We start from the raw sequence: 67,610 nt of genomic DNA, 5'->3' as shown, positions 1-67,610 counted from the left end.
CGGCACTTTCTACTTCTTTCAAGCTCTGTGATTTTGACAATAGTTTTGAGAGAATTTAAAGCCAGGCTTTAGCGTGAGACCGAACGTTACAGCTGGCAAAACGTTAACTGCCTAAACAATGCAAATATAGTAATAATATAATAAAGCTGCACTAACCAATAATTTATATATCATTAATGGATCCGTTTATTATGTTTAGTGTAAAAAAGTGTCTCTCAAAGTAATGCACTTACATAAAATCATCATTCAACTGTGGAGTTCCTCTCGTTACCAGCATTTTAGCAGCTTCACCTCATTGTTTGGTCCAACCTCACTGCTCTCCTCATGTTTGACTCCACTATTTGGCTAAAATCAGACGTCCTCAGAGTGGTGCTCATCAAATTAGAGCTTCAAGCTGAGCGAATACAAATTTACATTCAATTGGTGAACACAAACACACCTCCAAATGTTTGTTCCTCTGTTCTGATGTATTATTACAGAAAGCGTATCATTATTGCGAGTCACGAAGTAATGGAAATTAACCCGTTAAAGGATCTTCTTATCTGGTGCAACTCCTCCTGCTACCATGGAGCAGTACGTAGATGGAGGACTGCCTAATGGGGAGTTATTCTCAAAGAGTACCCACTGTTTGGTCCGAAAGTGCATACACCAAGTATAAATCACATTTATTTTGTTCACAGTGATGTTTCAATAATTATGTAATTAGTCAGTGGCTGTAGTTCAGTCATAACATGCATTAAAAGATACTGGAAGTAAGGAGATAAAAATGGAAAGCAGGAAATGTAAATATGGTGCAACGTTTCTGATCTTTGCAGGCATCGATCCACGTTCTTCCAAATAGGGAATTAGTCAAATTAAATGCCGTGCAACAGCAATACAGAGGAAATATGCAGGACACAAGTAAAAAGACAAAAAGCCGAACTATGCAATGCATGCACAAATAAGCTGTAGTGATGTGGAGCGCTTAAAATTCATGGCGTGATTTTACTACATCCCGCTTCCGTCTGCCCGGTGGTGTACTTTCTGAGCGCTAGATCACAGTGCTGTCTAAATCACTCCGGTGTTGTCTGATGCATATCATTTGAGTTTAAAATTTTGACCTTTGGTTTCTCGTGCCCTCATTGGATTTGTGAGCATAGCCGGACGTGCGTTGAATGTTTATGTCCTGCCGTGTCACATTATGACTGAGCTGTCCGATGCGAGGTTGATCTAAACTAGAGGAGAGGCGTCTGATTGCACATTTTTTTCTGTACTGGTGAAAGTGCCTTTTGACCTGGATGAGCTGGTAGATGTGGTGGTGAGTTAATGGTGTATTGTCACTCATAGGGGTGGGGCTGATTAAATTATTTTTAATGAAACAGTTATGACCTGCGCTTTGTGTTGCATCAAATCCACCAGACTGAAATGTGAACGATGATGGGAATTGATTACACAATATTTCTTTTGTTCTGAATTGCGATTAGTATTTTTTCTAATTAACAGTCTAATGACCTCAGAGTGAAATCAGTCATCTTCTATTTTGCATAATGAGTCCTCCCAGAGATCCTCTTTCTTCTTTTGTTCCTCCCTTCATCTGCCAATTTCACCCTCTTCCTTCATTCCTGTGTCCTCCTTTTTATCCCTCAGCCTCTCCGCCTGGATATCTCCCTCAGATCATCTGTTCTCCCTTGACAGCCCACATAATATTACATAAAACAGAGTTCATGTTAGTAAGTAAAATTAAGTGCCTTTGCTTAGGAGACTCATTTGCTTGCTTTTCTCTGTAAACACAGGGTTATATAAAGAGTCTACAAAGCCTCCAGATGGACACGACTGTGGCCCAGTCAGTTAGCCAGGAGTCATTTCCAGCATAGCATGCACACAAACACACACACATACACACCTGGATGTGTTTAGGGCATTTAGGAGTTTATTCCCATCCCTTAAATTTATGTGGGTTTTCTTGGTGTTGCTTTAATTCTAAATCTCTACGGCATAAATGTGCAAGAACAATTTGGAATAAAGGAATTTAATTTTAATTTGGTTGAATTAGGAAACAGAATTTGCTTGCCGTTTTCCCTGACTGCTTCATGCAACATTATTCCTGGATGATCTTACACATCCGCAGCGGAAACTTCTAGTTAGCTGATATCTGATATTTCATATCGACATGATATCCTGTATCATCATATATTTCATCATGCTGTATATAAAATTAGATACACAAGGGTCACGGCCATGTATGAATCCATAGTCCCTGTAGACGTGGCTATAGATAGCTTTGGCTAAGACACTGTACCAGGTGGCATCTCAAGGGGTAGCAAATGGAGCGGGCCTTCACTGAAGTGGAATGTGCAGGGATTGCAACATATCTGCAAACAGACTACAATAATTTAACTAGTTGTGGGATATTAATTAAACACAACGTCTTGGCAGCTTTATTTGCTTAGATTTTACTTTGTCACTGCAGAACATTTCCATTTTGTAATATAAAGCAACAGATGTTGCACGATGGAAACGTGTAATTCGGCTGTCAAAACAATGATACACTCTCCAACGGAGGGTGACTTTAGAGGACATGAGACCATGTAGTCGTAAATCTGCGGCACTTCTCACAGGCAGGCTAGATGTTATAAATGTGAGTGTTTGTGAATGTAGGTCCAGCATACCACTTAGGGGATCAAAGTAGTGCTTGCTATCGCCTTTTATTCACCAAACATCATCCAAAACCTTCTAAACTCACTATTGATCTTGACAGCATAAATAATACAGTGAATAATGAAGCGTGGGAATAAATTTGTGTAATGATTTCTATTGCTCTCTACCTGAACTGACTGATTTCTGAAGCATTTTAATTTGTGGGCAAAGCACACTTCCTCTGCAGTGAACCAGCACTGTAGTCATAAATCCTAACAGTGCACTGCCGTGGCAGGACGGCCAACGTAGCAAGGTTCTGCTACATCGCTCTTTCTATTGGAAAAAGCAAGGTGATTCTTTTACAGTGTATAGGCAGCGTGCTTAACCCTGTGCAACCAGAACTCACCCTGAAGGACTTTCAGCAACCTGAAAGGTCCTTTTTTAATTCTACAGTTAATTAGTAATCAATACAGTTGTGTTTTTTATAGAGACACCCTGCAAATGCATGTAAAAGCAGTGTTTACAATACTGCTCAGTTATATACTGTATGAAAATCTTTGCTTAAAGGATCAGTGAATACCCCTCTCCTCACCCTCCCCTTCCAAGCTCGTAGGGGATAGTGATGCTGCATGGGCTGCAGTTACATCCACAGGTGAGACACTTAATCCACGGGTGGGGCGGGCTGGCTCATAAAAATTCTGATTAATAGCAGATTGCGTGAAATAATAGCCTACATCATTAATGAGGAAAATATCAGCTAATTACATCCTTTTATAAATGTTTGCTTTCATCATGCACGAATGAGCAGATGTTCATAATTTCAGTTTAAATGGATTAAAGATTTTTTTGCAAAAAACATTGCTTTAAATACGTGCTTACTTGTTAAACAATAGGCTAAACTGCCTATTGTTTCCACATCAACCTACACAAAGCCATGATAGTGCTGATTTTAGAATAAATAAATCCATATTTTCCCTCCTCCTCAGTGAGAAATAGATTACGTATGAATACATGTTCTTTCACACCTTCCACCATCAGGTTTTGCTGCAAGTCTTCGTTTTTCACCTCTACTGAGTCAGTAAGGAGTCCACTATATTGCTCCTTCTGTTATTGTATACATCATTGTTATGTAAATCTCACACAGCCTGCTGTATGCCTACAGGCACGGCCGACCTCTGTTTGCTCTGACCGGAGAGAATCGCGTCATAATCATTGATTATCACATTCACACACACACACACACACGTGTATATATATGAGATGTCCTTTATATGTTACGTACATGACTCTTGATTTGATGCATCAGGGTTTGAGAGTAGCACCAGACATCTTAGATACTCAAAAGTATGCACGCACATGCAGCAGCTGATGTCTGTGGTTAGTGGCAGCTCTGAAGTTAGCACCCATCTGTTCATGCATCGATCCGGCTGCTCTGTGTGCAAGCTGTGTGAGTAGCAGAGGAGTGTTTGTGTGCTGGACATACTGTATAGCGCGCATCTTGTGATCTTAGCGACGAGGCCGTGCGGGGGGAGGTTTTCCCAACATTGTCCCCTGCAATCTCACGCCCCATGACACTCAATGCATGCGTGTGTTTTCCAGCGGCATCTATGTGTGTGTGTGAATGGAGTTTATCCCTGCTGGCCCAGATGCCCCGGCTAAATCCATCACCGGCGGTGCTGCACAGCGGTGCTAAGCTGGAACATTTGGCACCAAGCTAGGAATGAAAAAATAAAAAAATAAAATCTCAGGAACACACTCAGACATACACATATGCACATACACACACAGAGAAAATTGAGTTTGGGGATTTTATTTATTTTTTTTTTTTTAAAAAGAGATTCAGAGGAAGTGATTTTTTTTTAGCAGAGGAGTTGGACTCAGGGAGCGGGACGGGAACGCTTTCTCCGACGTTCTGAGCCTTTTGGTGGCGGTGGGGCTGGGGCGTCCATCCCACTCACTCCACCAGTTCATTCCTTCATCTGTCCAGCCGACAGGATGGAGCCGTGTGATGAGGATGACGAACTGGGGATGTTAACAGCTTTACAGTAAGTTCTGCTGTCCCCAGATGTTTCTTTTTGGTTACTTTCTGTGGTTGTTCTTGGAGTTATCCGCCAACAAGGGAGCTCTCTTGTTTATGAAGCTTGGGAGGTATACATAGAGGCTGCAGTAAGTCGTAGGAGCTGTTATAGGCCACTGGCTCGGGGCCACAAATTCATTATGAACACACCTGCAATGTTCCAACCATTTTCTGTGTTTTAGCTTTTGATGACCTTTCTTATTGGTGTTTTAGTTTTAACCTTAATAACAATCTACTGTACATGGAAGTAGTGTTTCGTGAATTAAGCTGCTCTAGTTTAGGTAACACAACCATGATTTGCCAAGATACCTATTTCTGTTTCTATTAATAGTACATGTTTATATTAAAAAAAAATAAAAAATGGCTACACATCGTTTTACAGGGTACTAAACCATAAATAGCATTTTGGATCCCTAACCAAAAAGAGAAATAAATGGTTACCAAAATGGTCATTTATTGACATTTCTTTGTGATGACCTTATAATATAAAAAAGATATTGTTTATGCATGTGTTACTTTCTACACATAGGCTACTATATGCATGACTGACTTAAATTATTACTTGTGGTCGTATCCTTGAGATCAAAAGGACAGTGATGTTTTTCTTCATCATCTCTTTCATCGCAGCTGATCTAAGCGTGCTGATGCCAGGCTGTCTTGCGGCAGGCTTTAGAGCATCCATATTGTAATCTTGCCCCCTTGAATTGGCGGCACGTGAGTCGTAAGTTACATAAGGCTGAGGTGGCTCCAAGCAGCGGAGAAACCCAGGACCTTGTAATTACTGAACACACTTAGAGATTACATCATGGATTGAGGGGGTTTAGCTCGCTGGCTGCTGGGAAGTGTGGCCGTGTGTGTGTGTGTGTGTGTGTGTGCATGCGTTTATGAGTGGGTGGTCTCATAAAATGTGATTTTGCACATAAATTTGAACACACATTGCTTCCCTGACTGTGCAGAATGGAAGTGTGTGTGTGTGTGTTTGTGTGCAGGCTGTATGTCTGCATGAGTTTGCTTCATTTACTATAGTGAATAACTGGCTCAGAAGAGGATTTAATTGTTTTAATATTTTCGCTTCAACAGCCGGGTGGAGTGCTTTCTCTGATTGTCATTTGCTGTGATAATCTGCATATAACCCACATTGAAAACTTATGACTGATGAACTTCTCAACTAAACAAATTTTGGATTTGTTATATGGCATCACATGGATTGCATTCAAGAAGATTTATAGTTAAAGCATATACAGAATTTTTTAAGACGTCTGAGTTAGTTGTATAACTCGTAAACAACATGTGTCAAGACAGAGTGCTAGGAGAGTCTAAAGAGAGTTGATAAATTGTTCTTGGACACTTCAAGCTGTTAGTAAAAGTTGAAGTGGACAGATACATATATAGGAACTGATAGTTTAATGGTTGAAGTAGCTAAAAGTAGGGCTATGGGGTTGAAATCTATTGCAAGAAGCAATGGATAAATGTAACTGTAAAGTAAATGGATTTAAATGCTTGCAAAGGATCTAATGGTTGACATTGCTTAAACAATGTTGTAAAATGGTAACTATAGTAACAATAATGCATCTACTAAAGTTGTAAAGTTAAAAACTTTGAGTTAATTCACCTTTGGAACACGACAATTGGTGTTTATGAAGGTCTGATTCAGTTAACTGAAAATATTTTCTTTGTGTTGTTTAAAAAAAAAAGATTTAACTCATATATTTCAGTTTTCTGTGGCTTCATTATTAAAGTTTAAGAAAAGTAAAAAAAAAAAAAAAAAAGACTTGAGCTTTGCCTTCTGTCTTTTTTATTTTCTTTCTACCTAACCCATGCAGCTGCTGGTCAGTCGTGCACTGTGGGATTGAGGAAGCGCCAGATCGCAGCATCATTGTTGAGGGGGATTACAGCAACGAGGTGATAGGTCATTGGCCAGGAAACATGTGGCCCAGAAAGCAGACAAATGAAATTTGATTCAGACTTGGCTCTGCTGTGCCAGTTAGACAGACAGGGCGGGCATGAACTGATTTCCTTTCAATCTCTCCACCTGCTGTTCCTGGTTTTCCGTCCACCGATATTACAAACATTTGAATGTTGACTCAGCAGCTGCAGAAAGAGTGAAGCAAGTAAACGTCAATGGAATCTGCTGTGCCCTTTTTTTTTTATTTGTTTCCTCATTCCTGTTGTGTTGCACAGGGCATGCCATAGATCTGTCGCTATTTTCTGTGCTCTGGAAAATAAGTAGTTATAAAAAAAATGTCTTTGCCGTTGTGAGTACATATGCAAAAGGAAGAGAGCTTATTTAGTGAAATAGTGCCAAAACAAAAGGCTGCTGTGTGTGTGGCCTGTAAAGGTGTACGACGTGCATGTCAGCAATATGGAAATGACACACGCTGTTCATTTCTTGTCTCTGATTATTCATCCGAGGCTTTGGTGATTTTTTATTTGTAAACTTTTCTCAATTTCAGCCTTATTGGACTTGTACATAACAAGGAAATTAGATTGAATGATATTACAAACGTTCTGTAATAAGATTTGAATGTGATGAAATTCAGAGGTTTCCTGTAGACGCTATAGTTTTTTTAAAAAAACGTAAATGAAACAGGACACCTTTAACTGCTTTGTTAGAAGCCAAATCAAATTCTCTCATTCTCTCTCAAAGAAGGGCAGAGAAATATGCGTGTCTACTGAAAGTGCTCCTCCTTTAGTCATCGTCCCACCTCTGTTACCGGCTCCACTGCAGGATTTTTGTGCCAGGATTGGTTGGGTCAGACTGGACGTGCCTTGAGGCCAAATCGGTCATAGTCCGATTAGTTTGCTGGCGGATGCTCAGTGTCTAGTCCTCCTCCTCCTCCTCACCATCATCATCTTCTATCGCCTGTCAGATGGAAAATCATGTAAATTCCTGTTGACCAGAGAAAGCAAACAGAAATGATTTGTGCTGCATCATAAATCACACAATCACCTACTTGGCACTTCCGATTCTTATTCCAGAGGCATCAGAATAAAACGTACACATAATAACAAAGTTTTAAATATCTGACTTTCATTTATTGCAGTTTCCTGAAAGTACGCTGCTGGGCTGCAAATCAGTCTGCCAACAGAAATGGGGTGTCAGCTTCTTCAGCTTTGATCTGATAGTATATATAGAGTAGTGTGGAGTCTATATGTGGCTGACTCTTTTAAACTTTCAGTGCTATGACTATATATCTTAGCAGCTCAGTTATGCTCCTATGGGATCAGAAGTAATGCAATATATTATAATAAATAGTAATAAAAATAGGTTTACATGTGTTATATGCTATACAATAATACAGCACTTCCTAAAACACTGTCTCTTTAAGCCCCCATGGACCAAAAAGGCCAGTCTCCTCTTGTTGATCGGCTGGCCTTCTCTGTTATGATTGGACTCCTCTGTGAGGAAGAATATCTCCATTCACAGTGAACTTATCAGACTGTTTCTATGCAGTTTGAAGGACATTTAAAATAGGTTAGTTGTACTTTTTAAAGAGAAATGTAGCACTTCTTTCCACCCTCCGTCTAAAATGCCTCGATTAACCTCGCTACTGCACCTAACATCCCATTTTGCTCTGATTGATCAGCTGACCTTCCTCGCTGTGAGTCGTTCAAATCAAATCAGTGTGCTGCCATGTGGTGCTCTGTTTGGTTTACCAAACCTGGGCAGGCATTTTGTAATGTGCTACGTAATATTGTAGATAGGTGTTTGGGAGTGAGGGCTATGTAACTTTGCACAAAAAAGCTATAAAATACTAAAGGAAAAGGACATATCTACAAAACATAACATGGCTAATTGACATAACAGTGTAATTTCATTCTCTTCCCTGACAAAACACCCCACTGGATGTACTGTATACACTGCTGATGTGTGGGTACTGTACAAGAGAGACTTCTAAAAATATGCACACTTGCTGAAAAAGCAGTCCACACCGTTGAAGCCCAACACATCAATAGCACATTGACGAAAACCCAGTATGTGTGTGTTTCCGCGCAGGTATGTCAGCAGGTATTGACAGTGCATCAGCGGACTGTTTGCTTCTTCCTCTTGCCGATTGTTATTGTTGGGAGTTTTTCTTTAGTCTCGTAGTAATCTCACCGTCACTTATCACACACGGACACAATATCCAGTCTGAGTGCTTGGGTTGTCGGTATCTGGACGTGTGGACCAGACGTGTAACAGCATTTTGCCCTAAGTGGGGGATTTGCGGTGTAAATCCGTTGTGTGTTTCCAAACAGTCAGATATACTTCATAAATATCAGATCAGCTAACGTGCAAAGCCACAATCCCTTAATGACTAAATGCAGATGTTGCTGCGAACCCACCAGCGAAGAAACATTTACATTCGTCGGGGTTATCACATGATGTTTATCTCTGCATGTCGCCCGCAGCTTACAGTGATATTTAAACCACACGCCACTTAGCTGCATATGGTTTAAGCTGCGTTCCCCTGCTTGTTAAATGACTGTAACAGATGGATTATAGTTGGATCAAGAAGTTTTCTATCACCCGTGATGGCTGTTTGTTACTTTACGATGCTTAATGCATTTGTCGCACTCAGACTGTATTTCAGGAGTCTGCTGAAGATTTGTACTGCACGTCAACGTTTCTTTATTTAAACCACCACACAGACCTTGCATCAATGGACCAGAAGCAATTGCACACAGCATTCACGGTGTGTTACGCCATCAGTATCTGTGAACATTGTATGATTTACTAAAAATGGCCTGCAGAGCAAATCTGACTCATAATATGTGTCTGAAGATGAACCACCTGCTGTTGTCGTATTACCACCTCCCAACAACACTACACAACTTCATTCGTTCCAAAAAAGTTGATGAAAACGCCCCCAGATCTAATTTGTCTGTATTTGATTATATTGGATTATAGGTGTCAGCATGAAACAAACTGTTATTTGACGTATGTTATCCAGCTCCAGTTTGTGAGTATTGAATCTTTAAACAAAAATGCATGAAGCCTCAGTGAAATAGAGCACCTTATAGCAGTATATATGACAGTTACTCATTTGTCATACAAGTGTAGTACAAAATTTATGAGACAATAAGCAAAATAAAATGTAAATTAGTGTCTGTTTCCATTTGCAACTTTTAGTGGGGGTTGGTTTGCATCAATAAGTGGCGCTAAATCTCCAGTCAGGAACGTTTTAAGCCAGTGCAGAGATGGTGTAATTGAAATGAGAGATTTTGAGATTTTCATATTTGCAGTTTTCGCACTTTAGATTTTTGCAAAAATTGAAAATGCACAAAAAAAACCAAGACGATAGAAATGCCTAATCCCCAAATTGCTGTTAAATACATGATGAAGAAATTCCACCACATTCAGAGTGATGTGACAGAGTAAACACTGCGTTCAGAATGAATGTACTAATTGACTCATGTTGCATTCATCCCCAGCTCCACTCAACCGATCCTGATCCTTTCTGCCATTATCTTGTTTGAGAGTTATTATCTTGTCTTGTTACCGCCGCAGTGTAGTTCTCCACTCCAAACGCAGTTGAAGAAGTAAAATTGCTTTAAAATTACGACACAAAAAAAAAATAAACCACAATGTGTCCTCTCAGCTTCTATTCCAGGAAAATATTTATGACGTCCACTCTTGCCCAGAACACTTTCACTATTACGCTGGCTCCCACTTTTTTCTCTCATCACTGGGAGCGCTGCCCGGTTTATGTTCAGCAGCACTGGGACTGCTGCCCAAGCAAACCCCCACCAAGCTCTTTTGTCGTCACGCATTATTGGTCCTTAGCCTGTTACTCACAATGTTACACTCGCTGGGCAGTCATTTTGAACAAACCATTTCACTTAGTTGGATTTATTAAGCTGTTTTGGTTTGTTTTGTCTCGTTAAGAAGTATTAAATCCATGTAGTAATGATTTTCTATGGAAGAAAAGGGAGCTACTTTGACATATTCTTCCATATAATTGCTTGTTTTTGTGTTTTTTGTCAGTCAGACTAGTAGCTTAGCTGGTTTCCTCCAGAGGTGTGGCTAAAAAAACAAAAAAAGAAGCACATCTCTGGTCAGCAGAGCTCACTGAGCGTGTGCGTAATTAAATGTCATGCTGGTCTTGAAGAATAGCTAATAGCATTTAATCAGTTTGTTCGGTCGACATGTGAGTGTCCATTTCTGCATTTTAATGTGTGTGCACGTCATGAATGATGGGAATATAGCATAGCATTCCTACCATCCAACATCAAATACGCTTCCAGAGGAGGATGTGTGGGAAAGCTTAAACCTCAAAAGCTGAGGTGTTCGGCAGCTTGTTAATATGCAGCGAGGTGACAGATTGCTTCTACCATTTCCCAGTTTTCCTTATCTCTTAAGTGTCTATGGCAAACTCCTTTATTGAGGAGGGGTGTTTAGTGAGCTGACAGCGGGAGGCGTGGGGATCGAGGAGGACGGGGGGGGGGGGAACAAAGCAAAACCTGAGCCAAATGTTTTATTTGTTAAAGTCCACAAGGAGCAGTCGGTGGGTTTAATGCGCCGGTAACCGTCTGCGCTCTTCCAGGTAGATAAGGCGTGCCAGGTAGATTAAAAACTCAGCTGCTCTGGGAGAACATGAGACACATTTTAATATAGAAATAGAGTTCTCTTGAGCCTGGGGAAAAGTTTAGCAGGATATTATACGAAGTCTTTGAAAATGAGTTGGAAACCTACAGCACATAGTAGTTAATCAAGTTAAATGCATTGAAGTTGAAGCTAATTTTAGATCACACAACACATGAATACAGGAATGACTTCCACGCTGGAAGTTGAATAGCATTTATTACATTGTATAAAGTATAAGCCTTTTCACTTCTCCTCTCCTTGTTACATAATCCCTTCCCCTCTGTTCCTGCACTTATCCTTTCCTTATCTCTTTTATTCATCTCCTTCAATCCATCATCAGCTCCCACATCACACCTTCGTCTTGCAACCCTTCTCTTTCTTTCCATCCATCCCTCCACCCATTTATCCTTTGTGACCTTTCTCTCACTCTCCCCCTCATCGACTCTCCCTTATACCTTACACGTCCCTTGTTCCCCTCCTCGTTGTATCAATCTAGTCCATTTGTCCTCCCTCCATCTATCTCTCCTCTCCCTCGCTCTAGGGTTGTCCGCCCTATCAGATTAGGCCTGTGTCATAAGGAAACGAGAGAAACACAGAGATTGCCTGTTGGATTAAAGGGGGTGCGGGAATGAAATTCTATGATCTCATTGTTTAGACGAGTCACATAAAGTTAGTGTTTGTGCATGCCAAAGGTGGCATCGGCTTTATCCCCTGTAATGACAGGGAGCTCGCCTCGCCCTGCAGCGTTGCATGCTGGGAAATCATGCATGTGCGCGTAATGTGAACAGGGAAAAAAAAGAAATGTAATGAATGATCATTTGACTGATTTGCAGCTTTATTGTATTCATTTATCATTACGATGTTATATACTTTTGACAGCATATTCAATTACAGCATGTTCATGGATTAGGCTACAGTAAGTGAACACTGCAGAGCAGACTCTACTCAGGTATGTGTGGTAATATTAAGATGGAGTGCCTCATGCATTGCAGTGACCCAGTAAAGCAGTGTGTGACATGACCATTTATTTGCAAGAAAATGCTTGGAAAAGTGAAGTAAACACGCAATTCACCTCAATCCATCATGTGCACCCTTAAAGGCTCATAAATATATTGAATGCACAATGTTTTTTTTCTTCTACTTATGCTCTTATTGCATCTTTACGATGCACATCCACCACCAGCCGTATTATCGGCCTCGTGCCTGTGAGACGCATGAACTCAGACAAGTTGGTGTAAAACACTAGGTTGCTCCTATTTTCTATGCCGTGAATCATTTTCTTTGTCATGGACACCAAAGTTAGGTAATTAGCGCACAGTGTAATTTCATTTTGGACAGGATCTGGTTGTTGCACAGGTGGAAAAAGTATTTTTATTTAAGCTTTAAGACTTTGCTGAGGCTGTCGTCCTCACTTCAGGTGCTGGTTCAAGTCCAATCTGTGCCTTTTCCTGCACGTTATACCCTCTATCTCTCAAACCCTATAATTTCCTGTCTCTTCACTGGCACTGTCCCATAATGGCATACAACCGCTAAAAAAAAATCACTTTAAAAGCTAAAGAGATGTAGCATTTAAAAACAAATAGAAATATTGCATTCCAAAAGCAAAAGCTCACTCCCCTAAAAGTTTTGAATTTTATGTATCAAAAATGAACTTATTCATTATGCACAAAGAGCACTGTGAGCATCATTATATTATTGGATCGTTATTAATTCATGGAGTATATTATGCAGTACTTTGATGTTATTGCTGCCCATTAGGAGCTAACTTTAACAGTACTGTCGGATCTAGAGTTTAATTTATTTTAAAATGTACTTGTATTGTGTAGTAGCTCCGAAGACTGAAGGCGACGAATAAAACCTAGCTTTAAGGCAGAATTTAAAAACAGGCAGTGTCATGGCCGCCCTGTATGCAGAGGCAAACTGTTCCAGAGTTTGCTCACCTGCAAAAAAACAAACAAAAAACAATCTCCTCTGTGCTTCAGCCTCGTTCTTGGGACAACCAGGAGCGTTGTGTTTAGTGTTTAGCCGCACTGAGTAAACTTAATAGGATGTGTGGTTATAATAGATCAAAGAGATAAGTTGGGGGCAGACCATTCAGTGATTTGTTGGCAAACACAGATATCCTGAAATCAATCCTAAACCATACTGGGAGCCGGCACAGGGGAAATGTGTTCTTGCTTGCGTCCACCTGTTAATAGACTGAGATAGCCTAAAAGAGGTCTGATATCACCCAATTTTGTTTCCTGCAATATCCAACGAAAGAAAGATTAACACTTCAGGGCAATTCGAAGCCATAGATTAGAGAAAGGCTGTGGTAAATGTTGAAAAATAGCACCTGACTTGAAGCGTGAGATCCTAATTTTGCCTTAGCCGTGACCACCTCCTTTTGACAGTATAAACTTAATGAACTGAAACAAAGCGTTGCCAGCAAATGACCCGTGAGTTTCCATCAAAACTGTATTTGCAAAGTCAAATGGTAGTAATTCACCACATTTTTATTATTTTCTTGCGTATATGGTTGGCTCTGTGTATATATATAGATGACAGTGCTTTGCACAGTAAACGGCTATTTTAAAGATGACAGTGATTAATGGATGAGCACCACCAGTTAGAGACTAAAGGAAATGTCCAAGCCATAAGGTCCAGATTTTAGAATCGAGTAATTTAACTGTCATTTTATCATATATCATCTCCTCATCAGCTAGATGGTTTCAAGTATGATGGATATGCTTCAATACAGAATATTTCAACTATGTGACGTTATTGCTCTTGAAGCAATGTTCATTGTCATTACACTATACAGTTAGGATGGCTGGTTTGCTGGACGTGTGCATCCTGCTCCTTTAAAGGAGACAGAAGACAGGCCTGGACACATAATGATGAACTCCACGTGTGTCAGCCACCGTAGACCACAAGGTGAAGGAGGGTTGAATGCCAATGCGGTGTGTAAAACACAATATGCATGCTTTGTCTTTCTCCATTCCTGTTCACAGCCACTCGCACTCGAATGGTGACCTTGGGCCATATTGTTATTCATTAGTGGACAGAGACGAGCAGCCAGCTTTTTTTTCCCCCTCTTATCTCTATGGGACACAAACCAGCATCAGGATGCCAGTGGCGTTTCTGTCTGTCCTCACTGTAATAAGCATCACGGTTTTAAATCAGACCAGTGGCGAGGTCTTTAAAGATAACAAATAAAAGGTCCTGCTGACCTGTCTGTTAGGTGCATTAACACTTTCCTGGACCAACATGCTATTATGGCATGAAAACAAAGTATGAGTAGAGCATGAGTTTTCCAATTGACTGTAAAGGCTAAAAAGACTATTAGGACTGATATTCTAGTGTTGTTGGTCTAAATGACAGAGGTGGGACAAAGTCATGGGACCTCTTGCAAGAACACTTCCAGATTCTTATCCCAGATCTCACCCCGTTCTTTAGCATGCTCATTTGCAAGTCAGCGGGAATTGGAAAAGCTTTGGAAGTTGAATGGGTGGGCAAGTCACTGGAGGTAGAATCAGTGAAGTGCGGAAGCAAATTACACCTCTCTGAAAGTTGGGAATGAGGATGTGTTTAATAAACCATCTCTCTTGTTCGTTTGCATATGTATCATGCATTTCTGTTTCTGTGCGAGCTTTGGTGAACAGAATTGTTCTTTTTAACGCGCATAGTAAAATTAAAATCAGTTTTACTGCCACCAGAAGTTTGAACTTCATACTCTTCTCAGAAGTTTTGCGTCGCCTTACAAAGTCATAATAATAAAATGGGGAATTTGTGGACCTTGACATAAGTTCATTCTCTCTCCTCCACTTCTCAAGCCTTGAACCTCTTGGCTATTGTCCATCCTCTTAGGTCTGTTCTCCTTTATCATCCTGTCAATTTAGAATTAGGCAACTCCTTCTTAAATCACTTTATCCAATCTCTTAAGCATTATGGTACCTTAAGATTCCTCTCGCTTACCTACCCAGGAAACAAAAGCATTAGTCACTATTTCCTTCACCATTCTCAACTTTGGCCTTTATATGTGCAAAAACATTGTTTGCTAAGCTGTCATTGCTCAAGACACCAACAACCATTATTTGCTGTTCTTTCTGTCAAAGTGTCAGGTCATCTATATTAATGGAAGAACAAATATATTGGAAATCTGGATTGAGAGCCGATGACACACGATTTCCAGCAATTTTGTTTGTTTTTGTCACCCTAATGACTTATTGATGAGAACTAAGAACATCCCATTTGGAGATGAGCAATCTGTGGAGACGCATAGTGGATTTATTCGCCTCAAACTTTCCCAAAACAACTTCTGTCTGTAATAAAATGCAGACAGTTAATTGAATGTGGTAAAAGATGAAGTGACCTTCATTCATTTTTCTGGCCTTTCTTGTTGGAAGATGGGTTTGTGTCTAAATCAGTATGAAATTATGAGAGAACAATGAGGCCTTTTGTGTCCTGCCCAAGTATGTTTGATGTGGATGCATGCATGTGCCTCAGGCACAAGGAGGGTCATCAAAGAGTCTTTGCATCAAAGCTGTCTGATGTAAAACGGCTGCTTTCTGTCGTTGCCGCTTTGGATTTAGAGCACAAGAAGGGACACATAATTACTTTTATTCACAGACATACAGTATATTGAGCACAAGCGCATTACCACAGAGCCAGTGCTATTTTATTTTATTTTATTTGCTACTTAAATGTTAGTGTCCATTAATTTTGCCATATTGAAAAGATACGTTTTTCAGGAAGCCACCGTTTTCCATTTATTTCCATGTCACCTGATAATCAAGGCTAATAGTGTCAAGAATAATGTCCTTTCATTTATAACACTCGGCATTGATGGGTTAACAAACCTGCTCTCCGCTCATTTACATTCCACTGAACTCTATCATCACTGCTGAGCCTAATTTGTGGTTGGTGTTTGGTCGCCTGTGGCATGGGGCCAACGGGAACAGCATCTTTCTAAGACTGAACCATCTGTGCATGGGATGACAGGCTATGAGAAGAAACAATGTCCTTGTCAGAAACACTGAGCATACTGTAGAAAGGATCTATCCTAGGTCAATTTCCCAGTATTTAATTGAATTAAACGGTGTAATTGCTCATTGCAAAATAGAAGATATAGTGTAAAAAAAGAAAAAGCAGTCACATGTTCAGTCTAGAAAAGCATTGTTTATTCTGGATGAGTAACACTAAGCTGCCTGAGGGCTACATTATAGTGATGGTGCTTTGTATGAGTGTAAATATGCACAAGCTCTCTCTAAGTGAAACCAAACATGAGAGGCGGGGTCTTGCTCCCATCAGCGTCTCATTCTGCAGAGTCAGCTTTCCCCCGTCCATCACCACGCTTCCCCCTCTCGCTCTTTCTGTCTCACTTGCTCTCTCTTTACAACCAATACACTTTTACTCTCCTTTTTGTCCCTCCTCCAGCACATCTTGTTTCCCCTCTTCTTGAACCCCCTCCTTCCTCTGCATCTCCTGCCCTGAAAAGAGACTTGCGGTCTTTATGAACGGAGGGCATCTGTCGTCCGTTTGCTATGTCCCTCCCTCTCACCTCCCTCCCTCTCTCTTCCATTCTCTCTCTCTGTTTGCCGCGGCTATGATCGCTGCACTTCTCCATGCGCTGAGATGGAGAGCACACATAGAGGGCTGATTGCAGCCCAGCTGATCCTGGTGGAGAGCAACAGAAAGAGCTGACTTGTCCCAGAGAGAGCAGAGAGGTGGAGGGTGACCCTCACTGTCTCTGTCATCACTTAAAATCGCCTGAGGAAAGAGACAGGAAATTGGACTGCATGCACACTGGACGGAGCTTTCAACAAGCGTGATACAAGCGTGTTTGAGTATATTTTAGTAAAACGCAAGAATTCTGTAGTCAACAGATTTTTTTGTTGGTATGGATCCGGGTTGACGCTGATTGTCTGGACTTTAACTGTGAAAGGGATTCGGATGTGGATTAGAATGCTGATGTGGAGCACCTGAGCTGTGGGACGTAGCGCTCTGTAGCAGGAGCACATGGACATGTTTGGTTTCTCCAAGATGCCAAAGCTGTCCGGGTGAGTGTGCGTGTCCAGTTTTTACACCTTAAAAGGGCATTCAAGAAACCTCAACAGGCAAGAGTGGGGAATGGAACATATTTCCAGGAGAACTGGTCATGTCTGCAGGGGTTTGCAAGTTTCCATATATTCCATTTATTTGCCCGCAAGAAGTTTTTTTGACTCTTACAGTTAAACCTGAGAAAAACAGGTAGCGAGGCAAAAAAGAAGTGCCATGTACCTACCTACTATCAGACCTAAATGAATGGCTTCTACCTTTGAGTGTGTTGCTGATGTATTTATAAGCAGGTGGAGATCTGATTGTGTGTTTTTGGAGTGAGTTAGCAATCACCACATAGCGATCCGCAAGGCGTAACGCATACAGATGATATGGACATCAGCAGCAGCGGCTCAGAGAGTGTGTCGAAATGGAGAAAGGAATAAAATCAGAGAGTCCAAGGAGCTACCGGATGGTGCAAGGGATTAGAAAGGAGATAAACAAGAGAGGACAGACAGTGGTTAGTGAATGGGAACACAAGGTGAGTCAGTAGAGCAAACAAAGGCGAATATAGAGTTGAAATAGGACTGCTAAGTACTTAAGAAGAGCGCTTGGGTTGATTGGAACAGCTTGGTGAAGGATACATTGACTGTATAGGTTTGTCTTGATGTTAAATTTGTGTCTGCTCTGTACGCTTTGTCAAAGATATCCAAATATGAAGACAGTCTTAAGACAGCTCGCCACACACCAATCCCTGTACACTGTGATTTTATAATTCAGTCACACACACACACACACACTACATGATACACATGTACATAAGTACACGTTTCCACGATCCTTCACTGATGTGTGGTCACATCGCTAAGCCCTCTAAACATGGCTCATGACAAATCTTTTAAACCTATACATATACGCACACATTCAGTCAGAGGTTAGCATCTGGAGTGCAGAGGGGGAAAAAAGAAAAGGAGGAAAGTTTGACGGAGCGCGTCGGACCTTAAGGGCAGTTACACCGTGAGATAAAGGCTTAGTTAAGATAGTCTGAGTTTGATCCAGTTTGTCTGGAAGCCATTCTGAGATACAGGGAGCTTGCTGCGTTTGATCCATCGTATACTCTTCCTGTTGCTGACAGGTGCACATTGTGATGTGTGTGATCTTGGTGGATTAGACTCAGACTGTACGTACAAAGGAAGTAAAGTTGCCATCTCTCTCTCTCTCCTTCTCTCACCTGCGGCTGGATCTCAAACAAACTCTTCGACTTCAAAAGTTTAAAGAGGAATACCACGCAAACCTAGCAGGCATTTTAAAGAACTGAACATTTTAAACATGCTTTATTAATGTTTATTTCTGGAACGATGTATGCTTGCAAGCTTTAAGTGTGATGTTAGGCCGATTTGTTTAGCTATTGGATCATCCTCACAGCTATCCTAGTTCAGCAGACACTTCAGGTTCGATATCAGTCTGCACTCTCTGCTATGTGTCGATCCTGTCTCACCCCACGACTTCATGTCACTACTGCCTATCAAAGAAAAACATAAAAGCCCCAAGGATAAGACAAATGTGCATGTGTTGCATATGATCCCACTTTTAATTTGAATAACTGGCTTTGATTTCTCAATGCAAGTACTTCCCTTTTACCCTTACAGGAACCAAGGGTTTGTGCCTCTTTGACATTTTTGTCTTCCTGCCAAATTGTTCTGCATACCCATTTGTACAGGTTTGGCTCGATCTGTTGTCGACTCACTGTAAAATAGCCGCAAAATGAATAATGTCGTAACGCTAACAGGCACCAAGAGAGTGTTTGCATGGCATCTTAGCTGCACTTTGCTTATACCCAGATGGCTGGGGTGTATCCGAGGGCTGTCATAATATAATTTCGGAGCCTTCTGTTTGCACACGATGCCCTAGCCAAATTTGCTTCATAAACTTTAATGAGAAGTTGGGGATCATTTATCACCTTTAAATGCTTGTAATGAATCATTCATTGTAAGATGGAAACTAAAACATCTGTGTCAGGTGAGAGGGGTTTGTGATCTTACTGTCTGTGGACTAATGGGAGTTGTGTGATTGCACATCTGGCTCTATTTCAGGAGCATTAACCCAATCGCTGTCATCCATTCCGATCCATGCATCCTAAAGACAAAGACCTGTATCAGCGTTTGTAATGTGGGGAAAATGTTGGCTTTAGTGTGTCGGCATTTGGCAGTGAAAGTAGCCAGCAGTGCTTGTTTGTGTTCTGAATATCAGATTACAGTAATGTGTGCCAAATTGCCTTCTGCTTTAAGCCAATGCATGCTGCTACTTCAGAGGGCAAAGTTCCACTGTGGGCCACCTGACAAGTCACGGCTCCCTAATAGTTTAGTCAGGCTCGTTTTCAATTTTGAGTAATTCAGGGGCTTCGATGCATAAAATGAGCTGTAACTATTTCAAAAAGCTCCTCAGACTACATGGAATTTGTATAGTATATGTGAAATTTATTTCTGTTTATACAGCCCATGTGCTGTAACACACAGAAATATCGGTGTCACTACAGTTTTTTTCTTTCTTCAGAAATTACGAGGTGGCAAATAGTTCGCTATGCTTTACTAGGCTTCATTTTCCTATCTGAGTGAGAAGAGAAGGTAACAACGTCTGTGCTTCGCCATTTACTGGGTTTGTGCTGAGGTTACAGCATAAAAAAACAAAAGAAATATTATTATATTTCGCTCCTACACCATTGTGGGTCTGTGGCACCCAACGAATGAGAAAATGAAGGCAATATCAACAAAACATTAGGGGAAAGTTTCCCTGACACTGGACGTGTCCATACGGGAGACGAAATCTGCCTCGTGAAAAAAAGTTGTTTGAAGCTGTTGATAGATGAGAGGATTGATGCTACTCACGTCTGGAGTCAAATGTATTCTTTTAAACTGTAGTGAAAAGGACATATGCCTACAATTTACACTCCCTTAGTCCATTTTCGTCTTTCAGCGCTCTTTCAGCGCTCTTTCAGCCACATCAGTGACAATCAACGGCGTCCTTCCTCTGAACTCTTCTTTGTTATCTGGAACAACTATAACTTTTCTTGGACAGTTCCTAGGTCATATTTCTTTCTACCTGACAGCCATACTTCATGAAATCTTGACTTTTTTCCACACCATTTACCATTTACTGCTTGTTGCAGTATGTAGGCTCTGTCCCAGTCATTGTTGGTCGACGTAAAACATAACTACTAATGTGCCAGCACAGAAATGTCACCAAGGACACCACCAGAATTAAGACTGCGAAGTACATTTGTTAGGAAAAGCTTGAACGTACCAGCCAAAGCTGCTGAGAAGTCCTTGCATTCTGAGTCAAATGGACTATTTTATCTTTCTATACAGTAAATCTGTCAGTGCTACCTTTTGATCAAAAACGTCCAGTATTCAGTCCATGCATGTGTGTGTGTGAGTACCATAGACATAAACATGTCCAAACGCATCATTTAACAGCACCCTGAATGTCTCTAAAATGTTTATCAGCCAGTTGTATTCACCTATAAATTTGCGACACGTGGTGCAGGTTGTCATGTTGCTTCATACGTGTCAAAACATGTATATCAAAGACAGAAGAGGGGGAAAAAATAACACGAGCTACAGAGCAACCGCCCCCCACTACGTATCTCTCTTTCTCCCTCTCTGCCCGTTAACCTTAAAGTTGCGCGATTTTCTTGATTTGACTCTGGATAATCCTCCTAAGGGATTTGGTTGGTGATCACTGCAGGGAGGGGGCTGGCGGGGTGAACACACTGCTGGCTATTTCATTCAGTATGTGAAATTGTTTCACACATCTCTCTCTCTCCCTTCCTTCCTCCCTCCCTCCCTCACCTATCTGTCTGCTTTATATGGCAGCACATCCATCCACTCATCTGTGTACTGGCCCTGCTCGTAATTTAAACCAGACGCAGTCTGCTTCATGGGCGATTCATCTTTCAAACTGAGACTGATGTGGTTTTTGACTGTGTCAGCGTGTTGAAATACTTGAAGACATGTTTTGTTTATACGTTTGCTTAAAGGATGATGACATGTTTTACCTTTAAGTGGAAAGCTACAGTAGCAAGTTTAATTTCATTCTGGTCTAACACACATTTCTTATCCTCCAGTGGTTATTTGATGGAAGATACCAGCTCTGAAATGAAATGCTTTAATCAGTTCTGCATTCTTAGCAGTGTTTTCTCCGGGGATTCATTTCCTGGTGAACACTAATATTCTGTTATGTTATGATTACAGCATTTTACTGCCCATAATTTAACTAATTTCTCACAACAGATAGTGCTGAAAGACTGTAGTGATGCGCTTCAGCTTCCTCTCCCCTTTGACGTGAGCCCAAATTTGATCAATTATGCAAATGAGGCAAAGCCCATTTTGTTTTTTCCGCTCGGCTCAGAACTTCCTTCCCTCGTCTCTGCTCCGCGAAAACAAATAGCTCTCAGAGCGAGCATCATCTCCCAATTAATCTTCCATTCTCAGACCGCAAGCACGCTGAAATCCAGAGAGAATGTGCCAGCTGATCAACGATGCAAAAAGTGACATTCTCATTGAATTTCTGCCCTGGGGAGTTCACGTGTTCTGGAAACGTAACGAGAATGTGACGCATGCAGCATGTGGTTCTCGCTTGTTAGCGTTTTCATGTCTGATGTATTCTGCATGGAAGCCTTGATTAGGAGGCAACGCTGCTTGGTTAATTATTTAAGGACACATATATTCAGAGGCTTTTGCTGTATCAATGGATGAATGCCTTGATGCAGCCATACTGTGACTGCAGACTTTTATTTCAAAGTGCTTCTATTTTGCTGAGACATCCTTCTCCTTTCCTCAGTGCCAATTACAAGAAGACATGTACTTGTGTTTGGCCTGAGGCTGAACTCATAAGAATCACTGAGAACAAAGGCAACAAAACCACCTGTGTATCCCATGGTGATTTACACAAGTCAGTGATCTCCTGCCTGATGTTAAAACTCGTTTGGAAGTGCAGTATACACTATGTATCACGATACGGTACGGTACTAAAAGGGACAATATGATACAATGCGGTACGATATGAATTATATATATATATATATATATATATATAATTCTGATGACAATTTTACATAAAATCAAACTTTTGGCTCACATTTATTTTATTTCTTGCCATTTATGTAACATCAGCGTGATGTTGCCAGGTGGCACGCACGGACTCCAGGAAGTTACAATATATCTGGCCAAGAAATACTTCATAACACATTCCCCTCTTTAAAACCACAGCTAGTCCTTTATAGACTTTGGTTTGTGTAGGGATTAACCAAGAGTTAATTACTAAGTGTTAGTGGGATTGTTTCCCTTTGATCACAGACAGTCTAATCGTTTACTTTCAGTTGTTGTGCTAATCTAAGATTACCATTTGACATGAAGATTTCTAACTCTTTGCAAAAAAATAGGTGTCCCTAAAGGCTGAAATGTTCTTTTAAAAATGATTTAGTGCTTGTGCATAAGAAGTATGCGTAATCAAATGTGAAACGTATGATAAAGCTGTTGCAGGAAGGTGTGACTAGATATTTTTATATGTATGTGTAGGGTTTGAAACTTAAAAATCATTTCTTGTTTTTATTTATCTTCTTGCATTTAATATTCATGTCTCAAGGTACCGTGCTTTTGCCCTCCACTGTCCGAACCACTTACTCTTTGAGTTGCTGTTTTTCCTTTTTCAGATAGATGTTCATGGAAGCGTACTGCAAGAAAAACACCCAGGACACATGGATGATTTTGCGTGTTCCCTTTATATGAAAAATTTTACTGAAAGTGTCCAAAACTACACAACCACTAGAAAACTGTCACGTAAAATAACCGCAGTTCGTATATGAAGGTGTCTCACGGACACAAGCAGCTTATACATGTCTCTGAGTGCATATTCAATAATTGATCGCTTTAGCTCGGTTTTACTACATACACTGAGCCATTCTGTTGTTGTAGGACGGAGGGAAAGTTAAAAATATCGTCAGCGTCTTACATTTTAAATGGTCTCTCTGTCTTTTACTCTTCCTGGTGATACGGGAGACAACTGCAACAGTGAAAAAACAGCTCAGTGAAAGAAATGAATCAAACAGGACAAGAAGAAATGTGAGATTAATTGGTGTTTGTCATTTAACTTTAATGGCAGTTGTTCAAGCACGTCGTTCCATCGAGTGTTACATTAGTTGACTGTTATAATAAAGTAAATTGTATGATTCGTGCATGCATGTCCAGGGGTCTGAGAAAGCGTGAAAGTTAATAAAGAAAATAGGGACACAGAGCTGATGGATGAGCCCACACTAAATTCATCCAGTTGTTTGTTTGCTTATGCATGTGCTTGCTAAAGAGGCTAGTGGAGCTAGTGGATTATTTCTGCTCCAAATACCGTCACATAATACTTAAGTGCCCGTGTGTATTCCCAGAGCCATGCTGTCACACACACACACACATCAAATGTACTGTAAACCTACGGTACAGTACTCGCACATGTACAGGGGGACGCTTCCATCGGCTCACACTTTTAACTCTGATGTGGTTTATGTGCTGTTGATGTGCAAACATGTTGTCAAGGACGCTAAAAACATTCCCCACGGAAGTGAGCATGGCCATTACTTCTCCTAATTGGGTTGAAATGAATTGAGTAATACAGTTTAAAGTAAATTGAATAATCAGATCACCCATGATTGCCTGACTGTATAAGTTAAAAAATAAAATAAAACAGTTCTGGGCAACATTTTTTTTTTAGGTCTCAGAGCAAATTGGCAGACAGGAAATTCCACAAGGTTTAAAATGATTGACACCAGAAAGACACCAGAAAGACCTTGGATGCAAACTGTCAGCAAAGCAATATGCCTTTTTTTGTCAGTAAACAATCTAAATTTTTCGTGCAAAGCTGAATTAACCAGCTGGAGCACACCTGTAAAGCATTTTAGGGCACGTGGGTGCAGGAACGTGCACAGACTGTGCATTTAAAACCACAGACTGTAAAAACAAAGAAATGGACGCAACAACTGCAATGTCATGTGCTGGTTTGTGATTCACTTTTTGAAAGCGTTAATTTTGCCATTTTGGCAGTCGCCATCTTGTTTGGAGGCAGAAGTGGTCATTTACGGGGCTGGATTGGGACCTGGAGAGGAGTGAGGGAGTTGAGTTATTGTTTTGCTTCCTGTGCTGTGCATCATCTTTATATGTGGCATACGCTATCCTGCTGCACTTTTTAATTTGTGTTTTTTTAATTTTTTTTTTATTTTGCATTAAGCACGCTCTGGCGAAGAGATTTTCTTCGTGACATTATGATTCAAGAAGCAAGTCTGGAGCATAAGTGTTTCTCATTCCTCCTAATGATAACCATTCTCCTGTGTAATCTTATTTAGCCGGCGTTTAGCGATGCTTGTTCTGCTGTGGTATTTTTAGCCCATGGAATTATGCTTCAGTGTTGGGTGCAGATGTTCCAGTCACGTCTTATGTCCTCACCCTGTATGTGTTTTGACACGGACCGAATGCAGCCAGTGATAAATGAGTCCATTTAACAACGTATATCTGCCTGTTCTGCAGCTATGGATTCTTTTACAAGCAGATGTCCATGTACACACACTGTGCTCAGGCTTTAACCTTTCCAATTGACTTGGTCCAAATAGACGGCGCCAGTCAATGACTTGATTGTCATTACATCACGCGAGTACAGTCAGCCAACCAGAAACAAAGTGATAATAAAACTCCCCAAAGGCATGATCTCAGTTAAAGTACTGCTCCCCGGTCCAGACATGAATAGACATAAAGGCTCTGACACAGAAAGCAAACTTGACTTTTGAAAGACTGATAACAAGTAATAATATGCAATGAATAGAATGCATTTCCTCTGCAGGAACTCTTTCCTATGAAACCAGGAACTTATAGAGGTACCCAAAAAGTACCTCCTTGTTGAATATTTGTGATTTCTCGAGCTGCACTTGCAGGATTTTATTTCAGCCAGGGTCTCGGTCATCTCAAGGCCCATCTCTGCAATCGCTCGTAAAATCTGTTTGATAACTTACTGCTCTATTTTTTTCATCTTAAACTCACTGACTCCATTTACCAGACACTGAATCAGAGTGAAACTTTGGGTGGAAACCTAAGCTACAAGTTGGCCGATTGCACTTTTGTCTAAATTGTGAATGTTTATATATGCAGTAAAGGAGGAAATATATGCCCTGGGTTTTTTGGTCAGAGACCATAAGGAGACTGGTGAATAATTGGCTTTGACTTTTTCTGGGCATCCATTCTCTTATCGTAGTCTTTAACCTGCACCTGAGAGCTTATTTTTGGATCTAGCCAAAATGTGGAAGTTGCAATGGAAAGGATGTTTCTCATTATCCGTTTTACTTTTTCTCCTCCAGCTGAAAAACTTTTATTTGACACATGTAATAAAGTCACAGGAATTTATTGGCTTAATATATGCTGAGGCTTTGCCACTTGTATTTACTGCAGACAAACGGTGGTGCATTATGTTGTCTACTCCATCACTGTGGGGTTTTGCCCTCTGTGAGTTCAAGTGTTGTTCTAGTGAAGGTTTTGACTGAATGTAAAAGTCATTGATTCAACAACAGCAGCATAAATATAATTCAAACAATCATCCGTTAAAAAAAAAAAACATAATTCACAACTTGCTCCGCTGCCCTTTCCTGCCCGTTTATTCCACTGGGCTTTATGTGACATTTACAAAGAATCAATGGGGTGTTGTGTCGCGGGCTGCTCCACAGAGATACACTGCTGCGCCGCAAAGGTTGAAAAGCAGCACTGTGAAGTGTTTCTGGTCCGCTGCCGATACAGATACAGTGGGAACTATCAGCATGTCATGCAGTGACAAATTGCGAAAGCAACTACAAGCAGGAAAACATATTCTAGTTTGACTTTATCACCTTTATCCTGCCCTGATACAATTGAAGGCTTTTTTTTTCATCTGCCATTATTTTTTCTTGTTCTTGTTTTTGTGTTTTGCCCTTATAGCTCCTTTAACTGTGAATTAGGAAGTGATTATTTATGTATTTCAGTGTTACACACTGCTTAGACTGACGGGGTATTAAGTCAAAAACAATATGAAATTGTCAGATCATGTAAAGATAATCTGAGATCTAAAGCAAAACTGTTTATTATCACGTTATGACCAGGCTGTAACTACAGGCTGAGATCGTAGAGCTTTTTTTGTTTTGACTGAATATCGCCCGGAAGGCCCTAAAAGCCGGATGCTTTAAATAACTACAACAGATGAATCGGTAGCAACAAAAACAAAAATATGAACACTTTTATCGACTGGACCCTCAGGAAAGAACATGAAGTTTATGGCTTTTTCAATACAGGAAGCCCAGGTGAGCTTTCAGCGCCTCTTTCTTTTATAGACTTTGGATTCCAGTGCTTGGCTTGCTACCAGCCTCCCCTCCAGAAGGTGATCCATACTTGCATAATTAATCTCCCATCAGTCCTTTAATGTAAAACTATCCTTTATTATACATCTATTTAATTGATGCTGTTTTTCTGGTTTATGTTCAGCCACCCACTGGGATCTGTTATCTTATAAATAAACATGCTTGTCACTGCACCGGCTGTCCTCCAACCAAACCTTTGTCCTTGTAGGAATGAGAAGTGTCGAGTTAACTTGTTTAATACCATTTGCGGTGGCGTTACTGTCACTGGGCAGAGATCTCCGTGTGTGTCTTGCTACGGCCTGTGAAAGAGAGAGAGAGGGGAGAGAAATGTAAAAAGAAAGAAAATGATAAAGATGTTTAAAGGTGTTTACTAAGACTGCTGTCAATTTGAGGTGATACTAGTGCCCTGTGTGTGGAGCCTTCATTGTTAAATGAAGCAGCGGTGGCTGGAGGTTTCACCCTGCCAGACAGCTGTGATTGATGCCGCTGACTCTGTATATATTGACATAACCCTGACACGTCTTTCTGCTTATACACTGCACGTGTGCGCTGACTTCAGTATTCGGAACAGGGCTGTGGAAAGCGAAGGGAGCTGTCCGTGGTCCTGAATTCAGCCTCCACAGAGCGGCTCCCTCCCTCGGCCGCTTTGATGCCTTTGTAAAGAGACGCGTTTTATGGCAAGCTTTTAATTGATTCCATCATCACACACACCGTTGGCATGTTTCCACACCAGTGAGTGTTTGCAAAGAGCTGAGTTTCATCTCCGGAGAATATAACAATCCCGCTAATCACCGCAAGTACATTTCAGCCTCTATTATGATCTCAGAGAGTGAGAGTTCATTTGCAGGGACTTAACTGCGCAAAGTGCAGTCCAGTGCAACGTGAGAAACGCAGCATTTACCCTCAACCATAAAATAGCAGAATAGCGGTCACATACTGTCTTTTGCAGTTAGTGCTGCTAGGCTATGGCTTTAAGGAGGGTTTGGATTCAGGATAGCCTGACAAGACAAACTCTAAACTATGTAAATAACACATTTTAACAAAAGATACAGATTGAACACCGAGCTCTTCCGTTCCTCTGAATCGCCGCAGATTGCTTTTCTGTGATTTATGTAGGAGGTGTGGTGTTGTGCTCGCTCGACAGAAGCTTTGTTGGAAAATGGTGGCATCAGCTCTCTGTGTCAGACCATGAAGGGATGTCCATGGAAAACAGTGGCAGAAAAACTGCACATGATGGTGGAGGTGAGGCTGATCCAGGTTTTATGTTGTTGTATCTGGTTAAGACTTAGTAAAGCTCATTGTATCTCTATTTGGAGCAGTTTTATACCCCGAAAGGATTAAATGAAAGTTAATGGTACAACACAGATAGTAACAATATAAATTTCTATTTGGACTTTTTTTTGGACTTAAACTTTCAGTTTCTGCAAGGATCTTTGGGGCAAGTTTAAGGCCTAATAAAACAAAGTAACAACTCTTGCAAACCGATATCTGATAATAAAGTGAAATGCAATGCCAGTTCAGAATGGTGAGCTCCAAAATCTTCCTAAATCCTGATCTTGAATGAGGTGTTTGGATAGTAAACATGAATCTTCGTTTGCTTTTAGATGTCTAGACAGATAAACAAGAATCATTTGAATTAATGGATTCATTAACCCTTCAGTTTAAGTAAATAAAATTGCACTTGTAATGCTTTTTCACTGAATTTGCATATCTTACTTTCAAGTGGTTTCCAAGCTTTTACTGCAAATGAGCAACTTTGTGAAACTCTTGCAGTTTTCTTTCTCTTTCTTTTTTTTCTATTCCATCATGCTTGTTAAGCAAACATCGACGTTCTGTAAGCTGTTCACAGAGCTAGCGGAGTGGGGCCTAATCTTCAAGGGGGGGGTTGCGTAAAAAGAAAAGTGTTTGTGCATGCGTGCTCGTGTGTAAAATGCACTGAGAGCCAAAGCATGTTGTTTTGAGATAGTACGGTTAAATAAAGCGAAGAGCGCTATCTCGGGCAACTTTTAACATCACGCCCCGATGTTTCATTTATGAACAGCGTGGAGAATGAGTGAGAGAAAAAAGCCGCAGAGTGGAATAAGAAAGGAGGAGAGAAGGCGTGGGTGTGTGGGGGAAGGAGGTCAGGCGATGGCTGGAGTCGACTTGCGAGGAGCTACTGTAAGTTCGCTTTCGTTGGAACATTAATGAGCATAATGAGGAAGAGGGAAGGAGCTCCATTAGCAAACCAATTAAGAAATTTCAAGTGACAGATCAATGTCAGGATGGACGATCCTGTTCTACTGACAGCCGCACAAATCCATCTAATTCCAATGAGATGCTATATATATATATATATAACTCCAAACACGCTATCTTTGACAAGGCTGACCTTAACTTTGAGTGATTGGAGGTTGGATTAAAACGATTTAAAAAGTTGAACTCACTGATACAGAACCAGATTTCATTTTCTGCTTTTCAAAAACCTTTTTAAACACTTAGTGCCACTATTGAGCAAACGCCGGCATCCTGCTGTTAAGGATCAATTGGATCGTGGAAATTGGTCATCTTCTAATGTGTGATTCCAGTATTGCTAGGCCTATAACCCATATTCCGACTTTTCACAAAAATAAAACAATAAAACTCGTCAACTCGTCACCAAATCTTGGGTTTTTGTCTGGGTGTTTTCTTAGAGAACGGATGGATGGCCTAAGTAGATGATATATCTTGCTTTGCTTGCAGTGTTTGTTTTTTTTTCTGCTTAAACTGTCGAGCTATGATTTCCCAGGGATTCATCACACAATCTGACACGCTTCAAAATTTACAGCGACCGGCGTAACACAGATTGTACCCATGATTTTATTCCACGCTGCTCACTTGCACAGTGAAAAATGCAGTGAACCTGTAAGCTCTTATCTCAGTCTGTATGGACTATAAGCCTCTCTCTCTCTCTCTCTCTCTCTCTCTCACTCTTTGTTCTTTATTCCTATGGAAACTTTAAACCAGAACCCGAGAAAGTCGGTCAGCTACACCACTCATTCTGTTCTATGGGACCTTTAAACCAGCTCTTCATGGAGCCTCCCGCTGAGTTTAAAGACAAATTCAAGAAATATGCACGGTTAGAGTTACTTAAGGCTAGTCGTGAAGTTTTGCAGGAAGTATTTTGTTCTTTTAGTTCTTCATTATTTGACTTTGTGTGTTTAAAATCAACTCTTTCTCTTTACATCTCTTCTCGAGTCCGTTGAGCTGAAATACCTTTCATTGGAGTAGATTTTCCCAAAGCACTCAAGTCATTACATCAGCCCATAAAGGCAGACTGAGATGTCGTGTTAAAGTCTTAGGCAACTGAGAGAGAAGTGACCCTAGGCTTAATTTACATTTTTCATGTATATTTCACACCGCTCCACCTAACCACTTAACCTACACATGCTTGTATTCTGAGAGGGATCCTCGGCTCCAGCAGCATTCAGGACTCTCAGCGGCTGAGCTTGTTAAAAAGGAGGGAAATAAGTCTTCCATAGAATTCAGCTCGATCTTAAATTACCCCAGTTGTTCTGTAGAGTGTAAAGTGGTCAGAATTGGCAGGGAGGCTCAAGCTGGGGGAGATGGGTTTTTACTCTACTAGCTGCAATAAGTATTGTCATAATGTAGGCTAAAGCATCTAGGGAGAGCTCTTTTCGCCTTTTGTGCAAATTCAGTCAGTCTGGATAAAGATCTTGAGGGGTTTTGCAGGATTTAATGTTTTCTGTGTGTGGTCCATTCAAAAAAAAAAAAAGGGAGGTCAAACTAAATTAATTTCACTCCCGGCAGTAATAAAGAGCTAGGCCATGAGCAGACACAGTCCTTCAAATGGACTGGAGCTTTGAAACGCTGGTGCTTCTTTAGATTAGAATTCAGCTGATTCAAAGTCTGCAGAAATTGCTTGGTGACTCAGATCACTCCTGCTCATTCCTCCTTGTACTCCTTTGACCAGATTGTCACACATGGGGCTTGTTAGGGTGGCAGGGACCAGCGATCTGAACTAGAAGCTCGTCACTTATCAGGTCAAATAGGAAAACTCAGAGCCCTGTAAGATCCCAGACACATTTCTAGGAACGTTTGTCATGGAATTTAAGGTTTCACCTGCAAAGATTAGCCAGATTACTTTGATTAAAAAGCTCAAACTTTAACTGAATTCAGACCCTTGTACCTGCAGTGGAAATGCACAAAACACTTTCAAAATTGCCCTAGTCTTTGGTTGTATAAACAGGATATGTGAAATACAATATCAATAAAATCACAAAATGCCAGATTTTAAGGTAATTCCTTCAAATGTCTTGAGAACCCGCTGCAGTCCCTCTGTGTATTTTGGCTGCCTGAGCTGCTTCTGTCTCTTTGCGTATCCCCAGACTGACTCCATGATATTCATCAGGGCTCTGTGGGGGCCACACCATCTGCTGAAGGACGCCTTGTTCTTTTTTGTCGCTGAAAATACTTGTTTCTGACTGTATGTTTGTGTTGCCGTCATGCTGCAGAATAAACGCGGCGCTCATCATCCTGCTCTCTGATGGTATTAGCATTACGGACTCTTCAAGCTTTTATTTTATGGACATAATCACGTTATACCATTAATACAGGGGACTTAACTATTTGTGGGAAAGTTAGGCTGCCTGTAATTCCCCTCAAAGCAGCCAACAATATATAACAAAAAATCCTCCTGACCACACCATGCTGTGTGAAAAACACAGCACCTATCATGAGACCTACATTATTTCTAGTGACTCCTGAGTTTTAGAGTTCTCTATGAATGACACAACAATCAAATTTATGGATGAAAAAAAGAGGGATTATAATCCACTTTGGTGGACTCTTACATGTAAGCCACACGTGTGTATGTGGAACCATAGATATTACGGTGGCTCAGCCCTGTGATGGATTACTTCACTGGACGGTAACAATCCAATTCAAAGATGTAGTACACGAGAAATGAAGCATTTGCTGAGATGCACCCAGGGCACAGTGTGTTTGGAGCCGTGCATTCTTGCTGACTGGAGCATGTAGCCGAGTATGAGGTCCGTGCCAGCTGGCATGAGTGATTCCTGTTAAGGTTTGACATATGATGCAGCAAAAAAGCAGCCTGGCTAACCTCAGTTACCACCGTCTTTGTTACTAAATATGCATTTATTCATCCTGTGTGCGAATATATACACATACAACAACAAGGCTGACTCTGAAACTGTCATGCACACTGGCTGATGTTATGTAAGCGTGTGCATTGTTGTGCAGTACATCACTGTGGTCCACCCCCTGGTGTTTCAAACAAGCTAAAGAAAAGATGGACAGGGTCAATATCTGTAATGACAGTCTATGAAGAAGCAGCCTTGACAAATCAATAGCAAGGGGAGGTTTTGAGGGGGAAGACAGCACCGGTGCTGTAATTAAATCTAAAACACTCAAGTATATGTGGTTTACTTAAAGCTAAATTGCAATAAACTGATTGTTTTCTATAAGATGACCTCCTCTGCTAGTTGCACATTTAACTTCAGTTGTTCTATTGCTTGGTAATTTCTCAGTCCACCCTCTCCACAATATTGAAGATGTCATAGTTTCCATTGAATTAATCTAAAGGGCTTTGGTTATCTAGAAGCATTTCCTCTAGTGCCACCAGGAGGTCAACATTTTTGGGGAGAATGATGTCTGCAAATGTCTTGAAAACATCTCCCTCAGACATAATACACATTACACGGAAAATGCTTACCATCTGCTGAAAAATGTTCTTCCGTGGCAATGACAACTTTAAAGGCAGTGTGTGCTGTGAATTTGAGCAGCAGTGTGAATGACGGAGAGAAATTGAACCTTTGAGATGAAGTTTTTAGAAGAACGTGAATTGATCAGTATGAAAGAAAGGACTCTGGAGTCGATACACTGTCCTTTTCGGCAAAGGCAACCCTAAGAACAAAGCAAGCTGCGGCTTCTTTTGAATGCATATTGGTTTGCTGGTGTGTCGAAGGAAAGCGTTTCAAAGAAGGGAACAGGAGGAAAGGCACTGAGTTTGTGCCACTTCGGTCGGGCGGAAGCTCTGCCGCGCAGTTTGTCGAGAAGACAGCTTCCAGGACAACAAGGCAGGAGTTACATTTCTAGCGACAGCAGTTGGTGTTGTGATGTGTCAGAGTTTGTATGTTTCTCCGCAGAGAAATTGTTTGCATTTTAGGAAAGTACACAGAAGAGGGAAGGGTTTAAACTCAGAAACTCTTGTTGTGGATTTATTGCCATGGCATTGTGTGCAGACATTCATAGCCCCAAAAAGATGATAAGTGCAGAGTTCAGGATGCAGATTTATTTTACACCCTAGGTACGGCATAGTTGCATACCCTATGGTGCGTGCACATCCCTAGAAATCTACTGCAACAACATTTCATATGTACACAATCACATCTTTGATTGCTCTTCCTGGTAGTATTGCATTTCCTCCTGAGCATCTCTAGCATCTAAACGGAGGAGATCATGATGGATCTGGAGGTAATTAATAATAGACGACTAACCAAACTGTCAAATCTACCTGCCAAGATCAGAAAATATGAGAACAAATGTTTCTCAATTTTTCTGCTTCACTTGGTTCAATGGTCTGACACACCATCAACTCCAATGTTTTCTCTCTTTTCTGAGTTCTAGCCTCAGTAAAAGTAACTGCGGTTCAGCATTTATTAGTTCAAAATGCATCATAATCCACTCAGTTCCAGTCGCATTGTCTGAAATAAAGCAGCCAGTCTTAAAGAAACTCAACACTGTAGCTAAGATATGCTCATATACAGTATAAATGGCTCACTTCTGTTTTACCAGCAGTATTGTTTTGGCCTTTTCTATCTCATTCTCGCAAATAAATAAAAACTAAAAGTGATGAGTGAAACGGCAATGCAAACCAGGTGAACTCTATCGGTTTCCCACTTCCTCTAGTGAGATTCCAGTTCAGCGCTGTTTCCATACTCTCTGTTGGTCTCTGAAAATCCTCTTACTACACACACATCCTCGCATATAGATGCACAGTTGCCCACACTCACACACAGAAATACTCACGCGCACACACACAGCGTGGATTTGTTTTTCTCTGTGATGAGAGGGATTATGGGATAAAGGAGGCGAGGCCACCCCAGTTTAGTTCAGTTTGGACCAGAGCTACTCTCAGCAGCAGCAGCAGCAGCAGCAGCAGCAGCAGCAGCAGCAGCAGCACAATGACAAATACAGATGAATGTCTGGCTGCACACTGGAGATCTGCACAGCTATTGCCACTGTATATTTTGAGCACGAGGGCCTCGGATCAGGATTCTGAAGTGGCGGTAGATCTGTATTCCTTTCGGATGACTGAAGATCAGCAGGAACACGAGCATCCAAATGAAATCCGTGGACGGCATCAGAATAGGAAGGAGTCACTCAAGAAGCACAGCAGTGGTGAAATGGATCTGTTGCTTCTAAGGAGACCGTGATTTTTATTTATTTTTGTTTTGCTTTGATGCATTTACTTTTTTTTTTTTTTGGTAATGGAAGCATGGAAAAAATATCACCAATTTTCCTTCTGCTTTAGTTAAGCTTGCTGTACACTCTATATCTCAAGACAATTTTCTTATTCACAAATTCAAGCTATGACATGACTGACTGACTGATGTATTCAACCCATCGACAGCACAATATGGGAACTGACCAGCTGGACTATTATGGAGATGACGTCCTTATCTAGTATGCTTTTTCACTTTCTTTAAAAATTAGTATCTTGTAATTTAAAGAAAACCCTGTAGGTATGCATCAGCCAGCAGTCACAGGCATTAACCACATGGTTTATAGCAGTTAGAGGAAGCGCGCTCTAAATAAAATAAATTAAACATGGGAGTGAAGCTCCACAATCTCAAATTTAGCTGCATTCCTCTGGCTTGATGATCTTTTATTGCTCCTGTGATCATTTCTGTGGATAGTTATGGGGGTGGATGCTTTATGGCCTGTGCAAGAGGCTCCTCACTGGAGGACGTGAGACACTGGGGACCCAGCACACTTGATTCATGTGGACGATACACCCAATTCTCATTATAGGATGAACTTTTTATTTTTTTTGCATAATTCACCTTGAGGTGCCGCAGTGGAGCATCTCCCATCTCTTCCCTGTGTCTCTATCCATTCCCATCCTCCTGAAATCCTCAGTGACATTGTTACCGAATTCAGCAATAAGCCAATCAGCTGTCACATCGGTACGCTCCCTCTCTGCATGCGTACAATTTTGCAGAGTGGCTACCACTGTGCGGCTCGCGCAGGCAGCCATCGATTGCCTATCTACGGGCCGATGGGCTGCTATGTGACTGCGGTCGATTGCACTAAGCAGTGCTTTCTCACACTGCAAACCACGCTGAGAGACATGAAGTCCCGCTAATTGGACTGAGAGGAACCTAACCAGAGGTGCACAAAGCATCTCTTATCCCGGGGATAGTCTGTCTAAACTGTCACCTCTGTTTACTGTTGTTTAATGCTTGTTTCCTTCACACAATCTGGGTCAAAGTTGCTTCACTATGGTCTTGAAAATTAGCATATCTACTCTTAGATAAAATGATTTGCTTTAATTATCTATTAAAATCTTGGTTACTTGCAATTATCAAAAGCTGATTTCTCTTTCCTCTATGTTTCAGCCATAAGAACAAAACGTCGGGCTGGCCTCCCCCTGGTCCTGGCTCCTGGGGTGGACTGCAGGGCCCCCCATACACCTGGGACAGCATGAACAACACCAGGGAGGCACGGGACTGCCTCACCAAGTATGTATGACAATGAACGCTGGCATCTAAGCAATCTATATATGTGCACTCGTGCAAAAACCCTTCGTCGTTTGTAACAATTTCATCTGTGTTTACATCATGGCAACCCACTGGAGAATTGTACTGTGGATAAATAACAATCACAGTCAATGATCTTAATAGGGTAGATTCTCATGGTTGACATTTTCTCACTGTAGATTATCATGACATGATCAAGCTTAAAGTGCCGTTCACACATATAAAAATTAAATATCCAATTCGATGTTCACAGACCGAGAAATTAACTACTTATTTTTAGTCACTTATTTATTTTTTATTTTTTTACCAGATGCTCTGAGCTTTTCTCTTTCAGTACATCCTCGTTCTAACTTGTTCACAAATCTCCTTCAAAGGCTTAGATCAACTTGCTTGAGCAGCACTGGAAGCGTCATTGTCTGAATATACAGTAGCCACGACGGGAGCTGGCCTGTCCTCATATCATTCGTTGTTTGCGGATCCGTTCAGTTCACGGTTCGTGAGCAGAATTAACTCTTTAACATGTTGATCCATGACACTGCCTGCGTGGCCATCAAATCAGGTTCCCTACGAGAACAGAAAATAGGAGAATAATCCGAGAATAATACCCTGACAAGTCAGGCCGAAACCAGATCTTGTTAGTAATCTGAGTGGATTTGGCTAGTTTGAGAGTGGTGGTTTTAGGTTGGATTAAATGGTTAAATTCAGCTTGATTATCAGTGCTCAGAGTTGGTAAGAGTACATTGAAGTCTACATGTAACCTTAAAATATACATATAGTGCATACGGATGGATGTAAATGTATGGCACTATGTGTTGTGTTTGTACAGTGTGAATAATTACCTAGTATGTAGCTCACAGTGTAAAGTGAATCCACTGTGTACAGTTAAATGTCACAGTGGAATACAAACTGATTTAAGTATGCATGACAGTGTGCAGATACAATATGCATGAAGCCCTGTGTACCATTCCCAAAGCCATCAGTTCGGTAGATTAAACCCCACTGAAGGAGCCGGTGGCGTGCGCATTGTTTCATCTGCAACTTTCTCCCCTCATGCACAAAAGGTAGCCACTGTTCCTGACAGTCTGCGTTCCATTGCTGCATGCAGCGCCTGTTTGTCATGCAGGAAGACATCATCTGCCGTGCAAACTCAGGACGCTTATGCACAACAAATCCAGCTACATTTAGAGACTGTGGGAAAAAAGCTCTTTGTGCACATCTCTGATTTCTTTTTCACCCCGAAACGCTTTTGTCTTTTCACTCTGGAATGATGTCATTTTATTACCACTGTAACATGCTGTCTGGAAGCGCCACCTGTCAACAGAAGACCTGTGGCTTGCTATGACATGCGCTGACAGGTTGCAGATGCATCCCACAGCCCATCCATCCCTCACACACAAACGCCTCAAGCGTACGCTCCTTAGCTGGAGTGCTCTGGAAAGAGTTGTGACAAAAGCCACAAACTCCAAATCAGCTTGACAAGTGTATACCATTGGTGGATACCAAGTATATTTAACTTTTTAGAGATGTTGTAGCAATATGTGCCTTATAAATACTGCTGACTTTTGAATTTGCAGCTATATTGGCGCAGCATTCTCCACTGACATCCAAATCCCTGTATCCTTTGAGGATGTACAGGTGGGCAACACTGATAAAATTCTCTAAAATATAATGCAGCATTTTCTCCACAACATTTATTTATTTATTTTCCACTGGAGTTGCAACTGAGAAGCTACACGACACACTGCTCAGGGGCAAGCGGGTCTGACTACTATAGATATACTGTAGGAGATTGATATCGTCACAGAAGTACATTCTATTTGCAAAAAACAAGTCATTGCTGAGTTTAACATTCAAATCAACATTTGGGTTTTGAACATGGCTGGAAGCCTCTTTATTGAACAAAGGGCGATGTTGTAGTCGTCATCACCGGTTATGGATTTTGGTTATGGTTAAATGATGGAAACTTCTACGGCTACGACTGCTGACACAAGACAAGAACCCGCGGCATGAGTGTGAATTTACGGGTTTGTGTGCTCTGCTCCTGTCTTCCATGACGAGCAGCAATACCAGGATTTGACCCTTTGTTGCCAGCTCCCCCCTGCCTGACCCCGTGACATCTTCGCTATGTCCTTCTGTGGGATTAAACCCCACCGACCCCGGCGGGGAAGATGAGCCGGCCTCACAGATTGAAACACGCTTCATTACAGGCAGCAGATTTAGTTTGCGATTTCTGCGCCGCATGTGCAATACAGATCAATGTGATAATGGGAGAGAGAATGAGAAAGGCAGAGAGGGTGAACAGAGGTGGGAATTGGGGCAGATATTCAGATTGATCCAGATTGGTTTCTAGCATCCTGGATGGTTGGAACATGTTTCATACAGAGGGAAGGTTTAGGCAAAGCTGCAGCTAGATTATCGTAATTTAACTAGATAAATATCAATGGATAAAGCCACTCAGGTCATAGAGGATGAGGCAGAAAAATCCACATGACCTCTTACATAGACAGTGGATGTGTGCAACAATAGAATGGACGCAGGGCAGGAAACAATAGACACCTTGTAAAGGACTTTATGTGCAGTGAGGAAGCAATGGCTGCCAGGGGAGCTTTCTAAGCTGTGAAGGAAGAAGGGAGGAAGAAATAGAGACAGAGAGAATCAGTTAACCCCACTGAAAGTGTATATCACCTCTTAATTAACAGGCACTCTGCATTTTCAGTGTCTCGGGCAGACAGACGGCTGAGGTTCAGCAAGCAGGAAGTAATTTAATGCAGTACATTTACATTTTAGTGGTGCTCTCACCCTGAGCGCAGTGACTTGCAACCAAAGGCAACCAAAAGGACGATGTGCAACTTCACCAATATTAACCTTTATTAAAGTTGAGCAAGAGGTAGGTGGCCATACAGAGCTGCCAACAGTTCTCATAAAAATCATTCATCAGGAAATTTGCCACCTTGTTATAGTGTCAGTACTTCAGAAAGAACAGAGACTTCTTCCAGGACTCGAGGCTGCAGAGAATAAAGAAAATTAGCAATTTGGGAAGACCAAAACGCAATGCTGCAATTTTTTTTTTTTCTTGCACCGGAAACTGGAAATGTCTTTATTGCTTCCCCTAGCCATGCATCACCATAGATATCGCTTTATCCACCCAAGCATGACGTTGGAAAGACAGGCCTCGGGGGTTCATGTCTTCACAGATAAAAATGGCGTCAATAAAACCGAAGAAACGGCCCAGAGCAGAGCATCAAACTTGCAAGTTACCTGGAAAAGATGTCTGTATATCCTGGAAATGTAACCGAAAAAGTGCACTTTAGTATTCAGACAATGGCAGACATTCTGATCACTGATTTTGGGCCTCTAACAGACAAGGTTTACATAGTTTTTGTGCATTGCTGCAGCACCTCAATGGCACAAGTAAGAAGTCAATCTGTGTCTGCTCTTTGGGTTAATGTCAACATATGGTTTCGCTGGTATAGATGCACCACACTAGAACGGCTAGTTCCAGAGGATTCAGGAAAGATCAGATCATTTAAACTGACATTAATTGAAAAAAGTGCAGAAGTGGAACAGTGTAGATCGTTATGACGTTAAGTGTAATCATCAGCTGCAGAAAAATACATATTTTTAGAGCACATATTAAATAGATGTACAACTTCTTGACACATTCAAAACTGAATAATTACGACTTGATTAAATGATCCGTGCACTTTTATCCTGAATCCTCTGCAGACTTTTATACAGCTCCAAGAGGCAAATTGGTTCCAGATTGCGAATCGGAGACATTTTATTACTTGCGGGACCTGTGCTCTCTTATATAAGTGGCTCTTAAAACTGAGCCAAAACTCTGATTTATGAACAGCTGACCGAACAGCTCAAATCGTTCATTCCGAGGTTTAATGTTATCTATCCGAGCTGAAAGTGTGTCTTCTGTAGGGGGGAATGCATCGACTGGCTTCTAATTTGCACTTAGTCATGTGCTCTGAGTAAGCCCTCTGTAACCAGCAGGTCATTACCAGCTACATGTCATCATGACGTGAAACTATCTGCTGACTCATTGTGCGTACGTCTCTTTGGATAAGTACGCTGCCTGCATTGAAAGTGAATTAAAGTGAAATGTTGGATGTCCTTGCGCTTTTTATTTGTTTGGCTACATAAACATTTCGCTTGAACTCTGCTCCTCTCGTCCTGTCTGTTCACCAGCCAAGTGTCCCAGAGCAACTCCCTGGAGGAGGTCCACCTGGATGGGTTCCCGCCCGCCCCTCGTCTGGTGGAGATGAGACGGGACCCCGTCTTGGGTTTTGGATTCGTGGCAGGCAGTGAAAAACCGGTGGTGGTCCGCTCTGTCACACCAGGTGGGTGTTGTGGGTGTTGGCTGTCTGTCACAGCGTTGCTTAAGTCAAAAGGTCCACAGAGATTGACTTTAAAGTTCAATCTTGAGACATTTTTTTTATTATACCTTGTCTTTGTGGGTGTTTTGACTCCCTTTTGTTGCTTTTCCTACCCAGCAGGCCTGACGCGACAAGTGCTTTGCCGTCAGTCACCTGTCAAATCATCACAAATCTCTTTAATATCAAATTGACTTTTCTGTCATAGTTCAGGACATGTTGTTTTCCCTTGGTCTTTGCCATGTAATAACACCACATCCTCACAATAGTATCATGCAAGAACATATGAAAATATACTATTAGTTCACAGTTAGCTTAAATATTAGCAGTGACAGGTACAATCACTGCACATCTAAGTTGTTCCTGTCACATATTAAACTTTTCTCCGTCTTTCGAATGAAGTACTGCATATATTTTCCCAAAGAAGAATAAATAGATCAGATTACAGTGAGCATTTTAAAGCAGCTTAGAGTCTGCGGTCTCTGGTAAGGTGTGATAATGCAACAAAAACACAAGAAAATAATATAACTAACAGAAAAAAGTAGAAAAGTAGAAACAACTGCCTTAAATCTGAGTGTGTACAGAACAGTTTTTTTTAGTTCTCACCATTTGAAGTCTGCTTATCAGCCCAAACAGTTGCCAATGTTATTGTTTACAAGGCAACCATGTAGATTGTTTGCATCTCCAGCATGTTATTACAAAAGTAAGTGGTATTGAACACATGCAAAATTAACAAATTAATGTTTTGTTTTGTGTTTTTATGGAAGTAAGTTGGTTGATTGGCTTATTTCCAAATTGCAGACACCGGTGAGCCGTCATCTCCATTGACTGCACACACACACACAGTGATTAAGCCTATCAATAGTCAATCAAGGCTGAATCTTAAGCAGACAATTGAGCTAATGAATATTCTATTTAAACCGACTGGCTAAGGAGGGGAATATACATGCTTGGAGTATTAATGCCCAAACCTATTACTTTGACCCTCTTTGCATATATTTGTGTGTGTGTGTGTAGGTGGTCCGTCAGAGGGGAAGCTGCTGCCAGGCGACGAGATCATCATGATCAACGATGAACCCGTCAGCTCTGCTCCTAGAGAACGAGTCATCGATCTCGTCAGGTAGATGCAGAAAACACACCTGTAACAGTTCAGCTGAGGTCAGTCAGGCAGTTCATAAAGAGATTCTAAAAAACAAAAATCATATAAGTGGCATAGGAGTGTCCAACCATCAGCAGTACAGAGGTTATACTTGCACTTTAATAACCCCTTCGGCTGTGTACAGTTAGCATGTAGTGCATGGTGTTCCTTGGGGTTGGCACATGTTGCTGGAGTCTTTTTATAGGCTGGATTAGGCAGAATGTTTAAAATCTCCAACTATTTTATGCCCCACTGCCATCACATTAGCTTTTTTTCTGTTTATTAGAGGTTGGCATGAAGGCTTATTACCACCACCACCTACCTGCACAGTTAACGTTGGTTACATATTGTAACCCTAGATTCTATGAGTATCTGCATAGTATGTAAAGTGGAATCAGGTGCAGTTGAATTGGACCTATTTACGAGTACATGAGCACAGTATCGAAGGTGAAAACATAAATGTTAGCAAGGATACATGCCACATTTGAACCACTTCTGAATTAAATGACTCAACTAAATGAACTTCTTATTCCAATTAAAGTAGTCTGTCTGCAAGTTCAACAGTAATCATAACAACAAGGCAACAACAAAGATGTAATTAACGCTTTCCACTTTACTGCTTACAGTCTGCTTAGTGATTAGTTAATACACACAAATACCCGTATAACACATATTCTGAATATGTATCGATAAGAAGAAAGAGCTTTGTTGTTTTACTTTGTGGGAAAATACGGTCACATATTTTTATATTAAATGGGAAATTAACGAGTCCATATGCATGCTTGCTTTCAATTTTAACTGTGAGTGCTGATTGCCAGAGGCAGCTCATTCCATTTCACTCAAGCTAATCCAGTCCCCGTTGTTTATCTTGCCATTGTTGTGGCGCTGTTGTGTTTTAATGATTTGCTGTCGTCTTGCTTCAGGAGCTGCAAAGAATCCATCATGTTGACTGTTGTCCAACCGTATCCTGTGAGTAGAGCTTGCAAATTCTTGTCAGATATATTCATCAAAAAAATGATGTTATGATTATAATCTATACACACTAGCAACTTTTGTTTGGATTCATATGTGATTGCATTTCAAGTGATTAATTGACTTTTGTCACAAATAACTGATGCTGTTTGTAATTCTTTTATTTTTATTATGGACGACAAACTTGACATAACTGACTGTTATATTATATTTGGGAGGCTACAGATTTGCAGCTTGTACCTACAGTTTTTTGGCAGATGAACCTCGCTAAGATTGATAAATCCCATAAAAAGACCAAAACCAGCTGACAGCAAGGTAGCCAAAGCCTTTTGCTAATTTCTGTCACAGATCTCTGATGTTCACCGCCTGCATATCCCAACCCTGGTTGTTCTTTCATCAGCATGAACTAAAGCTTTGTTTTATGATTGTTTCATCAGTTTGCTAACTGCTGTTTCCAGGGTCAAGAATGAACGTTTGAACTCGGCTTTTAAACCGACAAGAAATCCTTTAAGTGCTCACAATTAAATTACCAACATTCCCATGACAGCACCATTTGCTGATGGAGATCATGTGGTATGATCTGGGAGAGCTATTAAACAGAGCTTGAGATAAGAAAGTTTAGTCTGCTGCAGTTTTCAAGGTCATAAATAAAGTCATTTCTGCTGGTGTGCATCAGTCCAAGTCTTAAAATAGTGCGCAACAACTTCTGCTCCCTTGAGGCAGAGTTGCTACAGTTCCCAGCTGTTTTGAGGGATTATTAAACCTTTTTTAAAATAATAATATCTATGAATTTTAGTATTTTCCCTTGTGTTGCACCAGGGCTTGTTTTTTTATTCTTTTTCTCTGCATGTGTGCACTTATGTCTGTGCTTCTCTTTATCTCTTTCCCTCCATCTGTCTCTTTCTTCCTCTTCCCCTCCTCTCTCTCTCTCTCTCTCTCTCTTTCGGCCTGTCTCTTTTTGGACGGCTGCCTCTTAGTCCCCTAAATCAGCGTTCATCAGTGCAGCCAAAAAAGCCATGCTCAAGTCCAATCCGGTCAAAGTGCGCTTTGCTGAGGAGGTCATTATAAACGGCCAGGTTCCAGTCAGTACTACCGCACACACACACACACACACACATATATATATATGACCTATGTAGGCTTTGCCAGATGCTTTCCTCTTAAAGAAGTTCAGTGAAAGCAATATAAAAAACACAAAACTAAAATGAGTTATGACATGACACTTTTATGAATTCCATTCATGTATTAAACCAAGCGCAAATGCGCAGAAAATAAAAAGACTGTAACCATTTCTCCTCTGCAGAACCCGGTGAAGGACAACTCTCTTCTGTTCATGCCAAATGTCCTGAAGGTCTACCTGGAGAACGGGCAGACCAAGTCTTTTCGCTTCGACAGCAGTACCTCTATCAAGGTGTGTGTGTGTTCCACCCTTTAAGGCATTCTCCAGAAAATTAGCACTCGCTGCCGCATCTATAATTACAAAAGCAGAAAATCATTTAGAGTCCACACGAGTGTGTCCTGATACGCGCACACAGACCACGAAACACAGTCTGTTTGTGAGTTCCATTAGTTTGAGCACCTTATTTATGCAGTCAACGTGGCGAGGAGGAGCGGATTCTAATTTTTCGTCTTGTTGATTCTTATTCAGTTGCTATTTTCAGCGTGTGGCTCAGGAAACAAAACAGCTTTTATTTAGTCAGCTTCACTGCAAAGAACTGCATCTTAGGAAAGCTTTTAGTCAAATATTTAATAACGAAATCTTTTATTTTATCTTTCTGACCCTTCAAGTTGACACTCTGCATTAGATGTGTCTAATTGGAATCATTTGAATTCCACTCCAGCATTTTTTTAGACTGGATTTCAAATTGGAACATTATCTCTTTATGTTAGCTCTAACCCGAGCTAACCTGCAAAGCTACTAAGTGACTTGTAACAGTTATAACCCCCAGTTATATTAAGTTTATCGAGGAGGCTAACACATGCAGAGATCTCACCCTTCTGATCTCTGCACACTGTTACCGAGCTGCTGTATATACTGGAGATCTGTACTCATGAGCTGTACCTCATACAAATGTGATACAACCTAAGAGTCTGCTTAGTATTGAATGAAACTTGGAAAACAAACTGCATTATATGGACTTATCACAAAATAAGTTAAACTTGCAAGCCTAAATTGCGTAATTTTGCCCATGCATAGTGGTTTTGTATGAGCTACTTATTTATAGTCAGTGTATTAGCTGCACTAGATGTTGGTCTGACATCAATTTAAATTAATGCTATATTTAGAATATTAACATCACTATTTTTTGTACCAAGTATATAAGTCTATGCTCTCTTCAATGATACCAGGCTCCACTGAAAAAAAATACAAATTTTACTTCGTAGTACACAGGATTTCATTGTTACTGTGTGACCTTGGTTTGTTAAAATGTGAGTTTGGATCCTGCAACGCACATGTTCTGCGAGGTAAAATGACTGTTTTCGTCAGTGGAGTCTGGTGGCTTTCAAGAGGTCAATATCACGGTCTCTTGAAAGCCACCCGCTCTGACTCCCTACTGTAGGTCGTACACTGGCAATGGATAAGAATGCAGAGAAACCAAAGTATCCCTTTTAGTATAAAAAAATCAATATGCATGTACACTGAAAGGCAGTTGGCACTTTTTCCCAACCAGTTTCTTGCACAAAGGAAAGGTTAGCTTGAGAAATATAACACAACAAGAGAAAATCAATTGAGCTTTTCTATATGTGGAATTTATCATTACTGTTATTCATCACCCTTTGGTATCTGTTGGTGCACAAATTGCATTAACAACTATTTTTCTACGTTTTGTATTTTATAATTACTTCAGGAAGTGATTCTGACCCTGCAAGAGAAGCTGTCAATCAAATGCATCGAGCACTTCTCCCTCATGTTGGAGCAGAGGACCGAAGGCTCTGGAAGCAAACTGCTTCTCCTGCACGAACAGGAGATGCTAACTCAGGTAGGAGATGATTCTTCTCCTTTCACTTTATCTCATTTTCCAACACACACCCAACTAGCGCACACTTACCTGCTCAGTATTCAAGCAGCATTTAGCCCCCCGGTGTCATTTATCAGCGCCGGCGCGGCGGGGGAGACAGCTCGCATTACACCCACACACACACACACACCCACCCACACACACACACACACACACACCACAAACTCACATACACCGCACACACGCTCATTCCCAGTGCCCGCTACATCCTAATGAGGCTAAGGGATCACAACAGGACAGTGTTAATATTCATGCCACACAGTTCAGATGTGAGGCTCTGCACGTGGTGCACACACAATGGCAGAATAGTTTTAAAGAGGCATTCTTCTCTGACAAGCCTGATAGAGCAAACTCTGCACTGTAATACACCCTGGTGTCAGCCTGTGTGACAGGTGTAATAGAGAAAGCTGGTAGTCCTTGAAATAGAAAATAAACTCACTCGCCCTCGCTACAGTTGAATATTAAATAATTTATAAAATGTGATCAATATTTAAAAGATGATGCTGGTCTTGTGGTTTTGTCTTGAATAACAAATGGAGTCAAATGCGAAGACGACCACAGCATGAAAGTTGTGTTTTTCTGGGTTGCAGCTGCTGGGTTACACAACCACGTCTTTGGTTTGGGAAGTGGGCTGAAAAACACTAAATATGGAAAATGAAAACGTGTGCTGTCATTTATATTTCACCATTGGTGGAATGCAACTAAGTGCGTTTGCTTTACTTCGGTATCCATGTCATGTGACTTTATACTTATTTGACTGATACACTTTCAGGTTATTTTACAGACTTTACACACAGAAATGCTTTTAATTTTTAAAATATGATGCAACTGATTTAATTCTTGGTTGCCCCCCAAAATAAAAAACACAATTATACACAATTTCTGTAAGAACAACTTCTTACTAAACATTTAATAGATGGGTTGATGAGTTTATTTAACATCTATGGTCAGGTTTCACATTAGTGTAGTACAAAATATACAAATGCATCAGTTTTTACACAATTTAACAACCATGCATACAGTATATTTTAAAAACCACGAAATAAAAAATAAAATTGATCCAAAGGATTGCTTCCTTCAGGGTCAAGCCTGATTTATGGTTCTGCATGCTGTCCAAATGCAGACTGAAAGAATATGGGAAATCAGCCAACGCTAAGGCCTCTAACAGAAATAGGCCGTATGGTGATTGGTTGAAAGGTTGGCTTGAACCAGGTCAGGAAAAGACACAGTCAGTGGCCACTCTTTACAACTCGTTTTCGTTCCATTGCATATAAGTAAAGCCTACATTTCCTGGTGTTCCACATATATTTGACACCGCCACCAAGTGGCAGCAGACAGCTACAACAGGTAGACTTGTATCGCCTAAAACTCTGTGTCGAACCAACGTAAGGGTACACAATCAAATATCTTTACTCTTACATTAAACCCTTGATCATTTAAAATCAAAATGCCGCTACATGATGGTGTGTCAGCATAAATAATCATCTATTTTTTGCATAATTACTACATCTAGAAAGCCTCATTCTTGCACTGAATTGTATTTTCTGCAGCACTTTAATATTTCACTTCTGTAAAGTCTGGTGTTTTCCAAAGTTTGCACAAAGATTCTGCAGTTAAATCCTAAATTTTACCATCTAATATGAGTCAAGCGTACAAAACACTGGACACTACACTTCCCATAATGCAAACCTATACCCTCTTCTATTAAACCTACCTCGCTGGCGAAATTCCACTATTCCAAGTGTGTTTTCCTTTGTTTACTGATGCCAGGTGTACAAAGTTATTATGTTCTAATTTTATTCATAGCACGTTCTGTTCTGTCGTCTCTCATCTGCACATGTGTTCTCGCTTCTCTTTGTCTACCTCCCTCGACCCCAGGTGACCCAGAGGCCTGGCTGTGACAAGATGAAGTGTTTCTTTCGAATCAGCTTCGTGCCCCGGGACCCCGTGGAGCTGCTGCGGCGGGACGCTGTGGCGTTTGAATACCTCTATGTTCAGGTGAGCAGTGGCAATCAGCGGCTCCAAAACAGAAAGAAGTAAATTCGCTACAACCTGTCAGCTGTAGAAAATAAATCCAGGCTTTTCTGCTAGCAGATGGTTCGGAAATGATTTTTGATGATTAATAGAATTATTCAGATTGCTAATCCTTTCAATACAAACCCCTCATTTGCAAATACAATCTTCAAACAAACTCTTGTGTAAACCTTTTCACTCTAAAATAATAATTTGCTTCCCCATAGGATTCCTTTCATAATTAGTCAAGTGAAATAGCCCGAGAGAAGGAAAGCTAATCATCTTTTCTGTCAGAGTTAAGAATTTTGAGCTTCCGAGTCCTTCATCTGGGACTGGAAGTCACATCCCTTTGAAGGAATCTCAAGCCACAAAGGTTGAGAACAACTTATTTCAACTCAGCAGGGACGGATGCCTCTTGAAATGCTCTTTACAGAGATGAAATGCTCCAAAACTGACTTTGGGGTTCTTGCACGACTTTGCTTCCTGCTTGTTTCCGCAGAGTTGTAATGATGTGGTCTTAGAACGGTTCGGCCCGGAGCTGAAGTACGATGCCGCGCTGCGATTGGCTGCGCTGCAGATGTACATCCTCACCATGACAACCAGACAAAGTCAGAAGGTGTCCCTCAAATATATCCAGTAAGTTTGCACATAAATGCAGTTGTGGGTTTGCGTGTTGGACGCTCCTAACGAGAGGAGTAATGTTTATATGCTGCACAGCCTTCAGCTTCACCATCAACGATAAATGATTTCTTTGGAGGTTTAACATTTAAGTAGTTGAATTAATGATCCTTTATTCCCTTCTTGTTTGAATATATCTTTTGCGAAGTAGAGTTTTCTGGTTAAACGGTGTGGATGCAAACAGCCCTTAAAGAGATGGAGTTCCTGTGTTGGGTAGTTCCCGCAGAGAGTCTACAGAACAGTCTGGTTGAAAGCATCTATTGTCTGATTTGATTATCAGTCTAAAACTGTGTTTACTGTAGTTTGCCAGAGATTTCTTTTACATTTTGCACTTAAATTAACGTGGTGCAGAACACTGAATTGTGGAGTTTCCTGCACAGAACGTCCACTCACATTTTGAGGCTCGATTCAGGAAACACTTTCCATGGAAGAAATTCCCCATTTCCTTCTTTTGCTATATTACTGACAGCTAAACGTCATTCAGTCTCTCGCGTTTAACTGCAAGTGTTTAACCCAGGTCCGGTGGAAGTACTTTTTCCTCGGGCGACTTTATGCTGAAATCAATCTCCTCTCTGCAGAAAGGAGTGGGGTCTGCCGCTGTTCCTGCCTCCCGCCGTGCTGTCCAGCATGAAGGAGAAAAACATCAAGAAGGCTCTGACACACATCCTCAAAACCAACCAGAACCTCGTGCCTCCAGGGAAAAAAGTAACTCTTTGCCTTTCTTTGTCCTTGTTAATAAACTTCTGATGCACACACATGCGCGCAAACGCACTGTCGCTTAAAATAGCATCTCCGCCATACTGAGCTTTGTAAAGGTTCTCACCCATGTCAACCTAAGACCCTTTGTCGAGCTAGACCTTGAATACTAATGTGAATAACAAGCATGTGAAACCTTTTGCATAATAAGATATTCATATTTGCACACATGGCCCAGTCACAGGCAGCTGATCAATGGCTGGACTTCTTTAGCTTTTTAGAAAACTGTTTTACTGACACAAGCAGCTGCTGGTCTGATCATTCTGCAACAGCCATATTAACAAAACAGAATTAACCCCTGCAAGAGCCTCAGTTGTAGCTAGTAGTTCACTGTCAGCTGCCGTGCAAATTAGCTTAGCGAGTCAGAGTTAGAGATATTGTATTCATGTTGGCTCCTGCTGTACATTTAGATATACATTGACCCATGAGATCACACTGTTGAATCCTTCTATATTGATCCTACAAAATTAGGCTGCTGATACTCTATCTGATGTCTTGATGTGCAAGAGACCTCCATTTTCTCCAGAAAACAATTATATACACATGGATGAGTCATGAACCGGGTGACATGTTCCTTCACTGCAGTGAACATGGCTACTCTGGTGTATTTAGAGCTGATCGCACATGCACAATCCTGCGGTCACTAGAGCACTAAATATGTCCTGGCTGATTATGATGTATGCATATATTTTGCCTATATTTCATATCATTATATGACACCACAATGCAGACTCCAGTCTCAGTTTTTACAGTTAAATACCATATTCAAAGTTTTACTTTCTGCATTTGATATAAATCATATTAAACACTCATTAGCAGGCAGTGGCCATACTCTAGTATTTCCAACTTAATCAACTTAATGAAGCTGCTCATAGTGGATAAAGCAATGGAGTCCACTTTAAAGTCCCCATGCAACTGCATTTTTTCACCCACATTTTTACATGTTTCTAGCAATCATAGCAATCTGAGAATACGTTTGATTGGATGCAAAAGTTAAACACGCCCACAAGTGCAAAATGAGTCATCAACATTTGTCTTCCGACAGTTATCAACCATTAAAATACCTACAAAGCAACTTTAATGTAAATGTTGGGCCAGATATTTGCATATAGGTCATGTATAGACCTATATGCAAACTTGTTAAATACAAAACAAGTTTGAATTGATGAGAACTTTAAACACTGCTAAATTAATAGTCCAAGCAGCACCCTGCTCTGGAGAATCATTTGTATTCACAGTGTCAGTTTCTGTCTAGTCGATTCATTAGGCAGAACTACAGCCAAGCAGCACCAATGAACTGACATGCAGCTGAAAACGTCAGCGCTCCGAATCTTTCTCATTACTGTCTGGAAGTTATCACTGGGCCCTTATCAAAAGATGCTGCTCACTTAGATTTGTGGAGAGGCTGCAGTTAAGGCCACACGAACAAGAATTTCATAAAGACTATTTTTTGTGACCAGACATCCCTTTTGTTTATCAGGCTGGTGGTGAGGAAAAATATTATTGGACTATATTGTTGAGTAGATGTGAAACGTCAGGACATCAAGTGAAAAAAATTTTTTTTAAATTCTGAATATCCTGCACTTCCTAAATGGCATACAAATGCAAACCATAAAGAGCGCTGCAGTGAAGCAGCTCTTAAGATTCCAGTCAGAATTTAATGGTATGATGGGATATAATAGAAAACCAGTGATCCAGATCAAAATGGCCTGAGAGTGCTTTCCATCCTGACGTCAGAAGACAAATGCGTCTGTTGAAGTGATTTCATTTTGGATGCTTCCTAATATCTTTCACTTCTCTCTGTGCAGCTGACTGCTTTGCAGGCCAAGGTGCATTATCTGAGGTACCTCAGTGAACTCAGACTCTACGGAGGGAGGGAGTTCCAATCAATACTTTTGGTAAGACCATTAGTTCCAGAAAGGATTTGTAAAAGTTCAAAAAAACACCTGAGTTTCTTTAAAATTTCTTTTGGAATTCCTGCTACCTGTCTTGCATCCTGCAGCAAGGTGAGAAACAAACAGAGGTGACACTGTTAGTGGGCCCACGTTACGGCATCAGCCATGTCATCAACACCCGCACCAATCTGGTCGCCCTATTGGCTGACTTCAGCCATGTCAACCGCATCGAGATCCTCACTGAGGATGAGACCAACGTCCGACTGGAGCTGCATGTTCTGGACGTCAGGGTGAGCGCAGTCTAAATTTGTGCATCTTGTTTTCCCTTCCTTTCTTTCTTTATTCTTTACTCCTCCTTCTTCCATTTGCCTTGCTATAATCCTTCTTTTCTTTTTCAGCCCATCACACTGATCATGGAGTCCAGTGACGCAATGAACTTGGCGTGTCTAACAGCAGGATACTATCGCCTCCTAGTGGACTCAAGGAGGTCTATTTTCAGCATGGCCCACTGCAACAGCACAGGAGGGGATGACGCTTGTAAGTTATTGCTGTATTAACCATGTGTGCGAGTATATGGTTGTGTCATCAAGATAGTAAGCACACCAGGACAACTTTTGTTCATTAAACATTTGCACATTGGCACATTTTATGTACAAAAGTAGTGAGATCTTTGTCCTGGCAGAGCACTCAGTGTAAAAAAATGAAACAAGTTGGCATCATTCACTCTTACACATTTTAAAAGACCCTAGGCCATATTAAATGTCTTGCAAATTGATGTTTGACAGTGCAGCATACTGTCATCTTGAAGCAGAGCGCTCAGAGGTCTGGTGAAAAGAAGGCATTTGCTTTAAAATTGAATCCAAATAAAATATAAAACACATTAAATAATACAATCTTGTCTTGCTGTGACTTACAGGTCAGGATCGTGTCCTGGAGTGGCCGTACAGCACATCTTTGGGGGACAACGAGGAGCCGTCACCCAGCCAGGGAGAGCTCTACAACAGGGACTCTGAGTATTCAGACAGAGGTCAGAGGGAAAACAGCATTTCTCCTTACTTCCACGAACCCCAAAACCCGGATAGAGACCTTGGGGCACGAAGAAGCCCGTTGCCTCCTCCTCTTCCACCTGCCACCAGACACAAACCTCAAGACTCACCTCGGAGCGCCAAAGTGTCATTTATCTTTGGGGGAAACCCACCTTTGAACAAGCCTAAGATCTTAGGCTATGAAAGACTGTTGGAGAGCCCTGAGGTACCCGAGCACAGACCCCCCTACTTGCACAACAACACAGACTTTCAGCAACAGGACAGAGTGCCATTTCAGTTTAGTGATCTCACACATGTGTATAGTAATATTATAACTGAGGAAGGTGGCGAGGAGCCACTGCTAAGGGATCTGTTTTATCGCGACACGACAGACGATGCAGAGGACGACGACGATGCTTCGTGTGAAGAAGACTCCACTGGAGGCACGCCGGTGGGAGACGACAGACAAGATGACTGTGACAACCAAGGAGGTGGGTTACCCACGGCAGCTGGTAAAGCTACTTTTCTCACACTTTCTGGCTCTACCGATGACATCATCGACCTGACGTCGCTGCCTCCTCCCGAGGGAGACGACGGCGTTGACGAAGACGAAGATGACACGCTGCTGCAGACGCTCAACCTTGCAATCGCAGCTCCGCCGCCAGGCTTTCGGGACAGTTCAGACGAGGACGCTGCACCAGAGGGCAGGCCTCTGAGTACGTGTGACAATGATGATATCCCGGTGTCGTTAATTGATGCAGTGCCCACTCATGAGGAAGCAGAAGGGAGCAGGGGAGGGGAGAGGAGGCTGGAGAATGCAGTCATGAATTCTCTACAGGCACTGGAGGCTCTTTCAGTGTCTGAACAGAGGCCTCCACCGCCACCACCCAGCAGTAGGAATCCAGGTCTGTTGAATATTAATGCAAGCACAGCAACATTTGATCACTGTCATTTCTCTTTGTTTTGCACTGATTTTCAGTCATTTCTGCTCAGCCTGGCCCATGTCATCTTTCAGTCTACAGTGTTGAATTCCCTTTTTACATCATTTAGACCACTAAAATGTGTGGGATTTGTGTTATTTTCGTCGTCTTTATGTTAGCAAGCTCCCAAAACACATCAATACCATTAGAGCAGAAGCCTATTCATATAATGTGCATTCCTATTTCAACCAATATAGTCATAGCGTAGTTCATTTTTATTTCAGTAACTCATGGAAATGTTTGTCTCTCATCTTCTAGGTGTTTACACATCTCGTGGCTTTAGCCCAGAGTCATCCTCAGATTCTGGCAATGAGACAAACTCCTCAGAGATGACTGAGATCTCTGAACTAGCTGCTACTCACAGGCTCAGCGAGAGCCACATGCGTCTCCTGGTGGCCACAAGGGAAGGATACCAACCTTTACTTGAGGAGAAAACAGAATTCCCTGTCTCTCCCAGTACAGGTGGAACGGTACAGAAGAAAGCCCGTAGTCCAACACGGCACCTCCAGCCTCCAGCTGTTCCTCCAAGGCGGAGCCCCCAGTTGGACACCACATCGTCGGGGCCTGACAGCTTGGAGGTGAGGTCCCAGACCAGTCTCTCAGCCACTCTCCAGCGCCCAAGCTCCACCACTCCAGGAGGCAAGCACAATAAAAAATCTGCCAACTCAAGTGGAAAGTATAACACCTTCAGCACAAGGGAAGGACATCGAGGTGAGAGTGGTCGCAGCTATATTGACTTTGATCAGCGTACATCATTCTGTGAGCAAGATGAAAGTCAAAGAAGGCAGAATTCTTTTTTAGAAGAAAATTCTGTAGCTGAGGGCGCTGGAGTGAACAGCCTCTCTCATGACCATCATAGAAGCCCCCGTCCTTCTTCCTCTGCCTCTGATCGCCTCTTAGATGTCAATGTGGGAGACTGTGGCGCTGATAACAGAGCTGGGTCTGTTGACCAAGATGAGCATCTAGTTGTAGCGTCGCTGATGTCCCCAGCTAAAAAATCCAGATCAGGCGGGTCTGACCAGGGATCAGACGTACAAAGTGACCATCCGCCAATTTCGAGACAACAGAGTGTTGCACGGTTGTGTGAGTATCATCTAGCAAAAAGGATTTCAAATTTGCAAGGAGAAGCCCACAGTTCCCTGCAGGGTTCTTTGTGTTCATCTCTGGATGCTGGGGGCAGCACGAACAGTAGTGCCTGTGCCACCCCAACTGACTCACCGCTTGGCCCTGGTGTGGTTGAATCAAAACACCACCATTTGCAAAGGCACCCGCTTTCTAGTTCCTCATCCTCATTACTCAGGGTGCTAAACTATGAAGACAACAAACCTGGAACTCCTCTCGGCATCCCTGGCCAGGGCACTCAGGGAAAAGACCTCCACCCTCATGCAGACCCTGCCCTCCTAAGAAAAATGCTTCCCAATATTCACCCTCATACTGGTGGGGCGGAACCAGGCCGACCCTCCTCAGCTACGCCCCCTAAGCATAAAGATAGCACAGGTACTGGAAGTAAGAGGTCTCACAATGATCTGCATGCTAAGCAACAGGCCTGTTTAAAGGGGCTGAACCAGAAAGAAGGTAGTGAGGCCTACAGGCAACTGATTAACTATCTAACAGTCAGCCAGATGCATCAAGGAGGGAAGCTGCACAGTGCAGGCATGGGAGGTGCAGTGAAAAAGGACACTCGGCGATTTATCACGAGCAACCCTCAGCTTGTGGAAATGGTTAAGAACAGGGGGAACACCATTGCTCGCTGTCCATGTATGCCTTCTTCCATATCATCCCCATTCCTCAGCCCAAATTTGGTAAACCCTAACTCTGCCACCATGCAGCTGGCAAATAAAAACTCACAATCATACCATTCAGCGACACTTCCCGCCAAACTCAAGAGAAGTCCTGACACGCATGGCCAGAGACTGAATGAGAGTTGTGATTTCAGGCAGGCTAATGCTGAGAGAAGGAGCTCCTTCTCTGGCCTTGAAGGTGAGTTGGAGAGGAGTGGTATGGACCCAGAGCACTTTCTTTCTGTATACAGGAAAGAGGGCTGCATCAGCCGTGACGGTGGATTTATTTCAGTGGGAAATCGGGCAGGTGGAGGCACCTCTAACCGTCTCCCACCTCGGTCAAGAAGCCAGCCTAGTAGCACTGCAGAAGACTGGTTCACATCAGACACAAGGTCAAAACATGCAGCTCGTCAGTCTCCTCATCCTCGTCCTAATGATTCTCTCTGTTATTCTGCTGCCTCCAGTGTAAGCGGTCAACGAGCAGACCTCAACACCATCTCACTAGGAAGGGGAGATCACCCTTCAGCTTTTAGCAGGCAGGCATCTGCTGGCAGTCGAGTCTGTATTACATCTCCAACGCCCAACCAACAACCTCCTCCACCTCCTCCTCCACCACCTCCTCCTCCCTTGTCGCTGCCCTTGCAAGTCAACTCTAGCTCCAGCAACTCAGGATACACACAAGATTCCATGCATTGCCGGCAGAACCACATTCAGGCTGTTACCCCGACTCTGGCGCAGACCGATCTCTTCAGCAATAGCCTCCAGCGGGGGCGTGAGCTCAAGCGCAGCTCCAGCAATGTGACTGCTAGCTCTGGTAGTGTGGAGGTTCTGTTTGATAAGCCCACCCGAAGCCGGAGCCAGCAGCCACTGTCGCTGTCGCCGTCTGTGCACCAGCAAGGTGACAGCAAAGCCCAGCGGAGACCAACAAGGAAGCGGCTCTCCAAGAGCTACTCCCAAGGCTCTGTATCTTCTCACACTACATGCTGGTCTACAAGCAGCAGGGTGGACAGCAGAAGGGCGTCGGTGGCATTCCCATTACAAAAAGACACAAAACACATGAAGGGCTCTCAAAAACTAGACACCAGTCCCTGGAGATGTAATGGGCCCTTTAGCTACTGTTTCTTTAAACGAAAGTGTGAAGGTGAAGAGGATGATGTTGAGTGGGAGAGGCCCAGACGAAGCCGAGCTGGGATTGATGACGGTGCCGGTGCATCAGCCATATCACCCTGTGGCTCAGCAGTTGATGCTGCTGGGGAGCAGCTGTACGGAGAGGTTCTCAACAACATGAGCTTCAGTGACCGCCTGGCACGAATCAACGCACTCAAGGACCGCATGTACTGCTTCCCTTCCGGCTTCACTGATGTCCGCCGAGATGCCAGTGAGCTCATTGCACTGGTGAGATCCAGCGTAGGTCGCTGCGACCGCGGAGTCCAGATGCCAATACAGGATGTATCCCAGTACAAGCAGCTCCTCTCTGTCGAGTCGAAAGAATTAGGCCGAGCATGCCGGAGGATGGCACAGGCCCACAGCAGTCCTGAGGAAATGCTGCTAGCTGTAACTTGTAGCTTTCAGGTGCTATGCTGTCTCTGCGAAGCTTGTATGTGTTTAGTTAGGGGTCTCGGAGCCTCAGCTTCACACCAACAAAGAGAGGTGGTGGCAAAGGTTGACGAGGTTGTCATGAACTATATCTGTTTGCTCAAAGCAGCCGAGGCTGCCACCGTGGGAGCACCAGGGGAGCTCAGCGTGAAAGCCCTGGTCCGCCACTCCAGTACCATGTCGGCCATTGCTAACGCACTCACCCGCTCCCTTAAAACGCTGCTTAGCAAGTAGAGGCTACTCCTTATGCTTTATAGTGTGGCCTACGCAGTCAGTGGAAACTGTCTTTAAGCATCTTGTAGTTTTTGAGTCTGCCAGAAGTGTGTATTTTTCACAGAAGGTTTAGACGGTCTCCATATCAGAATTTAAAAATAAAAAGTGTAAGACTTAAAGTTATATTGAAAAGATGCACAAGATGCTAAAAGACCCCCCTCTGACTGCACTTGCTTTTTCTGATGACAATATTGTAATGTATATTTACAAAGCCATACTGTCACAGACCTTTGTAATATGATATGTACCTAATAGATATTATACCCTTTTACCTGTGCATTATGTAACTTATTTAAAAATGTTTATAATGTACATAAATACAATATATAATATTTGCCGTAGCAGTTTCAAGAAGCCATCGAGTATTCAGCTTAATTTGCTTTAATATTTTGCAGGCTGGAGTGATTTCACTTTCAGTTCAATCAGTTCATGAAGTGCAGTTTTACTACAGATATTTTATAAAAGTAAGTCCAATGATTTACCTGTAGAGATGTTTGTGTCACTGTCGGTCCAGTAAGGAATCATATTCACATGCTCAGTACTGTTAGGTTGGATTTCTGAGTGAGTGTGTTAATTGATTTTTATTTTTCGCAACGTGAGAATAGCATTAGTTAGAAATGCTGACAATACAGGGACACTATATTTGCACTGCATTTACCACTGCTTCACATTTTACCACTATTTATTAATTATGATTTTCAGATGAGAATAATAAACAGTAAATAATAAACTTAATTTCTCCCTAACTAAATATATAAAACTATATAAAACAGCTATATTGTATTTCAGATTGACCACTGTCTATTCTATCTAATTATTTTTAATTTTGTGTGTTTTACTATCATCTGTTTTGGAATTTGTGCTTGAATGATTTATTATTCCACACAATATTATGTATCGAGACGCAGTGAAGTCTCTGGAGAAAGATGACATTAAATTCCTGTTGTTTTTTTTTTTTTTGGTTTGTTTTTTTTCAATGATCCAACAATCTATTAAAAGACATTTTACAGATATTTTTAATGTCTTATTCCATGTGTCTTTTGGTTGCTGTCATCTGATCTGAAAGAAGAAGAATGCATTAGCTAACATTCGTGGTTGGGGTTTTCCATATTTAAAACAAACAAACAAGATATGTGAATTAAAGGAAGAGACGGAGGAAGCTGCTTTGTCACGGGTGCTATTTCAGGAGTCTATTAGACAGCTAAGGAGCGGCAGATGCTTGTGAGTTCAGGCTTTATGTCCTATATACTGGGTAATTTGACATAATGGTATCCTAAATGAATGCCATTATCATTTTCTGGTCAGTGATAGTGTCATCCTAGCGTAAAGGGACTGACCTTCCACCAGAGGATGCAGGTTTGTTTATTATCCCTCTGCTCCACTTGGATGGGGTCCAAACTCGTGAGCTGGAATTAAAATGAAAGACAAGAAACAACAACCAAAACATATGTATGTATATTATGTTATATTATATTGTTAAATGTTTAATTTAATTAAAAAAATAAATTAAATTAAAATTTGCATCAAGGAAGTAAAAAGAAAACTTGTTTCATATGGAAAAGTGTTAATAAATAGATGTGCAGTCCATCAAGCATGGCCGACCGAGTGATCACGTGACCTGTTCCCCATGGAGATGTGGGGGATGCCTCATTTGCATATTAGGCGCGTGTTGTACGCATGCCGTGACGTTCACCAATCGTTTCCGCGCATGCAACAAACCACGCCTGCGCGGCAACTCGTGTCGCGCGCGCCTCCTCAGCTTCAGTATTGTACTCGCGGCGCAGGCAGCAAACAAAAGTTGTAAGTTTGTCCCCGCTCTTGTCCTCGTCAGGTGTCTTTAATGCGGGGAGCACTTTTCTTGTACATTTACTTAAAGCAAGCGGAGCTGCCGTCTTTGTAAGAAGACACGGAGGCAAACCGGCACCAAGTTATTGTGGAAAAGTTATTGTTCGGCTGCGGCACCCCGTGGGGTTTAAAGTTCGGCTAACAGTAGCGTCACGGGCTACTAGCAGGTAGTTAGCTCCTTAACTTATTAGTGTGCTCGCAATGGCAGCTGTGTGCCAGCCACGACGTGCCTTGGTGGAAATACCCGCACCGCAGCCGAAAATTGCAGGTAAGACTAAAATATGACCGTTTTCTGTTAAAAATATACGCGTAACTTCTGTTCATTGTGCTTGAGGCGCCACTTTGCTACCAGTGCTAATGTTATCACAGCGCGCGCCCCTAGTGTTATCACAATTCAGCCGTCAATTTACAAATATTGGGGGGAAAACTACACACACCACCTCCTAAATTATATCGTGTTTTTATACGTTTAACTGCCCGACGCAAATATTATTGTAGATAATATAAACACAAAATAAATGGTGTCATTTAGGTTTTTAACTTTCTATGTTTTTTTTTTTTGCAGCACGTATCAGAAGGTCCTACTTGGAGATTTTAAGTGCTCGTTTGGCCCCATCTCCTCTTCCAAGGGGGAGAAACACAGCAACAAATAAGCGTGTGCAGTCGTGTAAGTACAAACCAATACTGCAAAACTAAATAAACTAAAAGAAGAAAAAGTAACCTAGAATAGAAATGGAAGTGGGGCTTCTTGGTATGGTATCATAGGGTAACACCTGTTTCCATTTGAATTCAGTGTTAGAACCAGACAGCTAAAATCCATAATCCATACTGACATCCATAAACATGTTTAAACCCCTATTTGCTATTATGTGTGTAACCTACAAGAGCTTCAACCCTTCCAGTGTATGTAGGTTTCCACCCGGGTCTATTGTTATTGCCCTAAATGTATTCCTTTGTTTTGCAGTGGACTTGTCCATCGGCGGGGTGTGGAGAGGAAGGCTAGAGGAGCAGTGCGAGAAGATGGACGACCACCAGACGCCGCTGTCCAAACAGCAGCTCGTGCAGCTAATCAGATCCCTCATCTTAGTTGAACAGGTATTCATCCTGGCACCTGAACAGTGGACTAATGAAATCCGTTAGTAGCGAAGGTAGCAATACAGCAATAAAAATTAACATTCCATTACAGGTTAATGTAATGAAAACAAGTATTGGCAGCAAAATGTAGTTGAAGTATCTCATTAAAGTGCTCAGCCATAGACAGAATTTGGTACCTAGGACATTCAGCATACACATGGAAGATTAACACAGTCTGTGCGTACTCTACTCTCTGCCTCATTTATAATCTAAGCTAAACTATGATGCATTGTATTCTAGAGTCAAGAGCCCAGGATCATGGCTTCAGATCTGAAATATCTTCAGGAAGACCTGCAGCTAAAGAAGACAAATGTTTATAGATCCATTCCGTACTCGCGGTTTGGCTCCAACAGAGACGCACACTGCTACAGAAAGGCATATCCTCACCTGGTGGCATTCAAAGTGAGTATTAGATGTGTCTGACATGTTTGTGTGTATTTGGAAGCGTCCAAATCTACTTGTCTGAGTGTCATATAGAGGGATTGTTGACTCCTGAATCGCATCCCAGCTGCTTGTGTCTAATTGAGCTTTTGTTCACAAGGACATTTTTGTCACATAGACTGAATACTGCTCCACAGGAAACCTCTCTGTGAGCTGAGTGTTTCATTGTTTCGGGCTAATCTGTCACCACCTTATCCTCTCCCTCAGGTTTCATGTCAGGAGTGGGGCCAAGTTCTGCTGAGGAACAAAGAGTGGGAAGCTGTGTTGGAGCACTCGCTGATGGCATGGCGATACACCAGCGAGTTGCCGCAGTGGGACACTGTGAACCATAACGCTCTCCGAGAACAGTGTTACAGCATTTTGGCAGCTCAAAGCATCACCGCTCTCCAGCACTACCGCCCTGAACCCAATAGAGGTCTCGAGCTGCTGAGGAGGTAACACTCAAGCCTTTGATGGCACATAAGCAGTCCTGATACAGTTGGTGTGCAGATGAACACGCAGATCATATTCCCATAGTAATAAAGCAAACGTTTGTGCGGTGTGTTTTTCTTCTTAAATTGCTATTAAGTTGTTTCCTGATGCCTACCCACACCCTGAATCAAACCATTTGTCGTTTCTGACTACTTTTAAAATATATATACAACACGTTTACCCCAGCCTCTTTGCTGATGGGTGGTCAGCCAGTTGATTTAAATATCCAGCTGCTGCAAAGCAACACAGACATCCTACTGGAGTCGCAGCTTGCCATCTGTTGAATGTAAGTTTCCTCTCCTTTTAGGGTTGGTACACCATCCCTGGGATACATAAACTTTACGTATATTATGCTTATCAGGGATTTGACTAATTTAACAACTGTAGTAAGATTTGTACTGCAATGTCTCCTTGTGGACTGTGGTAGCAGCTAAAATAAACTAACAGGTAGCTTCTTTATGAGCTAGGCATTGTAGATGCTAACATTCATTACCTCATAATTTGTTTACATAATCCGCCCCTGAATGACTAGTGCTATTTTATTTGTGATATTGTTTTGGTACAACCTGACTCATGAATGGCTTTTTTGTTTTTCTGTCTCTAGATTGAAGATGGCTCAGCTACATAGCCAGTCCATTGTTCCCTGTATTCAGGAGTTGCATAGGATTATGAGATGTGCTGATGACTCGTCTATGGATACAAAATGAGAACGAGAAGACGTCTAAACACCTGCATGCACCACAGTGGACAGTGTGCTTCAGAAATGACCTAAAAGATTTACGTGTGGTAATGGGCCAAAAACATTTTACAGGGTAGTGTTCGTTTCGAAGAACCACTACAGTATTATTGGGCACAGTAGCAAGTGCAAAATCAGTGCTACAAAAGGCAACCAAAGCCGCCTTCTATATGGTTGAAGATGAAATCAAAACACCTTCTTGTTGCATGACATTCCTCCAGTTAAGGGGGGTGAAAAACAAAAACTAAAGATCTAATGGGGGTGGACATTCAGAGTAATGTCACGTTTAGATGGTGCTAGCAGAAATTTAATTAAAATGTCTGTATATTTTTAGGATGTTGTATAGTTTTGAGTTGTGTGAAATGGCCTTGTTGCTTTATATGGGTATGTACATATGATCTTGTTACAACACTTGAAAGTTTGGCCTTTGTCTTGTCTTTGATTGTAATTATCTGTTTTATATGTGTCTTGTGTGTTTATGTGTGTATATAGAGAATCATCAGTCACTGATTGCACTGTTGCCGTTTGTCCTGAAAACTTGAAGATTTTGATAAAATAGAGCCCTAATTTAAATAAAGTGCTTACTTTAAACTGCAGAAAAGCTTGTTTGTCTGTTATGTATACAGTTACGCCACTCAGGTGTACATATGTTACCTCAGATATCATCTCGGCCCCACCACAAAGAAGCCGTCAGGGTGTCACAAGTATAAGTTCACATCTGCAATTTTCAAGAAAATGTGAGTGAACATGAGCTGCTTCATCTTTTTCATTAAATGCATGTCATCATTTAAATAATGGTGAGTTCTTTGCAGACATGGTGTAGTGGATGCGTGGTAAACCTGTGCCAGCAGTGACATTTTCATGAATATAGATTTCAAGTGAGGCCTGTCTGTTGACGGCTGTGGATAGTGGCTTGGATATTTGATTTGTGCATTGTGGATATTGCCAAGATTTCTAACTGCTCTTTCTCAAAGACAGGCCATTACAGCAGATTTTAGGATTAACTAATCAATGGATTGATCATTTGTCCATCCAGGCAGCGGCTTGCGCTCTGTTCTTTAAGTTACCGTTTTGTATCACTAGGTGGAGCCCATGTCGCACCGTTCTCTTAACATCCAGCGGCAGTCCCTGGAGTCAGGCTTGTGACTTGAGCGGAGAGGAGCTGTGTTAATGTCACTGGTGAAACAGCTGTTGCCATGGCTCTGTGTAGATTGAATATTAAATAATTTTAAATGCTATTTAGGTTTCAAGATAATGAATGGGAGGCTGATGGGGTGAGAGGCTGCTGGCTGACGAGCAGACTTCCCGCTGTTGTGACATTATTTTCCTTTTGGAGGTTAGGACCCCAAGGCTAGGTTGTTATATCTGTACTTTTCGTAAAGGGATATTTTCTAATTTTTATTTCTCTAGTCCTCTGAAATGTAGGATTAACACAATAATTTGTTTTCGTGGTGTTGCATATTGGAGCCTATTAATATCTCAGCCTAGGAGAACCCACTCACTAGATGTATGGTGTTAATTTATTATCTATATGCTTGGGAAGCTTATAACTTACAGTTTTCTAGCCTACATCAAATCCCTCTGAAGTCTTGTTTCTGTCACTATCTTTGTTGCCATTCATTTGAGTCAAACATTACTGCCAGAAGGAATAGTGCCATAGATAATTACCACCGCATCTTCTGTTGTAGAACTTTAGGCATGGCGTGATTTTCACCTGACACTAGTCCTCCAAGCAAATGCTTTTCAAAGCTTCTCTAGAGGCTACTAAGAAGCTATTAGCAAAATCAGAAACTCCAGGTTGTTTGTAGTTATCTGTGATCCAATGCACGGTAGAATAAATATCCTTTTAAAGAGGTCCAAGGCACACCGACGCAGTGTAGAAGTTTAAATGTCTTTATCATGACATGGCTGCGAGATAAAAAAAAACAACTATCAGTGCACTACAGCTCCCCTGTGCCTTGCATGTGTTTTTGAGGTTCGCTCCTGCGCCAAGATCAGAGCGCAACGAGCTACAAAGACAGACCTCCGTGTTTGTTTGCCTGCTCTGCATAGCAGTAAATTCTGTGTTTTACCTCTTCACTGTAAACATCCCAAAGAGTGCTCGAGTAAGCACCCAGTACTTCCTGTCACTAGAGGTTTGTCCAAGAGAGCGCAAAAGTATTTTTTACTCATTACCGTCCAGTTAGCTCCCCACAGTAGATAGTGAAACAGCCATGTAAGCCAATCTCAACCAAATAAATATAATTAATGTAAGATTTATGGAACTGTTCTAAGCATGTGTTAATTAGCTTTAGTTAAATTAGACATGCAGGGTAAAGGATATAGTCTGCTCTTGATAGTACAGTGTGTATATGTAGACGGCTGGCTAAACAAAGATGACATGCGGTCACAGATAATATGGAACATCAGCATAGAGTGTCTGTCTCGTTTCAGCGTTTCACAACACTTGGAATAACCATTTTAGAAGAAGCAGAGAAATTTGACGCAGTTACAACATACTCCAATCAGCCAACATTAAAGCCACTGAAAGATAAAGTGAATAATATTGATTATGTTCCCATTGTAGTACGCGTCAAAGGGGTGGGATGCGTCAGGCAGCAAGTGAAGTTTTAGTTTTTGAAGTTGATGTGTTGGAGGCAGAAAAATGAGCGAGAGTAAAGATCTGAGGGAGAAAGAGTTTGAGGCGTTGACTTGGAATATTTCAATTTAATTGAGAATCTGTATGATGTGCTGGCAAAACAATTCACATCCACGGAGGCCACTCATTACAGAATTTTAAGGGTGTGATATTACAGTCCATGCCTCGATGGGTCGGAGCTATTTTGGTGGCACAACTGGGAGTTACTCAATATAAGGCAGGTGTTTAGTTATGTTGTAGGCTTTAGAGATGGGAGAGGCTGTCACTCCAATGTTGCTGTTGCCACTTTAGTCCTTCAAACAAAACTTGGGAAGCGTGAGGTCAATGAGTGGCATCAGATCAGAAAAGTGTTGCATTGGTTTCCACTTACTGACAATATATTATATCATTTAATTAGAAAAAAAACGCCTCAACAGCCTGGAAATAGCATGTGACATCGCCATATTGTGTTCCAAACTCTATAAGTTACCTAAATGCACTGTTCCATACGTAATTGGCCAGCATAGAGTTGATTACTGGAGACTGAGGAATCCAAAGAAAACATGTGATTGGAGGATCCTTTTGAGCGTATGCAGTAAATGCAGCAGATGTAAGTTATAACACTTCATTATAAAACACCTCAAAACTCAATGCCGTGCACATCACAGATGGATCCCGTTCCCAAGTAATGACTAATTCCCGCTGTTAAAATGTGAGGTTTCCATTGGTGGTTTTTGCAGGGAGCAGAGCTGCTTTTCATTCAGCTATCTAATAAGGTGCTGATTTACACCTGGGATGCCAGGTGAGTGTAATTAACGCTAATTAACTAGCTGTGAGGATAGAAAACCAGCAGCACTCGGTCCCAAGGAGTCACAGAAAGGGGCTCGGTGTCTGTACATGACTTGAATAGTCTTACGTAGCTAAATCCCCTCCCCTCACAGACATCTGTACTGCCATTCAAACATCTGTCGCTTCACCTTGTGCGCACAGAGCTGAAAGAAAGTGAAAGAGAACACTTTGAGAGCATGTATCTGGAATTTCAATGATAAATCCAAAGACCAGAGTAGGTACCAAGGACACTGATAAGAACAGCAAGGACAAAACTTGCTGTCACAGTGCTGGAGATGCCCTTTATATTGTTAAAGTTTAATATTGTATAAGAGTGGGCTCCTTGTACAGAATAACCATTGCTTTGCTTCAAATTAGGACAACTGTGACCTCGTTATTCCTGTTATTTCAAGCCTTAAAGTATACAGCGTACTGCACATATAATACAATATACTTCTAATTATTACTTGGTAAAGAAATACCACTGATTACCACAATTACATAGAAAAACGCTTTTGATTTGGTAACTATTCATTGCTGTGTGAAAAGGTTTAAAGCAGCGGGGCTATAGCTGTAGCTGAATAGCGATTCCTCGGGAATTAATTTGCATTTGTTCTGCGTCCTAGGTCTAAATTAGCCAACACTTTGACAGGTCGAGGGAGGAGAAGCTCAGGTAATGACATTAATGATGGTTTCATTTCATTAAAGTAGGCCGTGCTAAAGGGCTAAATGCATTTAATAACCTAAAGTTTAGAGTTAGAGTTTGCAGCTTTTGAAAAAAAATAAAAATAACGTGGAAAAAGATCTTTTTGTGTTTTGTTACACACTGTATATCATACTAGTTTTTAATTTTGACTGGGATTTTGTTAATTCTTGATCTTGGTATTCTTGACTGTGAGATACTGCGAGATTTGTTTGACAAAGTCAGTACACCGAGCGAGCGGTCGGCCATTTTCCGGTGTCTGGCTGTCAGTGAGCATCTGTCGACCCCAGTTTTTTATGTCCTGTCCTGCGCCATGGGCTCTCGCTTTTCAGCCTGTTGAATCATCGGTTTGTAGCTCTTCTTAACCCCTCCAGCCTACCATGCCACCTACCGCTGATGGACGGTCTCACGCAGATGCATTGTCGTCTTTGTGGTGTGTTCAAGTGCCACTTTTTGGTCCAGACAGAGGCGACGTGAGGTGACATCGCATTGTGCCTTTGTTACCGGTAGTCCTTTGATGTTGGTTTGGTGTGTCTTTTCCTCAAGTGGAACTTGAGTTCTGATAGTGTGCTTCTAAAGACTGGCTATGTTTTTATGTTCCACAATGTTCATAGAGCCATTTTTTATATATTTTTCAGCTGCAGGCACCATCATCATTAACTCCTCCTTTTCCTGTGTGGATTGACATATGACGAAATCATGTGCATGAAGAGGAATCAAGCAGAATTTGTATGCATTCTGACTATTACTAGTACTTGAGCATAGCTGATGTGAAGCATTTAATCCTGTGGAAGTTATATGTGCAGATTTACACAATTTAGATTCTTATTTTTATGTCAATGGATTTGCTACATTCAGACAGAGAGAGGCTAGCTCCTTCCCTCCTGTTTTCATTTAGTTTGTTTGGTAAGCTAAACTTATTAGCAGCTGGCGATAGTTCATCAGTCATCCAGGCTCTATAACTCGCAGCAAGCAAGTGAATGAGCAGTTTTCCCCCCAGAATCCAAACTATTCCTTTAATCAAGTCACAGTTACTTTAATATCAACAATATCTTGACTGCACAATAAAATAATCATTTTTTTTTCTGATCTCTTCCTCTGGGGCTGCAGCGTGTCATCCAAATTTCAGGATTAACATGCAAATGTAATCAGCGGCCTTTCCGCCAACCGCACTTCAAAGCGGCACAATCGAGCACTTAAATCACATTTTCTTTTTTTCTTTTTTTTTGAAACCAATATGTCAAAATTTATTCCATTGTTATTTAAATCTTTGGTGTCAAATGTTTTATTTTTTTTTTTTTTAGCAAGGATAAAATATTCCATTTATTCTTTAACAGTGCATATTTCCAGTGAGCCAGCCCAGTATTCTTTGGCTCAGAGCATTTTTTTTCAGGCACAGAAGCAATTTGAGTGGTGACCAAAGGTCGGGAGAAAAGAGTGAGCTCTATCAAATCCTGCAAACTAGTTCACTTGGAATCGAAATCCGCAGTAATTTATAGTTTTAAGAAGCGATCTGCTACGGTATATTAAATAGTTTTTCTGGTATTTCACTTTTACAACAAGATATAACATGACCAAGGAAGAGATTAATTACACACAACAGAAGTCGGTGGCCTTATGTGGACCAAAAATTGGACTTCAGTGGTTACTTGGCATATTTTTACAACTTGGATATTTACGTGACTTGAACACTGAGCATTTTTTAAATGTCTCTGACTCCTGACAAAGACTGAGCATCATTTGGCAGGATGTGTTTCAGAGAGAATAAACGACCACGTAATGGCACTGTCAGAACCGATCACGTCAAGCCGTTTTAGATGACTCTAAAATGTTTGGCTCCCAAGTCTAGCCTCTCAGATGCAAATGTTTAAAATGCAGGTTGATTTTGCGCGGCCCTCAGGTCAATAGAAGCAGGTGCTCATGAATAAAGAGGATGTTAAATATGCGTGAAGTTATTAATTACAAGCCTGATATTTTTACAAGGTGCTTGTGTATTTTGCCTTTGCCAGTTGGGCACGGCTGTCAATACATTTCTTCTTCTTGTGGTTTCTGTGCTGCACCTCCTCTCTCTGTCACCTCTCCCAAGGTGGCCAAGTTTCCTAGAAGTTAAAATGTGACAACAGTTGTCCCAAGTTCTCTCGTTTTGCCTTGGCACAAACTATTATTATTATTATTCATATTGGTATATTTAAATATCATGCAGGGCTGGTCAGCAAGCAGCATTTGTTATGTGCCTGGAGCGAAAATGATAAGATGAAGATGCAAATGCACGGTGACACATTCAAAGCAGTTGCATAAATGAATTAAAGGATTGGGTCAGTTTTCCACTGACCTTTACTTAAGTCATCCAACAAAGTTTGTAGCATTCTTTTACCAACTATATTCTCATGCATGTTTTATTGCACTTTAGCTGTGACATTTCTTTTAAATAACTGTGAGGGCTAAGGTGAAGTCAATACATGCAAACACGAATGGCCCTTTTTTGACTTGAGAGCAATTGCGACAGTTTTATTTCTGGTGGCTGTGTTGTAAATCATTCAGCGTCTGACAGGGTGAAGAGGAGGGAGGAGAAAATTGAGTACTGGCTAGACGGTGGGCTGTGAGAGCTGGAAATCTCAGCGGCTGGCGTTCATCAGCACACTATGAAATGTAAGATGGTGATTTGGTGAAATGGTGGAGTAGGAAATATCCTGATTATGGCCTAAAGGTAGAGACACACCAAAACCGACATCAGAGAACTAATAGCAACAACGGTCATGCTGCCTGCACTTAAACGCTCCTCAACAGGTAGCTGTCACGTATGTTCTGCTCGTCCCGTAAAGTGGAAGAGCTACTAGTTGTTGTACAAAGTAGCTTGGTATGTCACAGCC

At 41.6% G+C, this 67,610-nt stretch overlaps 2 protein-coding genes across 2 annotated transcripts; both read left to right on the top strand.

Moving 5' to 3' along the window:
- Positions 1-17,151: 17,151 nt before the first annotated feature.
- LOC311509275 (FERM and PDZ domain-containing protein 4-like) lies at positions 17,152-56,840 on the top strand. Its single transcript, XM_084574402.1, has 16 exons — positions 17,152-17,302; positions 35,316-35,438; positions 39,654-39,805; positions 40,856-40,958; positions 41,900-41,945; positions 42,926-43,030; positions 43,252-43,359; positions 44,798-44,929; positions 46,847-46,966; positions 47,481-47,617; positions 48,238-48,364; positions 50,224-50,313; positions 50,418-50,600; positions 50,709-50,847; positions 51,227-52,240; positions 52,574-56,840. The coding sequence occupies exons 1-16, from the start codon at positions 17,262-17,264 to the stop codon at positions 55,924-55,926; spliced, it is 5,973 nt and encodes a 1,990-aa protein (XP_084430528.1). The 5' UTR covers positions 17,152-17,261; the 3' UTR covers positions 55,927-56,840.
- Positions 56,841-57,781: 941 nt separating this feature from the next.
- LOC311509214 (uncharacterized protein) lies at positions 57,782-61,217 on the top strand. The gene is made up of 6 exons (XM_084574314.1): positions 57,782-58,078; positions 58,376-58,477; positions 58,775-58,905; positions 59,185-59,346; positions 59,593-59,819; positions 60,461-61,217. The coding sequence occupies exons 1-6, from the start codon at positions 58,012-58,014 to the stop codon at positions 60,561-60,563; spliced, it is 792 nt and encodes a 263-aa protein (XP_084430440.1). The 5' UTR covers positions 57,782-58,011; the 3' UTR covers positions 60,564-61,217.
- Positions 61,218-67,610: the final 6,393 nt, after the last annotated feature.

This window comes from Chelon labrosus (assembly GCF_963514085.1).
Source record: "Chelon labrosus genome assembly, chromosome: 24".
NCBI lineage: Eukaryota > Metazoa > Chordata > Actinopteri > Mugiliformes > Mugilidae > Chelon > Chelon labrosus.
The sequence above is the reverse complement of the archived record's forward strand: the minus strand, read 5'-3'. Positions and strand labels throughout refer to the sequence as shown.

Excerpts from the sequence above, each read along its gene's own strand:
- LOC311509214 (XM_084574314.1), top strand. The coding sequence starts at position 58,012 with ATGGCAGCTGTGTGCCAGCCACGACGTGCCTTGGTGGAAATACCCGCA. Across the intron at positions 58,079-58,375 it reads ACCGCAGCCGAAAATTGCAG|CACGTATCAGAAGGTCCTAC; the intron begins GTAAGACTAAAA and ends TTTTTTTTGCAG. Across the intron at positions 58,906-59,184 it reads CCCTCATCTTAGTTGAACAG|AGTCAAGAGCCCAGGATCAT; the intron begins GTATTCATCCTG and ends ATTGTATTCTAG.
- LOC311509275 (XM_084574402.1), top strand. The coding sequence starts at position 17,262 with ATGGACATGTTTGGTTTCTCCAAGATGCCAAAGCTGTCCGG. Across the intron at positions 43,031-43,251 it reads TTATAAACGGCCAGGTTCCA|AACCCGGTGAAGGACAACTC; the intron begins GTCAGTACTACC and ends TCTCCTCTGCAG. Across the intron at positions 50,314-50,417 it reads AGTTCCAATCAATACTTTTG|CAAGGTGAGAAACAAACAGA; the intron begins GTAAGACCATTA and ends TGCATCCTGCAG.